This window comes from Vicia villosa, unplaced genomic scaffold, assembly GCF_029867415.1.
Source record: "Vicia villosa cultivar HV-30 ecotype Madison, WI unplaced genomic scaffold, Vvil1.0 ctg.000077F_1_1, whole genome shotgun sequence".
NCBI lineage: Eukaryota > Viridiplantae > Streptophyta > Magnoliopsida > Fabales > Fabaceae > Vicia > Vicia villosa.
In genome coordinates this window covers 739948-793219 of record NW_026705001.1, presented here as the reverse complement: position 1 = coordinate 793219, position 53272 = coordinate 739948, and the positions used below count along the sequence as shown (strand labels likewise).

The following is a 53272-nucleotide window of genomic DNA, read 5'->3' as shown; positions in this document are numbered from 1 at the left end:
AAATATCTAGATCAATAATAATTTTTTTTCGTATACCATTTTTGTATAAAAAATATTTGATTATAAATAGCATTTCTCGTATGTAAAAATATTTAGATCAATAATATATTTTTCCGGTATACAAATATTATTTTTGTTTAGGTATCATTTACCAAAATATTTGGATCAATAGTAAATTTTCTTATATAAAAATATTTAAATCAATAATAATTTTTTTTTGTATACCATTTTTGAATCAAAAATATTTGGATCATAAATACCATTTTCGTATATAAAAATATATAGAACAATAATAGATTTTTTTCCCGTATACAAATATTATTTTGATTAGGTATCAAGTACAAAAATATTTGGATCAATAGTAATTTTCGTATATAAAAATATTTAGATCAATAATAGATTTTTTCCCATCACTACGCCAAATTTGGCTTTTAGCAGCACCCCTACGAAAGCGCTTTTAGGAAAAGCGCTGGCATAGGCTTCGCTAAAGACAAAATTAAAAAACACGCTAAAAAAGCGCTCTAATAGTGGGGGGGTATGAAAGCGCTTTTAAGAAGCGCTCTGGTAGGGGGGAGTTATGAGAGCGCTTTTCAAAAGCGCTCTGGTAGGGGGGGGTACGAAAGCGCTTTACAAAAGCGCTCTGGTAGGTGGGGGGAACGTGGGGGGAACGAAAGCGCTTTTCAAAAGCGCTCTGGTAGGGGTGTTTAATGAGAGCGCTTTTTGTCAAAAGCGCTGGTATAGCCCAGGCTATGAGAGCGCTTTCCAGAAGCGCTTTAGTAGCCTTATTACTAAAATTAAAACCAAAAACACGCTTCTACTGTTTCTCACTTTCTCTCTTTCTTTTTCTCTCTGCACGCGAACCAGAAACCCCACCCCTCACCGTCGTCGGTCCTCCGTCCACCACCATCGCGCGAACTTCTTCTCCTCCGTCCACCACCATCGTTTCGTCTCCGTCTCTTCTCCTCTGGTAGCAACTTGCTTTGCGCCACCCAGGTATCACACTTCTCATAGCTTTCATATCTGGAAGGCTTCATGTTTGTGAGTATTTGTGAATATCAGTTGTTGTTCTTTGTTGTTTTCTTTTCCTCTTAGATTCATTATGAGATTGTTGTGTTTAATAATATATTCTAAGAGAGAAAATTGCAAGATAGATATAAAACAAGTGTATGTGTTTCTCAATCTGTTAGATTACACTCAAAAACACAGCATTTTGTTAATTGAATTACCTCTTTTCTTAACAAATACAATTGTTGGGCACTGTCATGGAGAAACATGAAGCCTTGCAGCAGCTACAAGAGTTTTTTACTTGAGTATTTCTTGAATTAGAGGAAAATGTTAGGTTATTTCCATTGAGGGAACTATTTGATGAATACATATCTGGAAGTTTGAGATGGATAGTACATACATAGCTATATAGATTTTGGAATTTGATAAAATATATATTATATACTTTTATTTATATATAATAACTCTATGATATATATGTTGTGTGTGTATGAGATTGAGAGTGATGGTATATATTATACAATAAATTGGCTTGTTCAAGGATGCCAAGTACTGTAAAGTATGAGAATGACAGCACATAGAGAAATTAAATAATATATAATATATAATAATAGTAATAATATATACCTTATGAGAGTTGAATTAATGAGGAAGAGAGAAGGTAAAGAATGAAACAAGAGTGAGTTAATGTATATAGACAAGGATGATTCATAAGGTTTGCTTTTGAGCAAAAAGTTTTATAGCTTCGTGTTAGTAGTGGTGTATTTAATTAACTGCATCGTGTGTCTTGTGTTAGTAGTGTTAGTAGTGGTGTATTTAATTAACTGCATCATGAGCTATTCACCCATTCTTATTATAATCATACATTGAATTGAATTTCTTGTATAGGTCTGACTGGATTGATAACTTTGGATCTCTTTGGAGCTCGTATCATTGACTCTGGTACTACATATTTAGGAGTATGTACACACATCAAACTATTGTTGATTTCCTTTGTTCAATCGATTTTGTCTTGGTGGTTACTAACTTTGTGAATTTGCTATAGGGGTAACTTGTGTATAGTGAAAGTTTGATCGTTTCCCAGCCTAGTTCGACGTTTGGCGTTTTCTTGAGTTCGGTAACATCCGAGGTAAATTTCTTTCTCAAATTACTGGTATTATGATGAATTTGTCTGAAATTGTGTGATTATATATGTTACGTTTTATTGCTTCGGATTCATTCCGTTTATACTTTGCGTTTTGACAGAAACACATTAGTTTTATGTGTTTAGAGAGTTAATATAGGAGGTACTTACTAACTTTGTGAATTGAATTCGCCATAGGGGTTACTTGTGAAGAGTGGATGTTTGACCGTTGTTGTTTAGCTTAATTAAGACATGGATAAGACATGGATGAATTCAAACCGATTGTCGAAAGAGTACGAGAAAGGGGTATGGGAATTTGTTGAGTTTGCGGTTGCGAACTCCAAAGACCCGCTTCGAATGCCGTGTCCTTGCTTGGGTTGCTGTTATGCCGGGGGTAAGGTTAACGGGAATCAGTTGGGATCTCATTTACTACGGTTTGGAATTGATAGAAGTTATACATGTTGGACAATGCATGGTGAGAAAAGTACCGGGAATGCTGGGTCGAGGTGTAATAGGAAGTATGCTTCAAACGACGATTGCACAGACACATACGATTGTGATCGTGTCGAAGAGATTGCAGAAGCGCTGGAAGAAGATCTAGCGGATTGTCCCAAAATGTTTGAGAGGTTGGTAAGCGATGCAGAGAAACCGTTGTATGATGGTTGTTCAAAATTCACAAGATTGTCTGCGGTGTTAAAGTTGTACAACTTAAAGGCGGACAATGGATGGTCGGATAAAAGTTTCACAGAGTTATTAGCCCTTATGAAAGATATGCTACCAGAGGATAATGTTCTTCCCAATCGAACGTATGAAGCCAAAAAGATGTTGTCTTCTATTGGAATGAGCTATGATAAGATACACGCATGTCCAAACGATTGCGTTTTGTTTCGAAACGAGTATGCAGCGTTGAATGAGTGTCCTAAATGTGGTGCCCCTCGATATAAGAAAAAGTTGTCTCCTGCTAAAGTCTTATGGTATTTTCCTATAATTCCGAGATTTAGACGCATGTATCGTAGTGAGACCGATTCAAGACACTTGACTTGGCATGCAGATGAAAGAATTATTGATGGAAAGTTGCGACATCCGGCAGACTCACCACAATGGAGTAAAGTTGATACTGAATATCCTGAATTTGGAAAAGAAGCAAGAAACCTTCGGTTGTCATTGTCTACTGATGGAATGAACCCGCATGGTATTCAAAGTATCTCGCATAGCACATGGCCTGTGATTCTTATGATTTATAACTTACCTCCGTGGCTATGTATGAAGCGTAAGTACATGATGTTATCTATGCTAATTTCTGGGCCTAAACAACCAGGGAATGACATAGACGTATACTTGGCACCCTTAATCGAAGATTTAAAGTTTTTGTGGGAGAGAGGTGTGGAGGTTTACGATGGGTATAGGAAAGAAAGTTTCAACTTGAGGGCGATGTTGTTTGGAACAATTAATGATTTTCCAGCATACGGAAATCTATCCGGGTACAGCAACAAGGGTCAAAAGGCGTGTCCTGTTTGTGAGGATGAAACCGATACGACACGATTGGCGCTTTGTCAGAAGAATGTCTTTCTCGGCCATCGTAGATTCTTAAATTCTAATCATCACTACCGTGGGTGGAGAAAAGCATTCAATGGAGAGGCCGAACATCGTACAGCCCCGCCTTTTTTGTCAGGTGATCAAATTTTTGAAAAGGTGAAAGATGTGAGCACTCAGTTTGGCAAGCCTTTTGCACATTCAATTGTCAAGGGTGGGTGGAAGAAGAAGTCAATTTTCTTTGAACTTCCATATTGGAAGTCGTTGTACGTAAGACATTTCCTGGATGTTATGCATATTGAAAAAAATGTATTTGACAGCGTTATAGGTACGCTACTCAATATACAAGGAAAGTCTAAGGATGGCGTTAACATAAGGAATGACATGGTAAACATGGGGATGAGAACTGAATTGGGGCCCGTGACGAAAGGAAGACGAACATATCTGCCACCTGCTGTTTACACTCTATCTAGAAAGGAGAAGAAAACATTGTGTAAGTTCCTCAGTGAAGTAAAAGTTCCAGAAGGCTACTCTTCAGATATTAGAAGACTTGTGTCCATGAAAGACCTCAAGTTAAAGAGTTTGAAGACGCATGATTGCCATGTTATAATGGAACATTTTTTACCAATAGGTATACGTTCTATTCTGCCAGAAAAAGTAAGAAGCGCAATAACTAAGCTGTGTTTCTTCTTCAGGTCTATTTGCAGTAAGGTGGTCGATCCCGCGATCTTACCAACATTGCAAAATGAGATAGTTGTTACTTTATGTGATCTTGAAATGTATTTTCCTCCCTCGTTTTTTGACATAATGGTTCATCTAGTCGTTCATCTTGTGAAAGAGACACAACTGTGCGGACCAGCTTATATGAGATGGATGTACCCTGCTGAACGTTATATGAAAATATTAAAAGGGTACGTGAAAAACAGAAGTCGACCGGAGGGTTGTATTGCCGAGCGATACGTTGCTGAAGAAGCGGTTGAGTTTTGTACTGAATATCTGTCAAATGTTCAATCAATTGGACTCCCCAAATCTCATATTGTCGAAAAAAAAGAAGGAAAAAGGCTAATTGGAAATAAAGTTGTGACAGTATCAATGGTCGAACGGGATCAAGTGCACTTGTATGTTCTGCACAATGAGATTGAGGTTGAGCCGTTTGTTGAAATGCACAAAGTTGTTCTCCGAGATTTAAATCCAAATAGAAATGAGAACTGGATAGTACGAGAGCACAATCGAAGTTTCATATCGTGGTTTAGAGATCATATTTATTCAAAGTATCGTTCAGATCCTGCTTCAGTAACAGAAAGGTTGAGATGTTTAGCCTATGGTCCATCTGTAATTGTACTTTCTTATAGCGCATACGCAATTAATGGATACACATTTTATACCAAAGAACAGGATGATAAAAGTACTATGCAAAATAGTGGTGTTACCTTGGTAGCTGAAGCTATGCACATATCAAGTGCGAATGACTTAAATCCGAAATTTGCAAATTTGTCATATTTTGGGGTTATCGAGCGCATTTTGGTGTTTGATTACGCGAAGTTTCAGATTCCTGTATTTGGTTGCAAGTGGGTTGAAAATAATAGTGGCGTACGAATGGATAAGTCAGGATTTTTGCAAGTGGATCTCAATAGGGTAGGGTACAAAGATGAGCCTTTCATTCTAGCCTCTCAAGCTAAACAAGTGTTCTATGTCAATGATCCGACAAGTACGAAATGGTCTATAGTGCTTTTATCTAACAAAATAGTTGATGAAAAAATTGAAGATCAAGGTGATATTGGTGTTGGCATTGAATCTTGTACAAGAAACGATCAAAATGAGAATGAATCTTGTATTAGAAATGATCATAATGAGGGTATTTGGATCAATCCAACCGTCCGCATTGTTAAGAGACGCGTAGTACATAAACCTACCAAGAAAAGAAAGAGACGTTAGTGATAAAGGTAATAGTATACATAGTCCGACTAATTTGTTTTATTCAATTTGGTGCATATTCTCGTTTTGTACATAACTTTTGAACCATGTATCCGCTTGTTGACTTCTTTACATGTAACTATACTATTTTGACGATTCCGGAGCTGCTCATGCACTTATCTTTACATTTCGGGACTATTTTTTTATCGGTTTTGCTTCTGCCCGTAATCAAAAGTCGGGCTTAGGGTCTGAATTTCGGAAAACCGACTTTGTTTTTGAGTCCGTGGCGACGTTTTACCATAGCCATGTAAATTTCGTTCAATTCCGATAACTTTCTTTTTTTACGCTTATTTTGATTTGTACCGATTTCGTTTCCGATTTACTTGTACATGCATGGTTTGACTTCCATTTGACTTGTATAGATTGTTAGCTTATTAATAGTGTACTAATGTGCTTTAGTTTGTTTGATACAGGTTCAATGGCTTCAGATAGAGATGCTCCACCTGAAAACCCACCTGAAAACTTACAAGAAAACTCACAAGAAAGAGTTGCTTCGGATACAAATGCTCCACCTGATACTGAAGCAAAAGAGGTTGCACGAGGCATCACTATTATGAGGGATATCATACGACATAGAGACCAAGGATTAGTATACCGATTGGAATGGAATTCTGATAAACAACCAATTGGTCCTAATTCTGCAAAGTTGACAAGTTATATTGGTACACTTGTCCGTATGCATATTCCAGTCTCCATAGCTACCTGGAAATCGAAGACGAAAAATTTAGAATTGGAGGAGAAAAAACAAGCGATTTGGGAAGAGCTTCAGGTATATATCATATATGGTTAATTGTTGTTATTATCTTGACGATAAATTGTTTAAATTATTTATACTAACACACTATGCGTACTCTTTTTGCAGAGGACTTTTGAGATACCAGATGAACGTAAAAGCTACATACTTAGTTTGGCCGGCAAGAGATATAGAGGGTGGAAAAGTTTTTTGACAAACACCTATCTTAAGGATAAAGATGGAAAATTTCTTGAAGTTGCACCGGGACGGCCAACAAAGTATGCGACCTTCATTGATGAAGCAGATTGGGCTGAGTTTGTAAAGCAAAGAGATGAAGCTTTTCAGAAAAAGAGTGCCACGAATAGGGAGAGAGCATCCAAACCCGCGTATCCATACAAAAAAGGGCGTTTGGGATATGCACGCTTAGAGGATAAAATTGTAAGTAAATAGAAATTCGATTTAATTAATTGTCTACATGTGCATGTTTTAATTGACGATTTTATCGTTTGTGTCAATGCATAGTTGGAGGAGACTAAAAGTGAGGAAGCTTCACTTCCTGTACATGTGTTGTGGAAGGAAGCTCGTGTGGGCAAGAATCACGCTGTCGATCCCGATGTTCAGAGAGTTTATACTGAATGTGTAAGTATAATACTGTGTCTTTAATTAAATCAAATGTTTTTTAATATATAAATGACTTTTTATCTCCACTAATAATTATTTAAATGTAAATGAATTACAGGAGACCTTGTCGCAATCGGCATCCACCGGTGAGGAGAGCGTACTTAGTAGAGTACTAGATGCTCCCGAGTATCCCGGTCGGGTGAGGGGTAAGGGTCATGGTGTGACTCCAACCTCTTTTTATAAGAGTTCTAGGAGAAGATCAAATCTTACCAATGAAGAAGTGTTGCAAAAGTTGCAGGAATTGCAAGCACAGGTCTCTGAATTGCAAAGAGATAAAGATATGTATATGAGAGAAAAGTGCAACACTTCATCGGTGAGAGAAACTAGTGATAAGGCTAGTATCAACTATCAAAAGAAATTTCCCGAGGTAATTATAAGTTTTTTTCCTTACAAACTGTTCTATTTTATTAATGATAATGACTTTATATTTACTTTTGGTTTAGGGCATTTCATCTTGCCAACTATACTTATCGGAACCGAATTATCGACTAGTTGGCAAGGGAAAAGTGCACAACACTTCGGGAGATTTACTTCACCACAGACCGCTCCCGGATGGACACCTGAAAGTATCGGTGGATGTTGTATTAGATCGTGATGCGATTCTACCGGTACCTGACATGGTCTCAGAGACGACATTGCTGCGAGATGCAATAGGATCGTTTGTTGCATGGCCCTCGGAGCTCATTACCATTAGTGATGAGGTAAATTGAAAACGATTATGAATCATTTAGTTTTCGAATGTCAATTCTAAACCGTTTATTAATTATGTTTTACATTTTATTTTTAGACTGCTCCTATAAAACCCGCAATTAAGGGTAAAGGGATTTTACAGGAGGAGGAGTCTGTTGCATCGCTAAAAGAGGTACATTTAAAGTGTTAATATATAATCTGAATCAAAATATGCATGATTTTATATTTTACCTAACTTATATGATTTTTAGGCATCCGCTCGGGAGTCACAACAAGTGACGCAGCAGGTTCGTAGCGTACCACCCAGTGGTCCTCCGAAGCAAGCGGCAAGAAAAGGCGGTGCTTTTGTGCCTCGATACCGGGCGACACTCGCAACAATGGTTGATATGTCCGATATGAAGGATGGTGCTTTACGGGAAATCGATATGGATGAAAGTGTCTTCGGTATTGAGTTCAAGTCACATATTACAATTGACGACTTGCAAGAGATTTTTGACCAGGATCAACTAGGCGTCAGTAATATGCAATCATACATCCGGTAATATTCACTCATCCGATATATTATTTAATTAGTCCCACAATATAATTTATTTACACTTTTCAATAAAAAGAATCTAATGTTTATTATGTTTTTATTTAAGGTTGTTGTATGACAGAGTGTTGCGCGGGACTGCATTGTCTAACAGATTCCGGTTCGTGTCTTCCGCCCATTGCAGCGGAATGGAAATTGTTTCGGATCCGGAATCTGTTAGACAGCGCTTAGTCGATAGATTCATGTCCACCGGCAATACAGAATGTCTGCATCTTTGGGCGTATAATACCCGACCAGTAGGGTTAGTTTCTCATTCTTTATTCATCTAATCTCTGTTTCTTTAGTGTATAGCAATATTTTCATATAACCTATTGTTTTAATTTATAGAGCACACTGGTTGCTGCTTGCTATCAACCCGATAAGGGAAGTCGTGTATTATCTGAATTCGGTAAAGGGTGAATGGACCAATTATCCGGCCATGAAGGAAATCGTTGATTTGTAAGTGGGATCGTTCTAAATATATATTCGTGTATATTTATATATTTACTTATTTGTGGGATTGATCTAAACATATGCTTTTATATATTTGTTAATTAGATCAATACAAGTATTCCGTAGTCAACGGGACGCACAGGTATCCCGGACTAAATCAAACAACATCACCTGGATCGAAGTGCAGGTACATTACTTTTCACAAATTTGCTTATAATATTTATGCTACTTGGTAAAACAAGACAACTTATATAGAATCTTATTTGTTTTTCTATGTAGTGTCCGATACAGCGTAACAGTTCAGACTGCGGATACTTTGTATTGAGGTTTATGAAAGAAATCATTCAGGCGAATCAATTAGAGATTCCTCCCACGGTATAAAGTTATAACTTAAGATAATTTCATATAATTTATTACATTTACCTAAATATATTATTCATATTATGTTTTTGTTTTATAGTACCTTGACGAATTCCGTGCTGCTGGGTACTCGAAGCTAAAGTTAGAAGAAATCAAAGAGGAATTGTGTCAATTTTATATTAAGCAATTTTTCATGCAGATTTGAACTATAATATTGTTGATTTTGTAATGATGTATATATATAATTTTGTAATGATGTATATATATAATTTTGGATATTATAATGGTATATATTAGTATATATATTGTCTTACTGATGGCTGAAATAATATAGTCGAAAATATATTACAGGTCGAAAATATATTACAGGTCGAAAATATTACAGGTCGAAAACATTACAGGTCGACTGGGAGGATTAAATTATAGGCTGCACATAAAAATACCTCATTTAGCAACTACAGCGCTTCTAAAAAGCGCTCTTAAAGGTCCACATACTAGAGCGCTTCTTAGTAAAAGCGCTGGCAAAGACCAGTAAAAAAGCAAAAAAAACTAAAAAATTACGCAGCATACAAAAGCGCTTTGTGAAAAGCGCTCTGGTAGGCCCCCCTATGAGAGCGCTTTGTCTGGAAAAAGCGCTCTTATAGGGGGGCCTACCAGAGCGCTTTTCCAAAAGCGCTTTTGTATGCTGCGTAATTTTTTAATTTTTTTTGCTTTTTTACTGGTCTTTGCCAGCGCTTTTACTAAGAAGCGCTCTTAAAGGGGGGTCTACCAGAGCGCTTTTTCCAGGAAAGCGCTCTTATAGGGGGTCCTACCAGAGCGCTTTTTCCAGGAAAGCGCTCTTAAAGGGGGGGTCTACCAGAGCGCTTTTAAAAGCGCTTTCGTAGCCTACGCCAGCGCTGGCTTTGGCAGCGCTTTAAAGCGCTGTTAAAGGCCAAAAAAAGCGCTGTGAAAGCCCTTCCGTGTTGTAGTGCATATACCATTTTTGAATAAAAAATATTTAGATTATAAATATCATTTTTCGTATATAAAAATATATAGATAAATAATAGATTTTTCCCATATACAAATATCATTTGGGTTTAATGGATATATACTGCTAGTGTAAAATAGTTTTACATTGTCATCCAATAAAAAATCATCAATATGTCATGTCATAATTTTTTTTTAAATAAAAGAGTGATTTAATTGAATACATGGTTGTGATTGGTTGACAGTGTAAAATTATTTTACACTGTCAGTGCATCACCCATTTTCTCATATTATTTTTGTTTAGGTATCATTTGCAAAAATATTTGGATCAATAGTAAATTTTTGTATATAAAAATATTTAGATCAATAATATTTTTTTCCCGTATACCATTTTGGAATAAAAAAAATTGGATCATAAATATCATTTTTCGTATATAAAAATATAGAGATAAATAATATTTTATCCGTATACAAACATTATTTTTAGTTAGGTATCATTTACAAAAATATTTGGATCAATTGTAAATTTTCGTATATAAAAAAATTTAGATCAATAATAGATTTTTTCTCATATACCATTTTTGAATAAAAAATATTTGAATTATAAATATTATTTTTTGTATATAAAAATATATAGATCAATAATAGATTTTCTTCCATATACAAATATTATTTTTATTTAAACAAAATCATAATTTATATGATTAAAAATATATTTAGAGAGATGAACAAAATCATAATCTATATTATTTAAAAATATAAAGGTTTTTAAAAAAAAATAATTTAAATTGAAAGACTAATTTTGACATCTTATAGCATAAACACGTGTTATTAAAAATCAAAACGTAATCGAAAACACTATTTTAAATAGTTTAAAAAATAAGTGATTTTTAAAAAATTTAATTTCAAAAAAAAGTTTCAATGATATGATAAAATATCTATTTTTAGAGTAACTATTTAAACAAATACTAGTGATTCTTATCAAGGTTGTTAAAATCTCGATTTAAAACCTAAACTCTATAGATTTCACGTTTCTAGGTCAGCATTTCGTGTTAAATTGTAGGTAAAAACCTTTTTATGTAAAATCGTATTCTGGAACGATTTTACGTGATTTAAATCTTTCTAAAATCGGTGAAATCGTGTAAAATCATGTAAAATCGTTGGATTTTACTCTTTGACCTGATTTTAATTTTTTTTTTGTCAAAGTTAAAAATCACATGTTATATTTTGGCCCATAAATTTTCTCTATGGATTTTTAATTTTATTCACATTCATATCTTGGTTATAATACTAAAGAAATTTTAAACATTTGGAGATGAATTTAATCAAGTCGAATATGAATGTTTTAATTAATGAAGATGATGTTGTAGAAGGATTGAACTTTTGATTAAGTTGAAGAAGAAGATGAAAAGATTTCTTTTTTTGAACTTGAAAAACTTATGAAACTATTGTTTTTTGGGTTAAATAAGTTTTTAGTCCCTATAAATATTACAGTTTCATTTTTAGTCCTTCATGGGTTTTGACAATGGTTTTAACTGGTTTTACCAACGGTTTTTTTGTAAAAAACGTTGCCTAAAGGTAGGGAGGGCTAAAAATAAAAACTGCAATATTTATAGGGACCAAAAACTTATTTAACCCTTGTTTTTTTTATAATCTTTTGATACATGATTGCGAATATTGCACTTTATTATAATGACATAGTATATTTTTGTTTTATAATTAAGTTAAAATTTTAAATAATTAATGCATTTAGAATATTATATTAGTATATATGTCGTATATATATAAATTTAATATAATTTTAATATGAGGTAAACTCTATGATTTTACGTTTCGATTTTACGTTTCGATTTTACCTAGGTAAAACGAGTTAAGGTAAAAACTCGATTCTGACAACCTTGATTCTTATTCCATTGATTTGGTGTCAAGAAAAGTATATAAACTGCAAAATAAAGCAACATAAGATTCATATGTACATCAATAAGAAACAAAAGTATGCTTTCTTTTTCTTAAAGGAAATACTAAAAACTAACTACATTACTTCATTTCTTTCACATGATTGGATTCCACATATAACTACAGTAAGAGAAAGGCTTATAAGAAGAAAAAAACCATAGTACGAGAGATTGAATATGCTTAACCTATTGATATTTTTCTTTGGTCGTAGTTTGCTTGTGTGTTTTACAAAATATTGGAATCTGATTAAGTTTATATATACCATTCCACACATTTCATTCACATCTGATGTTTTTCTTTGGCCATAGTTTGCTTCTGTGTTGGACAAAGTATTGGAATCTAATTAAATTTATATATATCATCTTACCTTTATGTTATCTTCTTCACCCAAGTTGTATCATTATAACAGTTCACAATTTCTATAATATATACTTTCTTTGAAGTATCTGTTCTAACTGGTAAATGTTTTTATTATTATTATTATTATTATTATTATTATTATTATTATTATTATTATTATTATTATTATTATTATTATTATTATTATTATTTTATTATTATTATTATTATTATTATTATTATTATTATTATTATTATTATTATTATTATTATTATTATTATTATATATAATTAGTAAACTATGGGTCAGTTAGATCTAATCATTAGTAATTTTTCTTGAATATCAGTTGTCTACTACTGCAATAAGCAACATCTATTATTTCTCATTTCTGAACTTGAAGAGCTTCTTCTTCTGGTAAGATTTTTTAACATTCTTTATTTCATACTGAAATAACATATTGTTGTCAATGTTTTGTTTTTCATGTTTTATTTGTTTAATTTCTACACGCTCGCATGACTACAGTTGTTTAAAAAAAATAATAATATGCAGTTTGGATGTTTTGTTTGTTTGATTAACTTTATAAGACTTTGAATAAACTTTGCAAGATACCAAGTCAAATTCATCTTTGAGAATTTTAGAAACTCTTCTTACCTCCCTTTGACAATGATTCTATGCTTGGCCCGGTATAACAAATGAGTTTAAGCACCTAATCTCTTGTAGACATATTTAAGCACCTAATATACCTAACATAGTTTTAAAGCCAAAATTTTAAAATATAAAAAAATTTATATTGAAAAACAATATTTGTAGAATATTTATTTTAAACAAAATAAGTTTTTTTATTTTTGAAATTTAATTTTTCAGAAAAAGTAATTTTTTTAATTTTTTAGAAAAAAATTTCCCATTTTTTTTAATTAGTTTTCAGGAAACAAATTATTTTCAATTTTTTTATTTTAACATTTCTTTCCCTATTTTTGTATTTTGGAATTTTTTTATTTCCGCATTTTTTTGAAAAATATTTTTTATTTATGTTCTGATTTTTAATTAAAATTTTTTAAAAAGATTATTATTTTTTTTCTTTTTATGAAAAAATAATTTAATTAATTAAACCAGTTTATAAAAAAAATTGGTTCTGAACTAGTTTTAAACTGAATATAAATTATTTATATTAAATGGTTCAATTCATTAACCATTCAAGTGGTTCAATTTTTTTTATGGTGTAATGCAGTTCAGTTCAAGTATAGAATTTAGTTAACCATATTTTTTAACACCCCTAAATCACATAACATGTGCATATTCCAATAATATAATATTTTGAAATAATATTCTTAAATCAACGGATGTGATCGTTTTAAAATTAATATACTGACTTGTAATCTAGGTTGTATGATCTCCTATTAACTGCTAAGATACAAAATTGCAATTTGTTTGTGTAGAAAAAATAATGATTTTTCTTTGTAAATAAAACAGTGTTTTTTTTTATCAATGTTAAATTGAGAGCAAGTTTTTACCTTTAGGTTTTGTTGAGAGCACTTCCCTCATATTGTTTTGTAGAATGTTTTTCGGCCTAGTAGATGAGAAGAATTACATTTATAAGTAGTATTGTTTCTTTTTGTTTGCGTGTAAGCTAAAGAGAGTGAAAAAAGACTTGGAAGCTTGTCAAAATTAATCTTCTAAAATCTTCCATACCGGTCTTTTTATCTCATATGCCATATCTTTCACACACAATTAATTTATTGTTCGAAAATACAACTTTATTTCTTGACGTCTATTTAGATGCATGCAAGTTTATTTGTTTCGCACAAAATTTATCATTCTCGGCGTCTATATATTCATACACTAGTTCCTTCTAATTTTTTCTTGTTTGATATTATTTTACATGCATGATATGATAATTTAGGAACACCGCCATTTAAGGCTAAAGAAGATGGATTTTGTTACTGATCCAGCAAAAGGAGCTATCTCGAAACTTGTAGAGCTGGGAGTGGAGTCTACCTTGAAGCAATTTAAATATTTGGTCCAACACAAAAAAATTACAGCCAATTTGAAGGAGAAACTCGAGGAGTTGAAGGCTTGGAAACAAACGTGGCAAGCATGGATGGTTGCAGAAAACTCAAAAGGAAATCAAATTCCACCTAACATTTCAAATTGGCTTTCACGTGTGGAAGAAATTGAAGTTGAGTTACAAAGCTTCTACAAAAATAGAGTTAATAATAACAAGAAATGCTTTGGTGGACAATGTTCAGATTTGGCATTGAATTACTCTCAAGGTAAGCAAGCCACTATAAAAATAGAAGATATTACAAAATTGATAGAGGAAGGAAGCAAACTTCCATCTTTATCATATCCTAAACCTCCACCAGCACTTAGGTCAACCTTCACAAACAATGATGTTAAGAGTCTAGAGTCCAGAAATCAAATTATGAATAAAGTCATAGAGAAGCTGAAGGATGATCAATTCAAAAGGATTAGCATTTGTGGGATGGCCGGAGTGGGAAAAACCACATTGGTAAAAGAACTAATCAAAATTGTAGAAAATAAATTATTTGATAATGTTGCAATGGCTTCAGTTTCCCAAAACCCTAACTATGAAATAATCCAAAAACAAATTGCTGATGGTTTAAGAATGGAGTTTAACTCGCAGAGTCATATAGATAGAAGGGGTAGGGAAATACATGAGAAGTTGAAGGAATTTGACAATGAGAAGGTAAAGGTTCTAATAGTCCTAGATGATGTGTGGCAAGATCTTAACTTTGAGTTAATGGGACTTTCTTCTCAAAGTCACCAGAAGGGTATAAAAATCTTATTCACATCGAGGAATGTAAAAGTGTGTGAAAAGATGGGAAGCCAAGAGAATGTACAAGTCTCTGTATTGCAAAAGGATGAAGCTTGGAGCCTATTTCAAGAAATGGCAGGAAATATTGTAAACAAACATGATATCGAACCAATAGCAAGAGAGGTTGCAAATGAATGTGGTGGCTTGCCCCTTGCTATTGCAACTGTTGCGAGAGCTCTTCGCGCCGAGGAAAAGATTTCTTGGGAAGACGCACTTCAACAATTGAGATACTCCCAATCATCACCCTTCTCTAACGACATACAAGAATATTTATATTCACGTATTGAGGTTAGCTTAAAATTTCTGGGTAGTGAAGAACACAAGTCTTTCCTTTTTCTTTGTGGGTTGTTTCCAGAGGACTTTGACATTTCTGTTGAAAATATATTACGTCATGGGATGGGCTTGGGGTTGTTTGAGGAAAATGATGCAGTTTGGAAAATAAGAAATCATGTAAATTGTTTAGTGAACAATCTGAAAAAATGTTTCTTATTGTTAGACAGTGAAAAGCAAGGGTGTGTAAAGATGCATGATGTTGTGCGTGACGTTGTCCTCAAAATTTCTTCCACAAAAGAACATGGGATATGGGTGCAGAGTAATGCCAAATTGAAGCAGGTTAAACAAAAACAAGAAAAATGGCTTAGAATGTCAATTATTTTGGATGCAAAGATTTATTCAGAAGATAACTTAGAATGTCCAACACTGGAACTTATACAGGTGCGAACACAAGGGGTAGAATGTGATATTATTTCATTGCCAGAGAACTTCATCCATGGAATGACTAAACTCAAAGTTGTAAATATTACAAATTTGTGCGTTCCAATAATATCATCTCTTTTTCACGCCTTGATAAACCTTCGCATGTTGCAACTTGAAGGGTGTCATGTTGGAGATATATCTGTAATTGGTAAGGAGGTCATGAGACTAGAAATCCTAAGCTTTGCCAACTCCAATATCAAAGAGCTTCCATCTGAAATTGGGAATCTGATATATCTCAAATTATTGGATTTGACAGGATGCAATCATCTTAACTTTATTGCTACAAATGTTTTCACAAGGCTAACATGGTTGGAAGAACTTTATTTTAGGATAAACAATTTTCCTTGGTTGTTAAACAAAGCATTTCTCGAAGACTTAAGAAATCTTTCGATACAGTTAAAGGTTCTTGAGATCAAACTAAATAAACTTGATTTCTTACCTGGTGATCTAATTTTTAGAAACCTCAAAAAGTTTTGGGTTTATGTAGTTCCTTCTGCTCCTTATGAAAGCCATGGATATTTGGAGTCAAATATGATACAGTTAAGAGCTTTAGATTACAACTCTGTTAAGAGTAGTATGATGACCATGCAACTCATCAAGAAATGTGAAATTCTCATATTAGAGAAAGTGAAGGACTTGAAAAATGTCATATCAGAATTAGATGACCGTGGTCTCCAATGTGTGAAAGATTTAAGGCTTGATTCCTGCTCCAATCTTGAGTGTGTCATAGATTTCCATGCTCCACAGCCTACCTTACCATTGATCGAATCGCTGTGTCTAAATAATCTTGTTAGTATGAGGACAGTAATTCAGGTACCTGATCATAGTGAAACCAATGAAGCATTGATGGAATTCTCATATTTAGAAAAAATGGAGTTGAAGTATCTTCGAAAGTTGATTGGCTTCAGTAACTCTCAATCAATTCATCATGTGAGTAAATATATTTTGTTAGTTATTATTCATTTTTTATGACTTTTTTTGTTAGATATTTGTGTCATTTAAATGCAATGATGAATTGAAGTTAAATTTTGTTACACGTGTCCAGGGACTGAGTTATACCACCAATCATTCAGATTTAGTTGGTCATGGACCATTGTCAGCTAGTGCCAAGCTGTTTTCTTTTGATTGGATGAAACAATTTCCAAAATTGGAAACATTACTGCTACGTGATTGTGTTTCCATTGAGATGGTATTTGACTTGGAAGGTAATCTGGAAGTCATCGAAAATGGTATTTTGTTTCCTCTGCTAAAAGAACTTGATATATCATACATGGATCATTTGCTATATGTTTGGGGGAATGTTCCGTGTAGTGTCAGAGGTTTTCATAATTTAAGATTTCTAAAAATCTCAAGGTGCAACTCTTTGAAATATGTATTTACTTCTGTCATTGTTAAAGCAATTTCAAATCTTGAGAAATTAGAAGTAAGAGATTGTGGAATGATGGAGAACATTGTGGTTTGGAGAAGAGATGATAAAGAGGATGACAATATCCAAGAACATGTGATAATGAACGGGTTTGGTAAACTATGTTATTTATCACTTTTAAATCTTCCAAAGCTTCTGAATGTTTATTTAGACTCTGTTGAGTTAGAATGTCCATCCTTGAGGAAGTTTGAGATTGTTGGTTGTCTTATGTTAGAGATATCTTTATTACCAACCTATATCCCTGCAAATCAAGACAAAGACACAAATTCATTGAATATAGAAGATAATTCAAGCTCTTCTACTTGGACCCCTATAGAATGTGCGCCATTTCTACCCAAGTTCAGTCGTAAAAGAACCACAAATAAGAGAATTAATAAGGTATGAAATTTCCTTGCATTACATTTAACCCTTGTGCATTTAGTCTTTAATCCTAAATATTATTTGTTTGTTAGCAGGAAGCATCAGTAATTTGAGCATTAGAGGATGATATACATTCCCTTTTTGAAATGAATACCAAGAAAGTAAAATGTCATATGCGTACTCTTGAGGAACTAAACATTCAGAAATGTGATTTGTTGGATGTAATATTTTTTGACGAAGAAAAATTCAATTTCCTAGTTTCGTCATACCTGAAAACCATCAAAATTGGAAAGTGTGACAAGTTAAAATCCATTATGGCTAAAAGAGAAGAGAGGCGGGACACGATAAAATATTTTACTCAACTAGAGGTTCTTCACTTGAAAGAGCTTCCAAATCTCGTGAGATTTTATTTTTCGGGATTATACGAATCCCAAGACAAACAACAACACAAGGTGGGTAGTGGAATTATTTACCCTTCTCAAACATATAGAAGGAAACTGCAAGCATATTTAGCATAATGATTTTTTTATTTTAATTTTGTAGATTGGATGTGTGGATGATCACGAAAGGATAAGCAGCCATCCATTCATGAATGAGTCCTTGTTTCCAAACTTAACTTCTTTGCTTATAGAAACTTGCAACGAAATAAGCATATTGTTCTCTCATTCATCCTTGAATAGTCTTGAACAACTTGAGAAGTTAGAAGTACGAGATTGCCAGAACATGTAAGAAATAGTATCTCAAGAAAAGACAGAAGCAACATCAAATAAGATTGTGTTGGGCAAGTTAAAACATCTAATTCTTTGGAAGCTACCAAACCTTAAGGCCTTTTGCCTAAGTTCCTATAATTTCTTTTTCCCATCGTTGCAAAATGTGGAAATTAGAGATTGTCCCAATGTAGATGTTTTTTCACAAGGATTTTCAAATACACCAAAGCTTGAGAAGGTCGCCATGAATATTGGTTCACTTTGGATAGACTATATGCATAAGAGAGACATCAATTCCACTATACGAGGATTTAAAGCATTTGTATGTCACATCTTAGAATATCTAAATTTTATCATTAGTTCATAATTGTTTCACTAATCGTTTTGGAAAATACATTTGTGAATATTTTGTAGGTGGAATCGCAAGGATCAAATATGTTGAATGGGGCCGTGCTGTATTCTGAAGGATACCTCAATATCTCAAATATAAATATCAATGCATTTAATGAGATTGTAAGCTTCCATAAGCTAACATATATTGGGGTTTCATATTGCCACAATTTGAAGAGTTTGTTCTCCCATTCTATGGCCAAAAGTCTTGGGCAACTTCGTAATCTAATAGTCAATGATTGTAAGATTATGGAGAAGATAATAACAAAGGAAGATGGAAATATTGAAGGAGGAAACAAGTTCAAGAATTTATTTCCCAATTTGGAGGTGTTAATACTTAGGCGTCTTCCTAATTCGGATTGTGTTTGTTCAATTGATTATGACTATGATCTCCCATGGTGTACCATTGGAGAGGATGAAATCATTAGTAAGATTCAAATTACATTTCCTAAATTAAGGATGTTGGTTCTTTCTGAAGTTCCGAAGCTCAAGTGTTTTTGTTCCGGAACATATGACTACAACATCATGGTCTCCTCAATTCAAGAGTGTTGTAATATGGGAACATTTCCCCATGGAAATATTATTGTAAACACACCTAACCTTCATCAAGTTGAAGGCACGTGGACTGATATGCACACATTTGGTGACCTTAATTTGACTATATATTATCTTCTAAATTCAGAGAAATTCAAGGTATACACACATGAAGTCCCCCAACTTGAACATTATAATTTATTTTGAAATTAGACGACATGACGTGCTCGTATGTTGTGTGCAGGTGGAGTTGGGAAAATTAGAAACATTTAGCAATATTGAGGCAGAGCTTGTTGACTACATCAAAAGAGTATCAAATCTACGTATTGTAAACAATCACAAGCTATTGAATTTCATCCCATCAAACATGAAGCACATAATCTCCCACACGAAGCATCTCTACTTTCAAGAATGTGAGTTCTTAGAAGAGATATTTGAATTGAATGATGATGGTATGCTATACGAGTTAGAGACCATATACTTGTTTTCTCTTCCAAAGTTGAGGTACATTTGGAAAAATCTTGGTCAGAGTTTAGCCTTTCGGATACTTCAATATATTGGTATAACAAAATGCAATGCTTTGAAATATGTGTTTGTGGATATTTCCATAGCCACAAGCCTTCCACATTTGTTTTCGATTAAGAATAATTCTAATTCTCTCAATTGTTCACAACAACAAAAGAAGGCTGAGAAGATCATATTCCCATCATTGGTCACAATTGAACTAAGAAAGCTGCCCAGCCTCAAACGTTTTTGTCGAAGCTCTTACCCTTCCTATGTTGAACTTCCAAAATGGGAAAATTTATTCATTCAAAATTGCCCAAAGATGAAAACCTTTTGGCCTGATGGAATATTATACACACTAAGTCTTCAAAACATTTCAGTGGACAATGTCAAATTTTCCGATGTTGCAGATGTGAATGAGGTTATACAAGAACACAATAAATCATAATGAAGGCAAATGTTGGTGTGAAGTTTGAAATTCACAATTATAAGGTTAGTATATAAGTAGCTCATACAGTCCCACATTAATTATTTTATTCAGGTATGAGTGTGTAAGACTTGGATCTACACTCTTGATTAGTTATAAAATATGTGCGTTTTTATTCTTGACTGTAGAATGAAGCCCAAAAAGAGCGTTTGGTGACTAAGCTTGCATTCATCCCCTTCATTCTATTTACGAGAGATCAAAAGTTTAGAAGAAACAATGACACTACATTCATACATAATTGGAGGTAAGGTTTATTATTTTTCTCATTTGATTTATTAATCTTACTTGTTCTTTCACATAGAACCCAAAAAAAAGAAATGATGAATATACTATAATTGGAAAAATTCAAGTATCACATAGAATCTAAAATAGTTTATATACGAAAGAAAAAAAATAAAAAAATAGTTTATACAGAGACACACCTCTCACTTTACAAGTCATTCAATTCGGAACAAATAAAAAAATCGTAAAAACTGCTATATTATGACAACTGCTGCTATTCACTTTGGAAAAAAATTGAAAAAACTTCTCGAGTTAGCTCATTCGTGGTCTATAGCTCAAAAAGGCACATGCACTAAGGTTCTCAAATAGAAGTCGTAGATAGCTCCTTTTTAGGTATCACGTGTAAAGGTTCAATTATGTTGTCTCCAAGTCTAATTTTACATTTGTCCTTCATGTCCCAAATCTTTCTTGTAGTTTGATGTCAGTTAACAAGTTAGCTCAAGAGAAACATTATTAAACTAACTTTTTATTCATTGTGAATTTGGGCAAGACGGCGGGCAATGCTTAAGAGAGTGAAGGACTTCATGACTTCGACCTTGGAGATGAATATCTACGACCTTCCAAACAAATAAGTTTTAGATTTAAATCTTTTTTAGTTTTAATAATGATGATAATGATATGCTATGGTATTTACGGTTAGTGTGAATAAGAATTAGTTTGTTCCTAGAATAAGGGTTTGTTCTTAGAATAAGGGAAACAAATCAGAAATTGATTTGTTCTCATTAAATGTAATTATTTAGTGTAAATACATGTATAACCCTGTAAACTCTATTTATACAAGAAATAACATTGAGAAAGGCATGAAACCAATAATTATTGACATGGTATTATTAGGTTTTCGATCAAACTTATGAGTTTTAGGTTAATATTGGTTTATTCGGCGACACCCCACTGGGTCGCTCTGAAAATCATCTTAACGGATCTTGATTCTCGATAATCTCTATTAAGTTGGTGATTCTGATTTGTGAATCTTACAATCGTTTCTCGAATTCGTTATTGGTAGTGCTCACAAGTTGCAATGTTGGTGTTCCTCCTTGTTTGCAAATCGTGTTCAGTTTGATTGTGCTCTCGTATCGGTGTCGGCAAGCATTTGGTAGGTCTTACACGGTTTTTTGTTTCATTAGTATTCTTAAGCAAGTGTTACGTGTAGCTGCAGTTTGTTACATTTCTTTTGGTTCTTGGTTTCATCTTGATCAAGAATTAGTATTAAAAAAAATCCATTGGTTATTACGTGAAGGTGCTGCACCTCTGTTTTTTATGTTGAAGTCTTTGTTATTGTCAATATTTCTTCTATGGCTTCCGGAAACGAAATAGATCTATTTAACAGAAAGAATTATTCTGCTTGAGAATTTCAGTTTCGGATGTATGTCAAAGTGAAAGGATTATGGAGTCACTTGGATGATGTCTCTCCGTTAGAGACAACTGACTTAGATGCATGGGAAATAGAAGATGCTCAGTTGGATTCTCGGTACTTTTAATCCTCACTTGATTAATAATTTGCAAGTTTTTTCCACTGTTCAAGAAATGTGGAACTACTTGAAACGTATCTATAACCTAGACAATGGGTCAAACATTTTCAGTGGGAGCTAGAGATTGCCAATTACATACAAGGTAATTTTTCTGTTCAAGAATATTATTATGGTTTTTTAAATTTGTGGATAGAACACTCTGCGATTATACATGTTGATGTTCCCAAGAGTTCTCTTGCGGGTGTCCAAGAAGTCTATAATACTAGTAGGTGAGATCAATTTCTCATGAATCTTCGCCCTGAATTTGAGGTTGTCAGAGGTACTTTGCTAAGTAGAAATCATGTTCCTTCTTTAGATACATATGTTGATGAATTTCTCAGAGAGGAACAACACGTTGCTACTCAAGGATCCATATCTCATGATGCTGTCATTTCTGAGCCTGCTACAATTGTATATACTGCTCAAAGTAGAGGTAAAAGTTGTGATATGAGACGAATTCAATGTTTCTCTTGCAAACAATGTGGACATGTTTCTATCATTGCATGAATAAGCAGGTTGAGACACTAACAAAAGCTGGACACGTTGAAAAAGTCAGTGATGTTGAACAGAGTCGTGAATTTTATGATTTCAGTAGAGGCGCTGTTCTGAGTTCTCCTATTCCTCTTCCAGCACACCTTCCAAGCATATCTACTGGAAGAGAATTGTTCTACCAGTAATAAACCTTTCTCTGTAAAGCTGTTCAAAATTTATTTATATTCAAAATGAATCATTTATCTTCAATCTTGTAGGACTACTTAGAAACTATGATGGTTAGTGTTTGGCTTATACAGGCTTCCTGGTCGAAGACAAACTTATCATGTTCTCTTGAAACTGGCAATAAGCCTTAGTGTATCCGTTAGGGTCCGTGACTGTTTTTTTAATCAAAACAGATTAGTTAGATGTCCCTATTGAAAACATTGTACTAGCTATTGCAATGTAACAAAATCATTTTCTCAAATTTTAACAGAATTCTCTCTTTTTCTCTATTCAAGAATATTCTAGAACAAATTCTTCATCCTCTCTACTTTTCTGTCTTGCTACGGATGACTTCTTTTATGGTACTATGAGGAGAATAAGCATAAAGCTACACAAAATATCGAGTTAGCCTTGCTCTCTCAATATTTTGTAAAGTTCTTTGTATTTATGTTTTGAATTCATTAGGTCAGCAAGATCTCTGACCAAGACTCATACACCAACATCCGGATCCATCTTAGCCCAAAGAATGACACCTAATATTCCTTTTCTAGATTCTATGAAAGAGAACTTGCTTGGTTCAGCCTTTGCCAGACAATCTGCCCCATCTTTGAAGATCAAGTCTACTCTATGTTTGGTAAACATCTAGTAAGAAATTGATCATTGTACTTGAATGTATCTTGTAAGAAATTGGGATAACTTGATTAGCAGCTATATTTTTTTCTATTTCATTGGTTCTTTTTTGTTCAATTACAAAATGAAAACTAACCCTCTCTTAGTTACCTTTCCTTTCCGGAAGAATGCATGATTTTGTAACTTCTTGTATGGTATTAGTTGTTTGGTGTAAAAGAAACAAGAAAATGAGGTATGCAATTATGAGAATGTAATGTTGGATGAGTGGGGCAGGCAAGACAAGACATGATTAGAAATAAGTAATTAGAGATAAAGTTAGGATAACTGTCTGTATCGGAAAATGGTAATCTTTGGTTTATTCATGCATGGGGAAGACTCGTGGAAGAACCATTATGGAGACCAAAGAAAACTATAGGTCAAACCATTAAGAGAGAGATATATAATTAACCGGTCTATCTAAGATATGTTCCACTACAAAATATTATGACATCGTCTAATCCATGTAACCTACACCACCTCCTGAGAATAAAGCTTTGATGCCATCTAATGAGGAAAAGCTTTGGTCCATGTAACCTACACAAATAGTGATGATAACTAATCAGAAAGGATAATCTAAGATATCAAGATAAGAATATAATCCTATGAGATAATCTAAGTTACTTTAGGATGATATCCAGCCTCTTTGACTCCTTTGTCCAAAGCTTGATCCTCGTTACCTTCATTCTTATGCAGAAGAGTTAAACTTTGGCATAAGGTAGGATGGCTCCGTGCGTAGTTCATGCCTCAAGCACAAATCACCTATGCATTAGGGGGCATGTTAGATAAAAGCAATTCGTGTATTAAACAAAGACCAACGACTTCATCTTTTGGAATTATTGGTTCATGACTGTTTTATTTATGTTAGAACTTTCAATCATTTTAAAGCAAAAATAAAATGAAATATTCTTTGTGGTATTTGTCATGAATTCCTGCAGGATAGTGGGGATCAGTTGTTGGAAAATGGTGCATCAGGAAACAGTAGCATTGGGACTTTCCTTGGTTGGGCAATGACATTCCGATATTTGAGTGGAAGGATGCCTCAAATTTGGTTAAATGTGAGTTATGCTTAGCATGTACTACACATAAAAATGTGGTTACATGATATAAGTCTATTCATTGTTGGATCACACACTTCAACTGGTTGTGTATACTAATGCATATCTCAACAATTTTGCAGATCAGAAGGGGACATGCGGAGGTCAGAGGCTCTAACTATTAACGCTGTGATCCCTTATAAATTCTGTTTGTATTTATTATTAGCAACTGTAAATCCCTTCACCAGATTCACCCTTATGAGAGCAGTAAAATATATTTTATTTCTAGTTGCACGAACCATTATTCATGCTCAGGGAAGAGTTTGAAGTCTTTTATGATTTGTAGGGCCTGAATCCTTTGATGTTTCTCTTTGCTATAATTGGGAATGCCACTTATGTTGCAAGGTAAGCTTCTGCTTCATAATTCATACTACCTTCTCTGTTTTAAGTATTGGCATCAAACTAACTTTTGCCAATTGAAAATACAGCAAAGGTGTGAAATTATCATTTGTATTTAATGAGCATATACTTTATCTTTTTATGCAGCATACTTGTGAGCAGCTTGAATTGGTCAACAATCAGACCCAATCTACCATGGCTGGTAGATGCAGGAGGATGCGTCCTTCTTGATTTTTTTTGTATCCTTTTAATTTTAGATATTTATCTTAGAAAATCTATGTAGCTTCATAATATTAAAATAATAAGAGATCTAACATATGTCTACCTTAATATCTGTTTTAGATTTTGATGCAGTTTTTATATTTTCGCTGCCGAACCTCCCCAGACCTATAAATAAATATAAAACATCATACTGCTTATTGAGCAGGAAACAAGGATATTCAGGTTCCGTACTCTCTCCTGTATGTATGTATGTACATGTGCTTCTGTGACATGTTATGATATGTATGTACATGTGCTTCTGTGACATGTTATGATGTGTTTATCAGTGTATTCATACCATGTATTGGCGTAGAGGCTGCTAAGACTAATTGCTCATGAAACAGAATATACACATATTACTTTGAATTTCTCCCTATGGTGCAATCATATTCTGATTAATTATGTTTTCTTCCATGGTTAATTTTCATTTCAGTTGATCATATATATTGGTGATTTTCTCCAATTTCAACCAGATCTGGATTATTTCATAAAGATGACTGACATGATGCATGATCAATCTTTGATCAAATGATGAAAATCCTTTATATATGGGTTGTCAAAGTTCAGTCAATCCTTAATTTTCATTTCAGTTGATCATATATATGGGTTGTCAAAGTTCAGTTGACCTATGAAAATCCTAATTTAGAAACTTTTGGTTCTATTGATTTCTGATCTTTTCTTGATGAATCATGATCAATCCTTGATCAAATGATGAATGATACTTCAAAATAAAGTCGTTGACAAAAAATCAGGAGTTTTGACTGTACTATGACCACAATTGACTTTTAGGTCAAACTAGTCGACTGTTGACTTTCTAAGCAATTGAGTGATCAATCCTTTGAATTGAAACCTTAACTTTGTCATGGAGATAGTTTGAAACATCATAATCCATATGAGATCCATTGGATATTTTAATTCATTGATTTTCTTCAGGGAAGTCAAAACCCTAATTCCTTGAGCAATTGTTTAGGAGAATGTGTCTTTGAGTCTTGAGCTTGAAAAAGAGAAATGAGATGGGAAAATTTTGGGGTATGACAGTGAGAAAAGCTTGAGTTTTTTCTCTTTTAGTCCTATTTTCATTCACTTTTTTTTGTGGTGAGAGTGTCTAATTGTAGCATTGAATAAATATTTTGTATATCTCATGGTTTTAAATTGCGGTCTGCAACCGCAGTTGCGGCCGCAATATTACTGATGCGGTAGCCTCCATATCGAGCCGCAATTGCGGTGTGATTTATAATCACATGTCCAACAACACTAAAATTTGTACCAAACACCTTCACTCATGTTTATTCATATATTTTCATCATAACTCAACATTTGAGAACCCATAAACTCAATTTACATGTGATTTGTAATGTAAAATATTAACATTAAGTGTTTTTTAATGGTGTATTTCAAATATTTCATAATTTAAACTCACGTCGCAACGGCCGCAATGCGCATCGCAGCAACCACAATTGCAACACCCACAACCGCAATTCAAAACTATGGTATATCTTTCTTCACTACATACACAAATCAGAAAGTGAGCAAAGAATGAAATTTAATTCAACATTCTGAATATTTTAAAGAAAAATAACTAAATAGATATGGAAAAGATAAGTGATATAAGAAAATTAATTTTGAAATATATTAAATATTCAATATGTTTGATCTAGTATATCTGCCATTGATCACAAAAACTGTTGGATATTTGTTGTTGCTGTTGGTGAATATGTGGCAGTTCTTGAATAAAGAAGGTGTTGATGAAGATTGTACTTGAAAAATTCAAAGTGTGTGAATTTCACACTAATCTTTAGGAGCAATACACTCTCACCAATTATAGTATATTGAATGCAATTGAGATTAACGGCGAATTCCCTTCAGGATACTTTGAATTTCTTAATGTGAATTGCACAAACACACTAAACGTATCTATTGATAATATGTTACAGAATATGTTTCATACACTTTACTCATGCATTAATAAAGTAAAGGATGATTTTAAAGTAATTGAAATGGTGGAAAAATGGGTGTATATATTTCTATTTTCGTGTCCTTTTATGTTTTTCAAGTGTCTCTATTTTATAGAGAAAATGATGTCATTTGGTGAAGAGAAACACCATTTTAATTTAATTCCGCATCTAATAATGAACGAATATAATATTATAACATTCATAAGTTATCACAAGCAATGCAACGGGGCGCTTTATAATAAAATAGACTTGCTTTACCACCAGACCAATTTAAAGTTCCAAATAATATTTTGAAAATATCTAACAGAAATGAACAATGAATGAAATTTAATTCAATATATTATTATTTTAGAGAAAAATATATAATTATATATGGAAAAAGATAAAGAGAAAATATGATATACATTGACAATATAAGTTGTACACTATCAACCAATCACAATCATGTTTAGCGCCAAGTCATACTGTTATTTTTAAAAAAATTATATGATATGGCTGATTGATAAATCCCAATTCGATGATAGTGTTGTTTATTGTGATCTTTGCTAAACAAACACTAGTCTTCCAAATCAAACATTTTGATAACTTACAGGATCGACTAGATTGATCCTAGGACATGTGTCATAGTTTTTTTGTTTATGATTAAGGTTACAATAGAATTCATGTTTCGACAATATTACTTCTTAATGAATACTAAAGCTTTTCTTGAAAGCAATAAATGATAAGAACATAAAGTAAAGTAATTCAATTAAATAAAGTAAATGATCCTGAATAATAAAGGTTTCGACTGGGAAATAAAGGAAATGTAAAGAGTGTGTAAAAGACTTTGTACTGATAATGTAAATGGCTTTGAAATAAAAACAACGGTCTTTCTATACGTATGTTCTCTGCAACTCTTTTCTCTAACGCTGGTACTTTGAATATTTGAGTAATTTGTACAAAATGAACACCCCGAATCCTAACATTAAAACTCCTATTTATACTAATCCAACCCTAACGGCCCTTATCCAAAAACATGCCACGTTCGTCATTTGTATGATCCTTTTGAATAATAGACATCCACACATCTTCGACGAAGGGTTTGATCGATTTCAAATTTCAAATTCTTTCTTCCTGTGAGCGCCAAGTTTTCAACGCGTTATATCCAAATAACTTCAAATTTTAAATCTGTCAACGGATACGACTATTCGATTCTAATAACTTGGGCTTTTGTATCATCCTATCCAATCGAAGCCCAAATCACAAAGAATATTTTGTCTTACTCTTCGACCCAACTACTGTCGAAATTATCAGTTAACAAATTGGCCCATCAAAAATGTGTATTTTGTTACGCAGAGAAATGCTCATTTTTGAATACCATATGGAACTTCGACAGGCTAAACCTATTATTATAATCATTTACTGTTGTGACGTTATGAGTAATGATTACACCTTTTTCCAAAACGTCCATTTAGACGTGCGTGCAGCAGTTCCCATCATTTCTATCAAAACAATCAGTTTCCAAGAAAAAGAAAAGAGTAACCTTTCTTTATTCCCCATAGGGAGATAACACGTTCCCCACAAACTCTTTGATAGGTAACTTTCCAACTGCCACAAACCTGTTATAAATACCTCATCCTCCCCACTTCATTACTTTCGCTTCTGCAAATTTGAAACCCTTAAGCATTCTCATAGCAAAACCCATATTTTCCTTCTAAGAACTCCAGTTAACTTAACTTTCTTCAACAATGTCTCCCACTAAGAAGAACACAAGTCTAAAATCAAAAAAGAAACCGGAATTTCAAAGGATTCTGCTCCTCAAACTAAACTTCTTAGCAAACTTATGACTTCTGGGAATCAGAAAGCCATCTATTAGCATTCATGTATTCATCATGATCATCATTTAATTTTACTTTTGAGAATTATGGTTCTTAGTTATTCATACGAATAATCTTGAGATACACTTAAAATAAATGAAATCAAAGGTCACCATCATATTCCTTGTTAAAAATCGAGTGAAAATCATGTTTGGATCATTTAATTTGGTTGAGAATTGAGGGAGATAGAAATTCAAATCTTTGAAAGAAGCGTGAGGTTGAAGACGACCATGGCACTATTTTTTGAATCTCTGAAACGTTTAAAAATATAATAAAATGAAGTTATTTGGTAAACAAGCCACACACGTGGCTCAGTTGGCAATGTTTTGTGTTGTGGACTTCAAGGGCATGGGTTCAAGCCCTTGTAAGACCAAAAATTTTTTGTACCACTATTTTTAACTATTTTCTTTTACAACTACACTTAATTAATTCACCTATCAAAATTAATTATTTTCAATTGATTTTTTACACACTCCTCATTATATATACACACACACACACACACACACACACACACACACACACATATATATATATATATATATATATATATGAATATTCAAAAAAAAAATATTCACAAAAATAATATTTATTTGATATATTTTTAATTAGGTGAAAAAGTCATATTTTTAAGTATTCTAATACTTATAAAAATTATAGTTTTGACTTCTTTTCTTATCTAACCATTCTTAAACCCCATGTGATTAAACATTATTTTTTTTAAACAACGTTTGATGTACATACCATGTTCACCTTGATTTGATTGCCTTTAACACTTTAAGTCAAACTATTTTTTAGTATCGATTGATCAAACGCTCAGAGTTTTCAGTCAACAAAACTCTTCATGTTTTAAAACTACTTTCAAATCATTTGGGCCTCTTGATTTTTAAAGAGTGTAAGACGCAGCCCTTTTTTTTATTCATCTTCAACTTTCAAATATACAATTCAATTTCAAATACAATTGGGCATCTCTCTGAGTATAAGCCCCATCCTCTGTAAATATTTGTTTGTTTTAAAACCTTGCTTTCTGTATAACTTTCTCATCCTCTTTTAATCTCTGGTACTAAGAGGGACATTATTCCTGGTGAAACTGCTCTTAGACATTTGGGCCTCTCTTTTGAGTTATAAGCCCTAAATCTTCCCTTTTGTCAATATTTTCATTTGTTTTTTAAAACAAAACTCTTGTACTAAGAGGGGCATTATTCCCGGTGAAACAACTCTTAGACCTTTGGGCCTCTCTTCTGAGCTATAAACCTCAAACTTCTATTCTTCTTTTTCAAAACCTTCAACTGTTTTTCAACTAAAACTTTAATTGTTTGCAATTCAAACCTTTGGGCTCCTCCTTGAGTATAAATCTCATCCCTTCTTTCTCATCTCATATTCTTGGGCCTCTATTACAGTATAAAACCCAACACCTTTTTGTCCATACATTAAATAAACATTTTGGGCCTCTCCTTGAGTTATAAGACCCAACACCTTTCCTTTAAAATCAAACACTTCACTGTTTTCATCAAAACATTCAACTGTTTAATAAGGCCATATACACACATCATTCCCGGGACTCCTCTTCAAACTGTAAGTTTTTATGGTTTCATTTATTGCTTTAATACCTTGGCAAATATAAAATGTGTTTATATATACTGCTTAGATCCCCTTCAGAGAAAAACCTGAGAAAGATAAATTATATATAGGACTATGACCAGGATTGAGGATTACTTCCCGGTGAAGCCTCTCCTAATAAGACAACATATATTCTTGCCACAAGATGAATCATTCCCGGTGAAAAATCTTTAAACCCCTAGATCAAACAATTGGGCACACCCACCTGAAGAGGAATTATTCTCGGTGAAACCTCTTATCCCTTTTGCTTAGAGCCAATTTAGGCAAGCCAACATAGATTTCTCTTATGCTACAACAAGGACCCTCGATGACCCTCGATCAGCCTCCTCTTAGGCTCACAATACAAGGACCCACAAGCTTCTTATAAGCAGTTCCCTTTAGCTTCCTCTTGAGCTTGTATACAAGGACCCTCAGGCTTCTTAAAAGCATAGGAGATGTCTTTAGTCACCTTTATCCAAACTCATGTGAGAATCAAATCCTTCAAATACATAATCACAATCATTAAAGTATTCAAACCCTTTCACTGTATCAATCCTTGGGACCAAGATATATGGAAAATCGCAGTCACCCATCTTTCCTCAGTTGAGTCAGCCTCAATTTTGGGATTTGTCAAGACACCAAAACAAACTATCATACAATCTTTCAAAATACAGTCTGTCAAAACTCTTTCCCCAGAAGAGTCAACCTTAATCTTGGGCTTTAAGCAAGAAGTATTCCACTCCCCAAAAGAGTTAGCCTTAATCTTAGGCTTCTTACAAGACAGAAATAAATCATACTCATATAATCCCTTCAAAGAAAGCCTCGGTCTTGGGCTTCATACAAGACAGAAATAATTCAAAGTCCATTCCTCAGTGAGTCAGCCTCAATTCTGGGCTTAGTACAGAACAGACAAAATTCACCAGTCTCCACTAGATAGAGTATCCCCTCTGAGTTAGCCTTAATTCTGGGTTTATTACAAAACACATACAAATATTTCAGTCAAAATCATTCCCAGTGAAGACATCTCCAACAGAGTCAGTCTCAAATCTCCATTTAACCCTCAATCTTGGGCCTTTTGCAAGACAATGAAAAATTCATATATTCTATACAGAAGTGAGACATGATTCATTTCTACAGAAGAGATATTCCTTCTATTACACCACATTTAAATAATACAAACATTATAAATCATTTCTCATTTAGGTGATGTAAGTGGCATGCTTTGTTGATTAAAAAATCCAGACTTGTTGTCCTTCCCTTATGATTACTTCTTTCCCGTACAGAGACGCAACTGGCATACTTGGAACATTCCAAGTAAGGTTCCTCTCTTACTCTGAATAGAATACCTCTTTTTTCCTCAAAAAATGTTTGTGGTGGAATAGATGAGATATCTCCCTATTAAGATGACGACTTGTCTCTTTTCTCTAAAATAGAGATCAATTTTAGCTTCAATCTTGGGCTTTGAACAAGACAAAAAATTCAATCCATTTCCCTATTAGGGATATGTAGGCATGAGATTCACAAGAAATCTTTGCGAGCGAACAAAAAACCAAAAAACAACCAGTTTCCCTGTCTTCTTTCAATTCTCTCTCCTATCACAAAGGAGAAACTTTCCCAGTAACCAAATAGCAAACAACCCAAAGCATAAACATAAACAGTAAATGGCTCCCGTTGAGTACTACGGATACTTATGGTGATAATACCTTCCCTCTATATAACCAACCTCTCGGGCCCTTAGATCTCTCCTAGGTGCTGCACACACCTAAATACCCAGGGTTTATTTAGATTTTCCCCCTTCCTTTGTTTAGGATAAATTAAAAGTTATAATGTACCGCAAAAAGGTGGTAACACCCAAAAAGCGCATGATAGGTATATAGGCACAAGATGTTATGTCTTGCCAAGAATAGTTTAAAAATAAAACAAACTCTCTTTTGCTCTCTTTTTTTTTAACACAGATTTACAAAAATGTTCCTGTGGAGTACCATAGATGTAAGGGGGGCTAATACCTTTCCCTTGCATAATCAACCCCGTACCTAAGATCTCTTCTTTTTATTAGTTTTGGTTTGAAAAATTTCTTTGGGTTTATTTCGCTCTTTTCCCTTTTTTTTTGGAATCAATAAAACGCGATGGCGACTTTCAATAACATAACGAGTTAAGTCAATCAATGGCTTTGATCTCAATTTTCCCTGCTACATGTAACCTAAGAAAATGAAGTTGTTTGTAGATAACATCCAATGTGTCATGGTCGAAGTTATCATATAGAAAGGAGGTATCATTTTCTTAGAGTTCAAATAAATAAATGAAAGCTTGAACTTGAGTATTGCAAGTCAAAACTAAAACTAGCATACATACTCACTAAGCCTTTGAAGAAAGTCGGTTTGATGAGTTGAACAGAAGCATCGGGATGAAAAGCCTTGAAAGCATGAATGAGAAGGTGTGTTAGAAGCTAATGATTTAGTGTTTCAATTCGGTGTTCGACTATGGTGTGTTTTGTAAACCCCCAAATTTAGTTATTTAATTTTAATTGAATTTATATTAATTAATTTTATTTATTTGATTGGTATATGAGATTTATGGAATATATTGTTAATTAATTAATTAATTAAATTAGAGAGAAAAACGCAAAAAAAATTGCAACTAGACATAAAAGGAGATTGACCGTCTTATTTCATGCGTAAGGAATTAAATATGTTTATAAATAACTTTGTTTGAGTTAGTTGATGTGTTTTAGAGTTGATTTAAAGAGATGAGTTTGATATATTTTGAATAAAGTTGTAGGCTTATGATATTATATAGATAATTAAGATTTAGATTTTATTTATCTAAGGTTGATACGCAAAAAAAGAGTTAAAATTGAGAAGACAAATAACTTATAAGAATATTATTAAGTTGTTTGAGTGAAGATTTGAGTAATTTGACATCATAGTGGCTTGTGCATAATTTTTAATTTTACCCAGTTGATGATCTTTAGGGCTAATTGAGATATAATTGAATAATTTTGAGTTTGGTGGCCTTTCGTTGCCTTTAAATAAGTTTAAGAGTCATATTTATTACATTTGAGTTGTTATAGTTGTTATAGAGTTGTCTAAGTTATGTTCAAGGTGTTTAGAGTTATGTTTGAGTTGTTTTACACTTCACCTATGAACTCTGACATTTTTTGACTTGACCCTAATAAACCTATAAAGGTTGTAGAATTTTATTATTATCCTGTTGGTGGCTTTACTCAAGTAATGATGAGTTTTACTATGTTGATGAGTATTATTGAGCTAAAACGTTAATAATTTTGCTTTATTGATGAGAGTTGTGGAATATTATATGATTATGTATTGAGTTATAATTGTATAATATGCGGAGTTGAGTTGTTCATAGAGAACTACCGTGTTGGCCTTGCATTGGCAAATTTGTGGGTTCATAGAGAACCTTGTTGAGTACGAGATATGAAAGTTATTTGTTGTTAAGTATGAGATATTGAATATTATTGTTATGATTTATGCATTCATGTATATTGGAGATAGGTAGAACTTCAGTCCGACAATGTCATGTTTTAGAGTGAACCAATGATGGTCTCATGTTCAGAGAGAATACTGTTCCAGAGAGGAACGAGAGTTGTGGATAATTCAATATCATGCATTTGACATCCAAAACTTTGGTACCACGTGTATTTTGGAGGAAAAGTATATTGCATTATACTTTTACATTGTGATTGTTGCAGTTGTTGTTGTGAATTATTGCGTGAGAATGCTAGTTGATGTTATTATAAACTATTTTTGCTGTTTAATGCACCGTTAACTTCTGTAAAGTTATTCTCACCCCTGTTTATCATTTTGTGGTGTTATGTACTCTCGTGTAGTACAAATAATCAGGTAGAGGAGTAGCTGGTGTTGAGCTGGAGGGGGGCTTTTAGGCCTCTTCTATTATTTTGTTACTTTCCACGTTATTTAATTTTTGTTAGTACTCTGGTCTGTAACACTGAGTTTAGGATATTTTAATAGATGTTTTTGAGTTATTGTTGGATTATTTAATAAATCAAATATTTGATTTTATTGAGATATTATAAAGCATGTTTTGAAGTTGAATTTCGTTGCTATTTTATGTTTTATTTGAAAAAAATATTGTTTGTTGAGCATGTGTAACACCTGTTTTTGAGCAAATAATTATTTATCTTTTATAAATAAAGAGTTTTAAGATTTTAGGATGTTATATGTTCGACCTAGACGAACAAAATTGAATAGAATTAGTTGCATTCGACAGATTTGTCGCAAAGTCTTTTTTATTTATATTATCCACATGTACATCACAAAGAAACAAAAGTATTTTTTTTTCTTGACGGAAATGCTAAAAACTAATCACATTACTTCATTTCTTTCATATGATTGGTTTCCACACATAACTAAAGTATGAGAGAGGCTTATAAGAAAAAAAAAAACCAAGTGTTTGATAATTTGACACTTTAATGTTTTTGTGTTTAATTGGTTGGAAATTGATTGGCTTGTGACTACTTGAGCTGTTAATTTGAGAATTCAATTGTTAATATTAATGGTCACATTGTCATACCATATACAGTTGTGTGTATCTGAGTTCCAATAACTTGTTTGGTTTAGACGACTTTTGATCTAAACGCGAAACTTACGCTAGGCAAAGTATAAACTCTTTTAAAAAAAATCAAACTTGTAATCTTAAAATAGGGGATCTATTCACCATCCTCTAGATAAGATCGTTAGAGAGAATCCACATATATATATATATAAGTTTTTCTTTAAAAGATGCACTAGTCAAAAGCACTTTAAGTTTGTATTTGGTTTTCTTTGTTCTCTTATCCTTTTGTATTAGAGTGTTGTGAGATGTAATTAAATATTTATTTTTGAAAGTATGGGTGTACTAGGACCTAAGATAGTTGAGGGTATATTATGCATTGTAACAATTTTCAAAGAGTTATTCTCTAGTTGCCATTCGACAATGACCATGAGTTTTTCTCTAATTTTGGAATTTCCACGTTAATATCTTGTCTTATTATTTTATTTTTCTTTTTTCCTCTATATGTTTGTTATTTTTTCCCAATGTTTTTCTCACTATCACTTTTTTACACCCTACCCAATTTCACGGCCTTTTCTCTGACATGTGATTTTTTTTTCCTTCTGATGACAAAAGTTCATTAATTCAACTAGTAACAAACCTGCGCGTACCGTGCATACGCACGGGTTCTGGTCTGTTATACACATTTGTTTACATAATATGTTTATTTTAAATAAAAGGTTGAAAAAGAAAAAAAATATTTAGATCAATAATAAAAAATTTCGTATACAAAAATATCTAGATCAATAATAATTTTTTTTCGTATACCATTTTTTGATGAAAAATATTTGATTATAAATAGCATTTCTCGTATGTAAAAATATTTAGATCAATAATAACTTTTTCCGGTATATAAATATTATTTTTGTTTAGGTATCATTTACAAAAATATATTTACATCAATAGTAAATTTTCTTATATAAAAATATTTAAATCAATAATAATTTTTTAATCTTATACCATTTTTGAATCAAAAATATTTGGATCATAAATACCATTTTCGTATATAAAAATATAGAACAATAATAGATTTTTTTCCCGTATACAAATATCATTTTGTTTAGGTATCAATTACAAAAATATTTTGATCAATAGTAATTTTCGTATATAAAAATATTTAGATCAATAATAGATTTTTTCTCGTATACCATTTTTGATTAAAAAATATTTGAATCATAAATATCATTTTTCGTATATAAAAATATATAGATAAATAATTGATTTTTTCCCATATACAAATATTATTTGGGTTTAATGGATATGCACTGCTAGTGTAAAATAGTTTTACATTGTCATCCAATAAAAAACCATTCATCTGTCATGTCATAATTTTTTTTAAAATAAAAGAGTGATTCAATTGAATACATGGTTGTGATTGGTTGACAGTGTAAAATTATTTTATACTGTCAATGCATCACCCATTTTCTCACATTATTTTTGTTTAGATATCATTTGCAAAAATATTTGGATCAATAGTAAATTTTTGTATATAAAAATATTTAGATCAATAATATTTTTTTCTCGTATACCATTTTGGAATACAAAAATTTAGATCATAAATATCATTTTTCGTATATAAAAATATAAAGATAAATAATATTTTATCCGTATACAAACATTATTTTTATTTAGGTATCATTTACAAAAATATTTGGATCAATTGTAAATTTTCGTATATTAAAAACATTTAGATCAATAATAGATTTTTTCTCATATACCATTTTTGAATAAAAAATATTTGAATTATAAATATTATTTTTTGTATATAAAAATATATAGATCAATAATAGATTTTCTTCCATATACAAATATTATTTTTATTTAAAAAAAATCATAATCTATATGATTAAAAATATATTTAGAGAGATGAACTAAATCATAATCTATATTATTTAAAAATATAAAGGTTTTTTTAAAAAAATTTTTAAATTAAAAGACTAATTTTGATATCATAAACACGTGTTATTAAATAGTTTTAAATAGTTTTAAAAATAAGTGATTTTTAAAAAATTTAATTTCAAAAAAAAGTTTCAATGATATGATAAAATATCTATTTTTAGAATAACTATTTAAACAAAATTTTCGAATCAACTTTTTATGGATAAAAATTTGTAAATATTTTCAATAAAAAAATATATACATTATAAAAATCATTAACAAAGACTGAAACAAACGGACCATGATTATTGAATTTCAATTTTGATTCTATTATTGAAGATTTAAATGATTTATTATTTTGAAGATAGGAGAGTTAGATTGAAGAAAATTTTGTTGTGGAAGGCGGGTAAATTGTGTATGATATCAATACTTACCCTTCTTTTTCTTCTTCCTAATTTGTTTCTTATTTGATTTTTTGTTTTAATTTGGATGTTTTTGTTTTGTTGGATATACAGAAAAAAATCAAGCGGATTCATCGTCCCTTTTGTGTGTTTAGAAAATTCACCGATAGGATTTTAGCTCATGATAGAAATTAGTTTCATGTCACTTGTAGATATCATATACTAGTGATTCTTATTCCATTGTTTTGGTGTCAAGAAAAGTATATAAACTGCAAAATAAAGCAACATAAGATTCACATGTACATCAATAAGAAACAAAAGTATGCTTTCTTTTCTTGAAGGAAATGCTAAAAACTAACTACATTACTTCATTTCTTTCACATGATTGGATTCCACAAAAGTTTATTATACCATTCCACACATTTGATTCACATCTGATGTTTTTCTTTGGCCATAGTTTGCTTCTGTGTTGGACAAAGTATTAGAATCTGATTAAGTTTATTATACTTTGGCCTTAGTTTGGAATCTAATTAAATTTATATATATCATCTTACCTTTATGTTATCTTCTTCACCCAAGTTGTATCATTATAACAGTTCACAATTTCTATAATATATACTTTCTTTGAAGTATCTGTTCTAACTGGTAAATGTTTTTTTTTATTATTATTATTATTATTATTATTATTATTATTATTATTATTATTTTTTATTATTATTATTATTATTATTATTATTATTATTATTATATATAATTAGTAAACTATGGGTCAGTTAGATCTAATCATTAGTAATTTTTCTTGAATATCAGTTGTCTACTACTGCAATAAGCAACATCTATTATTTCTCATTTCTGAACTTGAAGAGCTTCTTCTTCTGGTAAGATTTTTTAACATTCTTTATTTCATACTGAAATAACATATTGTTGTCAATGTTTTGTTTTTCATGTTTTATTTGTTTATTTTCTACACGCTCGCATGACTACAGTTGTTTTAAAAAAATAATAATAATATGCAGTTTGGATGTTTTGTTTGTTTGATTAATTAGCTTTATAAGACTTTGAATAAACTTTGCAAGATACCAAGTCAAATTCATCTTTGAGAATTTTAGAAACTCTTCTTAACTCCCTTTGACAATGATTCTATGCTTGGTCCGGTATAACAAATGAGTTTAAGCACCTAATCTCTTGTAGACATATTTAAGCACCTAATATACCTAGCATAGTTTTAAAGCCAAAATTTTAAAATATAAAAAAATGTATATTGAAAAACAATATTTGTAGAATGTTTATTTTAAACAAAATAAGTTTTTTTATTTTTGAAATTTAATTTTTCAGAAAAAGTAATTTTTTTAATTTTCTAGAAAAAAATTTCACATTTTTTTAAATTAGTTTTCAGGAAACAAATAATTTTCAATTTTTTATTTTAACATTTCTTTCCCTATTTTTGTTTTTTGTTTTTTGGAATTTTTTTATTTCCGCATTTTTTTGAAAAATCTTTTTTTTTATGTTTTGATTTTTAATTAAAATTTTTTAAAAAGATTATTATTATTTTTTGTTCTTTTTATGAAAAAATAATTTATAAAATTAAACTAGTTTATAAAAAAAAATTGGTTCTGAACAAGTTTAAACTGAATATAAATTGTTTATATTAAATGGTTCAATTCATTAACCATTTAAGTGGTTCAATATTTTTATGGTGCAATGCAGTTCAGTTCAAGTATAGAATTTAGTTAACCATATTTTTTAACACCCCTAAGTCACATAACATGTGCATATTCCCTTAATATAATATTTTGAAATAATATTCTTAAAAGTTAAAATGGAGTCAAATGGTGTTCACGCACTAAACTTTGAATTTCTTATACGCAGTTACATATTTGAGTCGTCCAATCTTAAATCAACAGATGTGATCGTTTTAAAATTAATATACTGACTTGTAATTTGGTTGTATGATCTCCTATTAACTGCTAAGATACAAAATTGGAATTTGTTTGTGTAGAAAAAATAATGATTTTCTTTGTAAATAAAACAGTGGTTTTTTTATCAATGTTAAATTGAGAGCAAGTTTTTACCTTTAGGTTTTGTTGAGAGCAATTCCCTCACATTGTTTTGTAGAATGTTTTTCAGACTAGAAGATGAGAAGATTTACATTTATGAGTAGTATTGTTTGTTTTTTTTTTTTTTGTGCGTGTAAGCTAAAGAGAATGAAAAAAAGACTTGGAAGCTTGTCAAAATTAATCTTCTGAAGTCTTATCTCAATGCATGCTGTAGTTCCATACTGGTCTTTATTTCTTGACGTCTATATTTAAATGCATGCAACTTTAGTTGTTTCACACAAAATATATTGTTCTCGGCGTCTATATATTCACACACTAGTTCCTTCTAATTTTGTCTTGTTTGATATTATTTTACATGCATGATATGATAATTTAGGAACACCGCCATTTAAGGCTAAAGAAGATGGATTTTGTTACTGATCCAGCAAAAGGAGCTATCTCGAAATTTGTAGAGCTGGGAGTGGAGTCTACCTTGAAGCAATTTAAATATATGATCCAACACAAAAAAATTACAGCCAATTTGAAGGAGAAACTCGAGGAGTTGAAGGCTTGTAAACAAACGTGGCAAGCATGGATGGTTGCAGAAAACTCCAAAGGAAATCAAATTCCACCTAACATTTCAAATTGGCTTTCACGCGTGGAAGCAATTGAAGTTGAGTTACAAAGCTTCTATAAAAGTAGTGTTAACAATAACAAGAAATGCTTTGGTGGACAATGTTCAGATTTGGCATTGAATTACTCTCAAGGTAAGCAAGCCACTATAAAAATAGAAGATATTACAAAATTGATAGAGGAAGGAAGCAAACTTCCATCTTTATCATATCCTAAACCTCCACCAGCACTTAGGTCAACCTTCACAAACAATGATGTTAAGAGTCTAGAGTCCAGAAATCAAATTATGAATAAAGTCATAGAGAAGCTGAAGGATGATCAATTCAAAAGGATTAGCATTTGTGGGATGGCCGGAGTGGGAAAAACCACATTGGTAAAAGAACTAATCAAAATTGTAGAAAATAAATTATTTGATAATGTTGCAATGGCTTCAGTTTCCCAAAACCCTAACTATGAAATAATCCAAAAACAAATTGCTGATGGTTTAAGAATGGAGTTTAACTCGCAGAGTCATATAGATAGAAGGGGTAGGGAAATACATGAGAAGTTGAAGGAATTTGACAATGAGAAGGTAAAGGTTCTAATAGTCCTAGATGATGTGTGGCAAGATCTTAACTTTGAGTTAATGGGACTTTCTTCTCAAAGTCACCAGAAGGGTATAAAAATCTTATTCACATCGAGGAATGTAAAAGTGTGTGAAAAGATGGGAAGCCAAGAGAATGTACAAGTCTCTGTATTGCAAAAGGATGAAGCTTGGAGCCTATTTCAAGAAATGGCAGGAAATATTGTAAACAAACATGATATCGAACCAATAGCAAGAGAGGTTGCAAATGAATGTGGTGGCTTGCCCCTTGCTATTGCAACTGTTGCGAGAGCTCTTCGCGCCGAGGAAAAGATTTCTTGGGAAGACGCACTTCAACAATTGAGATACTCCCAATCATCACCCTTCTCTAACGACATACAAGAATATTTATATTCACGTATTGAGGTTAGCTTAAAATTTTTGGGTAGTGAAGAACACATGTCTTTCCTTTTTCTTTGTGGTTTGTTTCCAGAGGACTTTGACATTTCTGTTGAAAATCTATTACGTCATGGGATGGGCTTGGGGTTGTTTGAGGAAAATGATGCAGTTTGGAAAATAAGAAATCATGTAAATTGTTTAGTGAACAATCTGAAAAAATGTTTCTTATTGTTAGACAGTGAAAAGCAAGGGTGTGTAAAGATGCATGATGTTGTGCGTGACGTTGTCCTCAAAATTTCTTCCACAAAAGAACATGGGATATGGGTGCAGAGTAATGCCAGATTGAAGCAGGTTAAACAAAAACAAGGAAAATGGCTTAGAATGTCGATCATTTTGGATGCAAAGATTGATTCAGAAGATAACTTAGAATGTCCAACACTAGAACTTATACAGGTGCGAACACAAGGGGAAGAATGTGATATTATCTCATTGCCAGATAACTTCATCCACGGAATGACTAAACTCAAAGTTGTAAATATTACAAATTTGTGCATTCCAATAATATCATCATTTTTTCATGCCTCGAGAAACCTTCGCACGTTGCAACTTGAAGGATGTCACGTTGGAGATATATCTGTAATTGGTAATGAGGTCATGAGACTAGAAATCCTAAGCTTTGCCAACTCCAATATCAAAGAGCTTCCATCTGAAATTGGGAATCTGATATATCTCAAATTATTGGATTTGACAGGATGTAATCATCTTAACTTCATTGCTACAAATATTTTCACAAGGCTAACATTGTTGGAAGAACTTTATTTTAGCATAAACAATTTTCCTTGGTTGCTAAACAAAGAATTTCTCGAAGACTTAAGAAATCTTTCGGTCCAGTTAAAAGTTCTTGAGATCAAACTAAGTAAACTCGATTTTTTACATGGCGATCTAATTTTTAGAAGCCTAAAAAAGTTTTGGGTTTATGTAGTTCCTTCTACTCCTTATGAACGCCATGGATATTTGGAGTCAAATATGATACAGTTAAGAGCTTTAGGTTACAACTCTGTTAAGAGTAGTATGATGATCATGCAACTCATCAAGAAATGTGAAATTCTCATATTAGAGAAAGTGAAGGACTTGAAAAATGTCATATCTGAATTAGATGAGCATGGTCTCCAATGTGTGAAAGATTTAAGGCTTGGCTCCTGCTCCGATCTTGAGTGTGTCATAGATTTCTATGCTCCACGGTCTAACTTACCATTGATCGAATCGATGTGTCTAGAGAATCTTGTTTGTATGAGGACAGTAATTCAGGTACCTGATCATTGTGAAACCAATGAAGCAATGATGGAATTCTCATATTTAGAAAAAATGGAGTTGAAGTGCCTTCAAAAGTTGATTGGATTCAGTAACTCTCAATCAATTCATCATGTGAGTAAATATATTTTGTTAGTTATTATTCATTTTTTTGATGACTTTTTTTGTTAAATATTTGTGCCATTTAAAATGCAATGAAGAATTGAAGTTAAATTTTGTTACACGTGTCCAGGGACTGAGTTATACCACCAATCATTCAGATTCAGTTGGTCATGGACCATTGTCAGCTAGTGCCAAGTTGTTTTCTTTTGATTGGATGAAACAATTTCCAAAATTGGAAACAATACTGCTACGTGATTGTGTTTCCATTGAGATGGTATTTGACTTGGAAGGTAATCCGGAAGTCATCGAAAATGGTATTTTGTTTCCTCTGCTAAAAGAACTTGATATATCAAACATGGATCATTTGCTATATGTTTGGGGGAATGTTCCGTGTAGTGTCAGAGGTTTTCATAATTTAAGATTTCTAAAAATCTCAAGGTGCAACTCTTTGAAATATGTATTTACTTCTGTCATTGTTAAAGCAATTTCAAATCTTGAGAAGTTAGAAGTAAGAGATTGTGAAATGATCGAGAACATAGTGGTTTGGAGAAGAGATGATAAAGAGGATGACAATATCAAAGAACATGTGATAATGAACGGGTTTGGTAAACTATGTTATTTATCACTTTTGAATCTTCCAAAACTTGTGAATGTTTATTTAGACTCTGTTGAGTTAGAATGTCCATCCTTGAGGAAGTTTGAGATTGGTGGTTGTCCTATGTTTGAGATATCTTTATTACCAACCTATATCCCTAAAAATCAAGACAATCGCAAAGTCACAAATTCATTTAATATAGAAGATAATTCAAGCTCTTCTACTTGGACCCCTATAGAATGTGCGTCATTTCTACCCAAGTTCAGTCGTAAAAGAGCCACAAATAATAGAATTAATAAGGTATGAAATTTCCTTGCATTATCTTTAAACCCATGTGCATTTAGTCTTTAATCCTATATAATATTTGTTTTAACTAATAACACTATAATATTCGGATGTACTAAGTTTCAGTCCAAGTTGTGTTTATATGTAGTAGTAAAAGTATTATTATTCTCAATTATTTTGAGTATAAAAAATATTGTTTGATAGTTTTAAATATTAAAAAATGTTAACTATTTAAAGGGTGTGAGAAGTTAATTCTTTTGACCTATATATATGACTAGAAGGATTCATACTAATATTTGGTATGTTAGCAGGAGGCGTCAGTAATTTCAGAATTACAAGATGTTACATATTCCCTTTTTGAAATGAATACCAAGAAAGTAAAAAGTCATATGCCTGCTCTTGAGGAACTAAACATTGTGGTATGTGATTTGCTGGATGTAATATTTTTTGACGAAGAAAAATTCAATTTCCTAGTTTCGTCATACCTGAAAACCATCAAAATTGGAAAGTGTGACAAGTTAAAATCCATTATGCCTAAAAGAGAAGAGAGGCGGGACACGATAAACTATTTGACTCAACTAGAGATTCTTCACTTGATAGAGCTTCCAAATCTTGTGAGATTTTATTTTTCTGGATTATTTATCCTTCTCAAACATATAGAAGGAAACTGCATATTTAGCAAAATGATTTTTTTATTATAATTTTGTAGGTTGGATGTGTGGATGATCACGAAAGGATAGGCAGCCATCCATTCATGGATGGGTCCTTGTTTCCAAACTTAACTTCTTTGCTTATAGAAACTTGCAACAAAATTAGCATATTGTTCTCTCATTCATCCTTGAATAGTCTTGAACAGCTTGAGAAGTTAGAAGTACGAAATTGCCAGAACATGCAAGAAATAGTATCTCAAGAAAAGATAGAAGCAACGTCAAATAAGATTGTGTTGGGAAAGTTAAAACGTCTAATTCTTTGGAAGCTACCAAGCCTTAAGGCCTTTTGCCTAAGTTCCTATAATTTCTTTTTCCCATCATTGCAAGATGTGGAAATTAAAGATTGTCCCAATGTAGATGTTTTTTCACAAGGATTTTCAAATACACCAAAGCTTGAGACGGTCACCATGATGATTGGTTTCAGTTCCATAGAGTATATGCATAAGAGAGACATCAATTCCACTATACGAGGATTTAAAGCATTTGTATGTCACATCTTAGAATATCTAAATTTTATCATTAGTTAATAATTGTTTCACTAATCGTTTTGGAAAATACATTTATGAATATTTTGTAGGTGGAATCACAAGGATCAAATATGTTGAATGGGGCCGTGTGGTATTATGAAGGAAACCTCGATATCTCAAATATAAATATCAACACATTTAATGAGATTGTAAGCTTCCATAAGCTAACATCTATTGGGGTTTCATATTGCCACAATTTAAAGAGTTTGTTCTCCCATTCTATGGCCAAAAGTCTTGGGCAACTTTTTATTCTAATAGTCCAGGATTGTAAAATTATGGAGAAGATAATAACAAAGGAAGATGGAAATATTGAAGGAGGAAACAAGTTCAAGAATTTATTTCCCAATTTGGAGGTGTTAAAACTTAGGCGTCTTCCTAATTTGGAATGTGTTTGTTCAATTGACTATGACTATGATCTCCCATGGTGTACCATTGGAGAGGATGAAATCATTAGTAAGATTCAAATTACATTTCCTAAATTAAGGATGTTGGTTCTTTATGAAGTTCCGAAGCTCAAGTGTTTTTGTTCCGGAACATATGACTACAACATCATGGTCTCCTCAATTCAAGAGTGTTGTAATATGGGAACATTTCCCCATGGAAATATTATTGTAAACACACCTAACCTTCATCAAGTTGTAGGCACGTGGACTGATATGCACACATTTGGTGACCTTAATTTGACTATATATTATCTTCTAAATTCAGAGAAATTCAAGGTATACACACATGAAGTCCCCCAACTTGAACATTATAATTTATTTTGAAATTAGACGACATGACGTGCTCGTATGTTATGTGCAGGTGGAGTTGGGAAAATTAGAAACATTTAGCAATATTGAGGCAGAGCTTGTTGACTACATCAAAAGAGTATCAGAGCTACGTATTGTAAACAATCACAAGCTATTGAATTTCATCCCATCAAACATGATGCATATAATCTCCCACACGAAGCATATCTACTTGCAAGAATGTGAGTTCTTAGAAGAGATATTTGAATCGAATGATAATGGTATGCTATACCAGTTATGGCGTATAAACTTGTTTTCTCTTCCAAAGTTGAAGTATATTTGGAAAAATCTTGGTCAGAGTTTAGCCTTTCAGAGAGTTGAATATATAAATATAACAAAATGCAATGCTTTGAAATATGTGTTCTTGGATATTTCCATAGCCACAAGCCTTCCACATTTGTATTCGATTATAGTGTCTGAATGTGATGAGATAGAGGACATCATTAAGAATAATTCTAATTCTCTCAATTGTTCACAACAACAACTGAAGGCTGAGAAGATCATATTCCCATCATTGGCCAGAATTGAACTAAGAAAGTTGCCCAACCTCAAACGTTTTTGTCAAAGCTCTTACCCTTCCTATGTTGAGCTTCCAGAATGGTATTATTTATCCATTCAAAATTGCCCAAAGATGAAAACCTTTTGGCTTGATGGAATATTATACACACCAAGTCTTCAAAACATTTCAGTGGACAATGTCAAATTTTCCGATGTTGCAGATGTGAATGAGGTTATACAAGAATACAATAAATCATAATGAAGGCAAATGTTGGTGTGAAGTTTGAAATTCACAATTATGAGGTTAGTATATAAGTAGCTCATACAGTCTCACATTAATTATTTTATTCAGGTATGAGTGTGTAAGACTTGGATCTACACTCTTAATTAGTTATAAAATATGTGAGTTTTTATTCTTGACTGTAGAATGAAGCCCAAAAAGAGCGTTTGGTGACTAAGCTTGCATTCATCCCCTTCATTCTATTTACGAGAGATCAAAAGTTTAGAAGAAACAATGACACTACATTCATACATGATTGGAGGTAAGGTTTATTATTTTTCTCATTTGATTTATTAATCTTACTTGTTCTTTCACATAGAACCAAAAAAAAAGAAATGATGAATATACTATAATTGGAAAAATTCAAGTATCACATAGAATCTAAAATATTTTATATATGAAAGCAAACAAAAAATATAGTTTATATAGAGACACGCCTCTCACTTTATAAGTCATTCACTTCAGAACAAATAAAAAAATTGTAAAAACTGCTATATTATGACAATTGCCTGCTGCTATTCACTTTGGAAAAAAAAATTGTAAAAATTTCTCGACTTAGCTCATTCGTGGTCTATAGCTCAAAAAGGCACATGCACTAAGGTTCTAAAATAGAAGTCGTAGATAGCTCCTTTTTAGGTATCGTGTGTAAAGGTTCAATTGTGTTGTCTCCAAGTCTAATTTTACATTTTTCCTTCATGTCCTAAATCTTTCTTGTAGTTTGATGTCAGTCAACAAGTTAGCTCAAGAGAAACATTATTAACCTAACTTTTTTATTCATTTTGTCTTTCAGAATTTGAATTTGGGCAAGACGACGGGCAATGCTTAGGAGAGTGAAGAACTTTATGACTTCGACCTTGGAGATGAATATCTACGACCTTCCAAACAAATAAGTTTTAGATTTAAATCTTTTTTAGTTTTAATAATGATGATAATGGTATGCTATGGTATTTACGGTTAGTGTGAATAAGAATTAGTTTGTTCCTAGAATAAGGGTTTGTTCCTAGAATAAGGGAAACAAATCAGAAATTGATTTGTTCTCATTAAATGTAATTATTTAGTGTAAATACATGTATAGCCCTGTAAACTCTATTTATACAAGAAATAACATTGAAAAAGGCATGAAAACAAGAATTATTGGCATGGTATTAGTAGGTTTTTGATCAAACTTATGAGTTTTAGGTTAATATTGGCTTTATTCGGCGACACCCCACTGGGTCGCTATGGAAATCATCTCAGCAGATCTCGATTCTCGATAATCTCTATTTAGTTGGTGATTCTGATCTGTGCTACTTACAATCGTTTCTCGAATTTGTTCTTGGTAGTGCTCACAAGTTGCAATGTTGTTGTTCCTCCTTGTTTGCAAATCGTGTTCAGATTGGTCGTGATCTCGTATCGGTATCGGCAAGTATTTGATATGGCTCACACGGTTTTTTTTGTTTCATTAGTATTCTTAAGCAAGTGTTACGTGCAGCTGCAGTTTGTTACATTTTTTTTGGTTCTTGGTAGTGCATGTTGATCAAGAAATAGTATTGAAAAAAATCCATCGGTTGTTACGTGAAGGTGTTGCACCTCTGTTTTTTGTGTTCAAGTTTTTGTTATTGCCAATATTTCTTCTATGGCTTTCAAAAACGAAAATAGATTGTATTTGTGTTTATTTTTACCGAAAAGAATTATTCTGCTTTGGAATTTTAGTTTCGGATGTATGTCAAAGGGAAAGGATTATGGAGGCACTTGGACGATGTCTCTTTGGCACCATTAGAGACAGATTACTTAGATGCTTGGGAAATAGAAGATACTCAGATTATTACTTGGATTCTTGGTACTATTGATCCTCACATGATTAATAATTTGAGATATTTTTCCACTGATCAAGAAATGTGGAACTACTTTAAGCGTATCTAGAACCTAGACAAAGCGGCCAAACATTTTTAGTTGGATCTAGAGATTGCCAGTTACATAAAAGGTAATATGTCTGTTCAAGAATATTATTTTGGTTTTTTGACTTTGTGGGCAGAACACTCTGCAATTATACATGTTGTTGTTCCCAAGAATTCTCTCGCGGATGTCCAAGAGGTTTACAATACTAGTACGCGAGATCAATTTCTCATGAAGCTTCGTCCCGAATTTGAGGTTGGCATGCTTTGCTGAATAGAAATCATGTTCCTTCTTTAGATACATGTGTTGGTGAACTTCTCAGAGAGGTATAACACCTTGCTACTCAAGGATCCATGTCTCATGAAGCTGTCATTTTTTAGCCTGCTACGGTTGCATACACTGCTCAAAGTAGAGGTAAAGGTCGTGATATGAGACAAATTCAATGTTTCTCTTGAAAACAATTTGGACATATTTCTTGGAGTTGCAGTAAGAAATTATGTAATTATTGCAAGCAATAAGTTCAATTATATCTAATTGTTCCACATGTCCTCCACGACCAACACAATGTTTGGTGCTGGCATTTCATGCAACTACAAATTCTGCCATTGGTCCTTTTGTTACTAGTACATCAAATGGTGGTACTCTATAACCTGAAATGATTCAACAAATGGTATTTTCCGCTCTTTATGCTTTGAAAATTCAGGGTAAGTCTTCTAATATTTTACATCCATGGTTTCTTGATTTTGGTGCATCTAATCACATAACGGGCTCCTCTGAAAACTTGCACAATTTACGGTCTTATTATGGTAATCAACAAATTCAAATTACTAATGGTAATAACCTATCTATCACTAATGTTGGTGACATAAACTCTGATTTTCGGGATGTACTTGTATCACCTGGCCTTACTTCCAATTTATTGTCTGTTGGCCAATTGGTGGACTACAAATTGTAATATTAATTTTTCTCGGTCTGGTTGTCTTGTGTAGGAGCATGTGTTGGGAAAGGTGATCGCGAAGGGGCCTAGAGTGGGAAGATTGTTTCCACTCCAATTTATTTATAATCAATTATCTCTTTCTTGTAATAATGTTTTGAATTCTTATGAGGATTGACATAGAAAATTGGGTCATCCAAACTCTTCTATTTTGTCTCATTTATATAAAACTAGTTTATTGGGAAATAAAAAATTTATTTCTAATGCCTCTATTTCATGTTCCATTTTCGAATTGGCTAAAAGTAAAACACTTCCTTTTTCTTCTAGTGCTTGTGCTTCTAATTGTTTTAAGATGATTCATAGTGATGTATGGGGAATGTCTCCTGTAGTTTCTCATGTTCACTATAAATTTTTTTCTCGCATTTATAGATGATTATAGTCCTTTTACTTGTATATATATTCTCCGCTCTAAATCTGAAGTGTTTTCTATGTTTAAGAAATATTTGACATATGTTGAAACTCAGCTTTAAGTCAGTGTTAAAATTTTTTTGCTCTGACTCTAGTGGCGAGTACATGTCTAATGAGTTTCAGGAATTCCTACAACAAAAAGGCATATTGTCTCAATGGCCTGGTCTCAATACCCCTCAACAACATGGTAAGGAAGAACCTAAGAATCTTCATTTTCTTGATGTAACACGCACCTTACTTCTCCAAGCTTTTGTAGCATCCCGATTTTGGGTGGAGGCTCTTTCCAAGGTTATCTTCTTGATGGATCATCTTCCTTCAAGAGTTATTGATCTGGATTCTTCTTTCTTTCATAATTTTAACATTCATTCTAATTATAATGCTTTACATACCTTTGGGTGTGTGTTTTGTTCACTTACCTCCAGTTGAAAGGCATAAGCTTGGAGCGCAGTCTGTTCAATATGCATTTATAGGATATAGTCATTCTCATAATGGGTTTGTGTGTTATGATGTCACTAACCATCGTTTTTGCATTTCTAAGAATATGACATTTTATATAATCAGTTTATGTTTTCTTGTGTTTCTCCTGCCATTCATGATATTATTACTCTTCCTATGTTTTATACTATGCCTCAATTTATAAAACGATATAAACTAGATAATGTATATGTCAAAAAACACAGACAATAGGTTCCCGCACCCCTTCCCGATGTTGAACCGCCACCTGATCCTGTACCAGTTAACCCACGATGTTCTAGTCGAATATCTCTCGTACCAAATAGATATTCACCATAAATGTATGATTCCTCACATACTTCTCTGACTGCCACACTCTCTAGCATATCTATTTCTATTTGTTACTCACATGTTGTTAAATATGTGCGATGGATAAAAGCAATGAATGAAGAGCTTCAACCTCTTCAAGATAATTTCACATGGGATATTGTCTCTTATCCTCCTAATGTGAAACCTATAGGTTGCAAATGGGTTTATTCCGTGAAATTGAATTCTGATGGGTCCCTCAACTGTTACAAGGCTCGTTTGGTTACTTTAGGAAACAAGCAGGAATATGGAATTTATTATGACGAGACATTTGCACCGGCTTCCGAAATGACAATTGTGCGCACGATCATCTCTATAGCTCCTTCTAATGGGTGGTATCTTCATCAAATGGATGTGCAAATTGCTTTTCTTCATGGTGACCTGACAAAAGATATTTATATGACTTTTACCTCAAGGCTTATTCTCTTCATCTAAAGGCATGTGCAAGCTCAAACACTCCTTATAGCTCCTTCTAAAGCCTGATCCCTTATTGTATCGACAACTTATGGGTAGCCTCAATTACTTAACTATTACTCGCCCTGACATATCTCTTGTTGTTCAACAAGTAACTCAATTCATGCATTCTCCTCTCCATTTTCATTTGGTTGCAATTCGTCGTATAATTTGTTACTTGAAGGGAAGCTCTCATCGTGGTTTATTCTTTTCTACCGGAGTTGCTCCTAAATTGAGTGCATGTTTCTTGGCTCTTCATTGATCTCATGGAAAAGTAAGAAACAAGAGAGAGTCTCTAAATCTTCTACTGAATTTGAGTATTATGCCATGTCTGCTGCTTGTTGTGAAATAATTTGGCTTCATGGTCTTTTAGATGAACTTGGATTTCCTCAAATAGAGTCAACTTCACTTTATGCTAACAATACAATTGCCATCCAAATCATTGTGAATCCTGTTTTTCATGAATGCACCACACATATTGAAGTTGATTGTCACTCAATCTGTGACGCGTATAATGACCTACTAATATCATTTTCTCATGTCACTACTCAACTGGTGGTTGCAAATATTCTTACCAAAGCTGTTTCGCGTCCATGTCATCATTTTCTTGTTAGCAAATTGATGTTCATTGACCAGGAACATCAATTTGGGGGGTGTGAATAAGAATTAGTTCGTTCCTAGAATGATGGTTTTTTCCTAGAATAAGAAAAACAAATCAGAAATTGATTTGTTCTCATTAAATGTAATTATGTAGTGTGTGTAATTACCTATATAGACCTGCAAACTCTATTTATAGAAGAAACAACAATGAAAAAGACATGAAGGCAAGAACTATTGACAGTTAGATCCTTCTATTTTTCGTTATTTGAAACACTTGTTTCTAAAAATTATTTATAAATATGGATTTATCTCTATTTAGAGATGAAGCTTGTGAATTTATAAAACATCATCATTCACATTTTTTATACAGTTTAATTAATTTTTAAAACATTTTTCTATTATTCACAATGATGTATATCATCTTATGTTTGTAGTAATGCCATTTTGGTGTAAAAATCTGGTTTAATGTCATAACTATGGTTAATGCCATTGTGATTTGAAATTCTTGTCTGATTAATGACAGAAGTGGTAGCACAATTTGCAAATGTTATTAAATTTTGATATAAAACTCTGGTCTGATTGATGATAAAGGCTGTTAAACAATTTTAAATTAGTCCCTTATCTGTATTCATGATCTCACTTTAGTTCCTTTATTGTTAAAAAAAAGGTTTTAAAATAGTCCTTTAACTTAAAATAAGTTTGAATTTAGACCCTTATATATAATAACAATTTCACTTTAGTCCCGATGCCAATGTTTAATACCAATACTAGGGTTTTATACAAAAACAAAAAACAAAAAATATTATTAGGATTTTATACCAGTGTTTTTTTATCGGTGTTTTACTGAACACAAATTGTTTGTTAAAGACAGTATAATTGAGCACAAATAGTTTACCTCAACAAAATTCATTACACCAACTTATCTTATAAGTACTAAAATCACAAAATAAGATCATGGCATTAACCCTTTCAGTAACAATTTTATCACCTAACTACTTGAAGAAATTACAACCATATCCCATATAATTTCTACAGCCCAATTTTTTTTTTGCCAAAGTTCACACTATTCATATCGTTCACATTACGCAAACACACTCCTCTTGGCAAAAATACCATATCCTCTTGACAAATACACTCCTCTTGGCAAAAATACCATATCCTCTTGGGCAAAGTTTGGATTACCTTGTCCTCTAGGAGTAGAGGGCTATTTCTAATGTTCTCTTTGTGGTGGACTAGGTCGTCCTATTTTTGTGGGCTTGGGCGTAATTTGCGGGCCCAAAATATAGGAAACAATAGAAAAGGTCGTGATTAGCCGAACAAGGGGGACTAGCCGTTGGCGGGGACGGAGGTCCAACGTGCTCGGATAGTCCTATGTTGTGGGGGGCCTATTGATGAGTCCTACTCGGTCAAAGGGGGGGTTTGTCCTCTCCTTGCTCCAAAGAGTGAACTAACGCTTATTGGGTCTCTTCACATTAACTAGTGGATTGGGTCAATTGGGCTAGTCCAAAACACCTATAAAACACAGCAAAATAAGGAAGATGAACTTTGAAGAAAATAATAAATGCAAGAATAAAAAATGAGAGAAGTAGAAATCCTACTTTATAATACATATGCTGACTCAAATTTTTAATAATTCCCTTGTTGTCATGTATCCAAAAGTTAACGTTTTTTTCACACAATTTAATGAAAAAGACACTAACGAAATAATTTTTAAGGAACTAATACAATACGTAGAACTAACTTGATAGCACTTAGATCAAATGAGGGATGTCTCTTCCAACTTAACCAAATATCCTAGATTCAAATCCAACCCTAAACATGCAACAGTGTTAAACCATTTAGGAAGAATTTTCCAACCAAAAAAAATTCATGCTTATGAAAACAAAGCGAAAATTA

The 53272-nt window shown here is 32.5% G+C and overlaps 2 protein-coding genes, 1 long non-coding RNA gene and 1 pseudogene across 3 annotated transcripts; all 4 read left to right on the top strand.

Annotated features, from left to right (window-relative positions):
* The first annotated feature begins 818 nt into the window (after positions 1–818).
* Positions 819–9403, top strand: LOC131623702 (uncharacterized). Its single transcript, XM_058894718.1, has 7 exons — positions 819–993; positions 8141–8277; positions 8381–8572; positions 8659–8769; positions 8869–8950; positions 9043–9138; positions 9224–9403. Exons 2-7 carry the CDS (start codon positions 8165–8167, stop codon positions 9326–9328), a joined length of 699 nt encoding a protein of 232 aa, XP_058750701.1. The 5' UTR covers positions 819–993; positions 8141–8164; the 3' UTR covers positions 9329–9403.
* Positions 9404–12444: 3041 nt separating this feature from the next.
* Positions 12445–21751, top strand: LOC131623701 (uncharacterized; annotated as a pseudogene).
* Positions 21752–24161: 2410 nt separating this feature from the next.
* LOC131623657 (uncharacterized) lies at positions 24162–25214 on the top strand. The gene is made up of 4 exons (XR_009290280.1): positions 24162–24598; positions 24721–24741; positions 24924–24982; positions 25124–25214. It is a non-coding gene; the product is annotated as an uncharacterized LOC131623657 (long non-coding RNA).
* A 12803-nt stretch (positions 25215–38017) lies between these two features.
* LOC131623700 (uncharacterized) lies at positions 38018–47363 on the top strand. The gene is made up of 10 exons (XM_058894717.1): positions 38018–38143; positions 38309–38376; positions 39932–42553; positions 42672–43436; positions 43733–44035; positions 44131–44616; positions 44709–45377; positions 45463–46250; positions 46374–46489; positions 47018–47363. Exons 3-8 carry the CDS (start codon positions 39959–39961, stop codon positions 46204–46206), a joined length of 5562 nt encoding a protein of 1853 aa, XP_058750700.1. The 5' UTR covers positions 38018–38143; positions 38309–38376; positions 39932–39958; the 3' UTR covers positions 46207–46250; positions 46374–46489; positions 47018–47363.
* The last annotated feature ends 5909 nt before the right edge of the window (positions 47364–53272 follow it).

Coding starts and splice junctions, on each gene's coding strand:
- LOC131623702 (XM_058894718.1), top strand. CDS start 8,165: ATGGATGAAAGTGTCTTCGGTATTGAGTTCAAGTCACATATTACAATT. Junction 8,278..8,380: donor AATATGCAATCATACATCCG/GTAATATTCACT, acceptor TTTTTATTTAAG/GTTGTTGTATGACAGAGTGT. Junction 8,951..9,042: donor TCACCTGGATCGAAGTGCAG/GTACATTACTTT, acceptor TTTTCTATGTAG/TGTCCGATACAGCGTAACAG.
- LOC131623700 (XM_058894717.1), top strand. CDS start 39,959: ATGGATTTTGTTACTGATCCAGCAAAAGGAGCTATCTCGAAATTTGTA. Junction 43,437..43,732: donor CAAATAATAGAATTAATAAG/GTATGAAATTTC, acceptor GTATGTTAGCAG/GAGGCGTCAGTAATTTCAGA. Junction 44,617..44,708: donor TACGAGGATTTAAAGCATTT/GTATGTCACATC, acceptor AATATTTTGTAG/GTGGAATCACAAGGATCAAA.